General features: G+C 46.1%; 4 protein-coding genes and 1 long non-coding RNA gene across 9 annotated transcripts in view; 1 reads left to right on the top strand and 4 right to left on the bottom strand.

Annotated features, from left to right (window-relative positions):
• Nucleotides 1–10,401: 10,401 nt before the first annotated feature.
• LOC103277484 (zinc finger protein 93) lies at nucleotides 10,402–15,024 on the bottom strand. 2 transcript variants are annotated; one of them, XM_062967033.1, is made up of 3 exons: nucleotides 14,293–15,024; nucleotides 12,437–14,022; nucleotides 10,402–11,597 (listed from the first exon to the last, which is right to left on the bottom strand). In XM_062967033.1, exons 2-3 carry the CDS (start codon nucleotides 12,480–12,482, stop codon nucleotides 10,408–10,410), a joined length of 1,236 nt encoding a protein of 411 aa, XP_062823103.1. In that variant the 5' UTR covers nucleotides 12,483–14,022; nucleotides 14,293–15,024; the 3' UTR covers nucleotides 10,402–10,407. The 2 variants fall into 2 exon arrangements, with proteins under 2 accessions (XP_062823103.1, XP_062823102.1); XM_062967032.1 differs by having other exon boundaries at nucleotides 12,437–15,023.
• A 9,337-nt stretch (nucleotides 15,025–24,361) lies between these two features.
• Nucleotides 24,362–48,470, top strand: LOC103282117 (zinc finger protein ZFP2-like). 2 transcript variants are annotated; one of them, XM_062967034.1, is made up of 2 exons: nucleotides 24,362–24,719; nucleotides 28,586–31,939. In XM_062967034.1, exon 2 carries the CDS (start codon nucleotides 28,877–28,879, stop codon nucleotides 30,020–30,022), a length of 1,146 nt encoding a protein of 381 aa, XP_062823104.1. In that variant the 5' UTR covers nucleotides 24,362–24,719; nucleotides 28,586–28,876; the 3' UTR covers nucleotides 30,023–31,939. The 2 variants fall into 2 exon arrangements, with proteins under 2 accessions (XP_062823104.1, XP_062823105.1); XM_062967035.1 differs by lacking the exons at nucleotides 24,362–24,719; nucleotides 28,586–31,939 and adding exons at nucleotides 38,025–39,405; nucleotides 44,451–48,470.
• On the bottom strand, nucleotides 32,893–37,390 carry LOC134295148 (uncharacterized). The gene is made up of 2 exons (XR_010001700.1): nucleotides 37,167–37,390; nucleotides 32,893–33,483 (listed from the first exon to the last, which is right to left on the bottom strand). It is a non-coding gene; the product is annotated as an uncharacterized LOC134295148 (long non-coding RNA).
• An 11,720-nt stretch (nucleotides 48,471–60,190) lies between the features above and the next one.
• LOC134295145 (zinc finger protein 501-like) lies at nucleotides 60,191–66,561 on the bottom strand. The gene is made up of 2 exons (XM_062967031.1): nucleotides 62,787–66,561; nucleotides 60,191–62,340 (listed from the first exon to the last, which is right to left on the bottom strand). The coding sequence occupies exons 1-2, from the start codon at nucleotides 62,842–62,844 to the stop codon at nucleotides 60,899–60,901; spliced, it is 1,500 nt and encodes a 499-aa protein (XP_062823101.1). The 5' UTR covers nucleotides 62,845–66,561; the 3' UTR covers nucleotides 60,191–60,898.
• Nucleotides 66,562–69,566: 3,005 nt separating this feature from the next.
• The window catches only part of LOC134295147 (zinc finger protein 24-like), a 4,278-nt gene continuing 3,629 nt past the window's right edge, over nucleotides 69,567–70,215 (bottom strand). For all 3 annotated transcript variants that reach the window (XM_062967036.1, XM_062967038.1, XM_062967037.1), the window contains exon 3: nucleotides 69,567–70,013. In XM_062967036.1, coding sequence (XP_062823106.1) covers nucleotides 69,813–70,013 — 201 coding nt within the window. In that variant the 3' untranslated portion in view covers nucleotides 69,567–69,812. The remainder of the gene's footprint in view (nucleotides 70,014–70,215) is intronic.

The following is a 70,215-nucleotide window of genomic DNA, read 5'->3' as shown; positions in this document are numbered from 1 at the left end:
TCTCCAGGACAGGAAGATCCCCAAGAGACCTCAGAAGTCCATCCGGATCCATCAGTCTCCTGGGGCGGACCATCTTAATGGGTCCACCACCCCTGCGGAGGTTAGAAGGCACGGCGATACTTAAACAGATCAGATGATGGTCAGACCATGACAATGGAAGAATGTTTTGCTCTTCCACTCTGACTGTTCCACCGTCCACAACAAAAACAAGGTCCAAGGTGTGTCCTGCCTGATGTGTGGGCCCTGATATAACTTGAGACAGCCCCATGGTTGTCATGACAACCATGAAATCCTGAGCTGCACCTGTCAATGTGGACTCGGCATGAATGTTAAAGTCTCCCAAAACTATCAGTTGTTGGGAGACAAGGGCCGCATTGGAGACCACTTCTGCTAGCTCGGACAGAGAGACTGCTGGGTCGCGGGGTGGACGGTACACCAACAGAATCCCCAAGCTGTCTCGGGCTCCCACCTTCAGGAAGACACACTCGAACCTCGGGGATTGTGGAACGGCGCACCTGATCAGGGCGATGGACTGCCGAAAGATCACCGCAACTCCTCCTCCCCGCCCCCCAACTCTGGCCTGTTGATGCACCCCGAAACCAGGAGGACACAGCTGGGTAAGATTCACACCTCCCAGCTCATCCAGCCATGTCTCGGTGATGCATGCCAGATCTGCCCTCTCATCCAGGATCAAATCCTGGATGACAGCTGTTTTACCATTGACAGATCTGGCGTTCAAAAGCAGGACCTTAAGGTTGGGGGGTCTGTCCTGAAGACTACCACACCTAATCCTCTCCAGGGTCGCAAAAACTCTGTTGCGCTTCTTCCTGGGTTGGTGGTGACCGTGCTTTCTCCTCCCCCATATCACCTCAATGGAGCCACCTCCAGTCAAGCCCTCCTCCCCCTGATGGAAAAACTGGGCGGAATTGCCAGTTGCCGGGACTAGTCAACTGTCCTGGAAAGGAAAGCCTCCAAAAGTGCTTGTTTGTTTACAAAAGGAGCTTCTCTCCATTATTGGGAGAGAGGCATCGATTGATTTGGCCTCATCATGAATAGTAAGCCGACTAGACAAGAGTGGAGACTTGTTGTGGGACTGGGGGGTAGAACAAGCATGACTTCGCAATGGGGAATCTTGAACATCCATACTCGGCCCGATGTCCAAGGGGCGAATTAGTGGGTCTACTAGCACCCTCCTAAGAGTGATGCCCCACTGTTGCAGTTTAGGCCCACACAAATACAATTTATCCCTTAATATTTTATCTTCCAAGCCGATGATAAGACACAGGGAGCGGTTCCAGGATTGGTACTCCCTACAAAGCCAGTCGATAGTCTTAATCTTCACTTCCGACCGGCTTATGGATAAAATTTGAGAGAGAGATATCTGGACCGCTCGCTTAGAAGTCCACCTGCCTCTATTCAATAATGAGTCTGAAACTTCCACTGCAACCTTATTTGTTCGTAAAAGATGTTGAGAATTGCAGGAAGTATCCAAAGGTTGTTCAACCAATTTAGAGGACAGCTCATTATTCGGCTTCTGCAGGGCATTGTTGGTATCCTTCCTATCCATCCTCCCCATGCTCATTCCCCCAGATAAGGCCCCACCCCCCTTTCTAGTTACTCCAAGGCCTGATCCGACGACTACCTTCTCCTCCTTAGGCTTAATTCCCCCACGGCCTTCCAGAGAACTTAATTCCTTATTCATGTTAATGGGCCTGGTTGATATAGTTGTTATAATGTCCGTAGGAGAAGGATTTTTTACAATCAGGGAAATTCCTTTGAAGAGATGGTCAAGTTTCAAGTTCAGTATTTCCAGCTGTTGCAAGACGGTATTGAATGATTTTCCCAGCAGATCACATAGGTTTGCGAGTTCATTCTTCCCTGAAGTTTCCTTCCAACTCATTTCCTGTTACCTTCTCAGAGAACCTTCCTATAGTATACCACTCTACCACTCAATAGCCAATGCTGGGGAAAGCGAGGAGGGCAGTAGGCCAGCGCTGGGAAAAAGGGAGGGGGGCAGTAGGCAAGGAGTCCAGAGGCAGCAACAGGCAGACTGGCTGGAGATGTTTCTGGCCTCTTCTGCAGCACAACAGCAGGCCTCTCAGCCCTGCCAGGACCTTGTGGACTCAGGCTTTATAGATGGTCCTTCCTAGGAAGTGCTGAGTCACACCCAGATGGAAAGGGCCTGGGGCTGCAGTCTACTCACAAGGAGTCCCAGAGGCAGCAACAGGCAGACTGGCTGGAGATGTTTCTGGCCTCTTCTGCAGCCAGGGCCGGCCCCACTCATGCGGCAGCTGACGCCGCCGCCTCGGGCGCAGGCCCGGGGGGGCGCCGTCAGGCTGGGCGGGAGGCGGGGCACCGCCCTGACGGTGCCCCGCCTCCCGCCCAGTGCGCCCTGGCCCGTCTGGCCTGCTAGAAAAGGCCAGACGGGCGAGCGGGAGTAGCGTGGGAGGCGGGGCCAGCTCTGACGCCGCTCCCCCCCCCCCCCCGCCCAGCGTGCCTTGGCCCTGCCTCCCACGCAGCGTGGGAGGCGGGGCCAAGGCACGCTGGGCGGGGGGGGGGGGAGCGGCGTCAGAGCTGGCCCCGCCTCCCACGCTACTCCCGCTCGCCCGTCTGGCCTTTTGTAGCAGGCCAGACTCAGCGGAGGTTTCTCCAGGCCGCGATTGCGGCCTGGAGGAACCTCCGCTAAGTCTGGCCTGCTACACAAGGCCAGACGGGCGAGCGGGGGTAACGTGGGAGGCGGGGCCAGCTCTGACGCCGCCCCCCCGCCCAGCGTGCCCTGGCCCCGCCTCCCACGCTGCGTGGGAGGCAGGGCCAAGGCACGCTGGGCGGGGGGGGGGGGAGCGGCGTCAGAGCTGGCCCCGCCTCCCACGTTACCCCCGCTCGCCCGTCTGGCCTTGTGTAGCAGGCCAGACTTAGCGGAGGTTCCTCCAGGCCGCAATCGCGGCCTGGAGAAACCTCCGCTAAGTCTGGCCTGCTACACAAGGCCAGACGGGCGAGCGGGGGTAACGTGGGAGGCGGGGCCAGCTCTGACGCCGCCCCCCCGCCCAGCGTGCCCTGGCCCCGCCTCCCACGTTGCGTGGGAGGCAGGGCCAAGGCACGCTGGGCGGGGGGGGGGGAGCGGCGTCAGAGCTGGCCCCGCCTCCCACGTTACCCCCGCTCGCCCGTCTGGCCTTGTGTAGCAGGCCAGACTGAGTCTGGCCTGCTACAAAAGGCCAGACGGGCGAGCGGGGGTAGCGTGGGAGGCGGGGCCAACTCTGGCCCCGCCCCCCCGCCCAGCGTGCCCTGGCCCCGCCTCCCACGCTGCGTGGGAGGCGGGGCCAGGGCACGGGGGGCGGGGCCAACTCTGGCCCCGCCCCCTCACTAATCGCCCTGGCCCCGCCTCCCACGCAGCGTGGGAGGCGGGGCCAGGGCACGCTGGGCGGGGCCAGGGCGCCGGTGGCGGGGGCGCTTTTCAGCACCCCCGCTTTACATAAAAAAATATCTCCGGCCGGCCCTGTCTGCAGCACAACAGCAGGCCTCTCAGCCCTGCCAGGACCTTGTGGACTCAGGCTTTATAGATGGTCCTTCCTAGGAAGTGCTGAGTCACACCCAGATGGAAAGGGCCTGGGGCTGCAGTCTACTCACAAGGAGTCCCAGAGGCAGCAACAGGCAGACTGGCTGGAGATGTTTCTGGCCTCTTCTGCAGCACAACAGCAGGCCTCTCAGGTAGGTGACTCCCTCCTTAGAGGAACGGAAGCCATCATTTCCAGACCGGATGGGATGGCTCGAGAAACATGCTGCCTCCCGGGGGCAAAAATACACCATATCACTCAGAGGCTCAGCAGGCTCCTAAAGCCCCATCACCCTCCCCACCTTATGTTGATTCATGTAGGTACCAATGACACCGCTAGGCATACTTTTCAAAAGATCACAAATGATTTTCGAGCTCTGGGAACAAAGCTAAAACTGTATAATGTACATGTGATCTTTTCATCCCTCCTCCCCGTTGTAGGACACGGCTCTACAAGGGCCGGAAAAATAGTACAGGTCAATAACTGGCTCAGAAAATGGTGCCAAGAGGAGCATTTTGGCTTCCTTGACCATGGTCTACTCTTCCAGGAGGATGGCCTATTGGCAAGTGATGGGGTGCATCTCACACAAGCAGGAAAACATCTTTTTGCACACAGACTCACAAACTATATCAGGCGAACTTTAAACTAGATCTACTGGGGGAGGGGAACAACAGCCTGGCGAACACTATATTACCCACGACCACAGGGAACCGCCAAAAGGCTAAACGGAGGGCTGCACAAACACAGCAAGGACCAAGTACGAAGAGCACAATAATCCCAAATAAAAAGCTCAAGGGGAGGTCACAGGGGCTTACATGTCTTTACACCAACGCTCAGAGCATGGGAAATAAGCAAGAGGAACTCCAACTCTTAGCACAGCACCACACATACGATGTCATAGGCATCACTGAAACCTGGTGGGATGACTCCCATCACTGGAATGTAGCCATTGAGGGCTATAACCTCTTTCACAGAAATAGAACAAATGGGAGAGGAGGGGGAGTAGCTTTATATGTCAAAAACAGTTACGTTGCAGAAGAAATGCAAGACTGTAATCCGGGAAACCAGCTAGAAAGCATCTGGATAAGAATCAAGGGAACCGGGACTCAAAAAGATCTTGTCGTGGGTGTCTACTACAGACCTCCAAGTCAGGATGAAGGACTTGATGAAGCCTTCTGTCAACAGCTGACCAAACAGGCACAAAGAAGAGATATAGTAGTCATGGGCGATTTCAATTATCCCGATATCTGCTGGAAAACAAACTCAGCCAAGAGTACAAAGTCCAACAAATTCCTCACTTGCCTTGCAGACAATTTTATGGTCCAGAAGGTAGAAGAGGCAACAAGAGGATCAGCAACTCTTGATCTAATCTTAACAAATGTGGAAGACCTGATCAATACAGTTGAAGTGGTTGGATCCTTAGGGGCAAGTGACCATGTGCTCCTGGAGTTTGCAATACAAAGGAATGCTGAAACTAAGACAAGTCAAACACGCATTCTTGACTTTAAGAGAGCTGACTTCCAAAAAATGAAGGAATTACTGAGCGGCATTCCATGGACACCAATATTAAAAAACAAGGGAGTTAAGGATGGATGGGAGTTTTTCAAAAGTGAAATACTCAAGGCGCAAATGCAAACAGTGCCAACAAAGAAGAAAAATAAGACAAGTGCAAAGAAGCCAGAATGGATGTCCAAAGAACTTCTAACTGAGCTAAAGCTCAAAAGTGACATGCACAAGAAGTGGAAAAGAGGAGAAATCACCTAAGAAGAATTCAAACGTATAGCCAACACCTGTAGGGAAAAGGTTCGCAAGGCTAAAGCACAAAATGAGCTCAGGCTTGCAAGGGACATAAAAAACAACAAAAAAGGCTTTTTTGCTTACGTTGGTAGAAAAAGGAAGAAAAAGGAGGCGATAGGGCCTCTGCAAGGAGAAAATGGGGTGATGGCGACAGGGGACAGGGAAAAGGCAGAACTGCTCAATGCCTTCTTTGCCTCGGTCTTCTCACAAAAATAAAGCCATCTTCTACCTCAGCAACATGGAATGGACGAAGGATTGAGGGAAATCCAACCCCAAATAGGGAAACAAGTTGTCCAGGAACACCTGGCCTCTCTAAACGAATTCAAGTCCCCAGGGCCAGATCAGCTACATCCAAGAGTATTGAAGGAATTAGCGGAAGTTATTTCAGAACCACTAGCAATTATCTTCGAGAGTTCTTGGAGAACGGGAGAAGTCCCAGCAGATTGGAGGAGGGCGAATGTGGTCCCTATCTTCAAGAAGGGAAAAAAGAACGACCCAAACAATTACCGCCCGGTCAGCCTCACATCGATACCAGGCAAGATTCTGGAAAAGATCATCAAGGAAGTGGTCTGCGAACACTTAGAAACAAATGCGGTCATTGCTAATAGTCAACACGGATTTACCAAAAACAAGTCATGCCAGACTAATCTGATCTCTTTTTTCGATAGAGTTACGAGTTGGGTCGATACAGGGAATGCTGTGGATGTAGCCTACCTGGATTTCAGTAAGGCCTTCGACAAAGTCCCCCACGACCTTCTGGCAAACAAACTAGTAAAATGTGGGCTAGACAAAACTACGGTTAGGTGGATCTGCAATTGGCTAAGCGAACGAACCCAAAGGGTGCTCACTAATGCGTCATCTTCATCATGGAAAGAAGTGACAAGTGGAGTGCCGCAGGGCTCCGTCCTGGGCCCGGTTCTGTTCAACATCTTTATTAACGACTTAGACGAAGGGTTAGAAGGCACGATCATCAAGTTTGCAGATGACACAAAACTGGGAGGGATAGCTAACACTCCAGAAGACAGGAGCAGAATTCAAAACGATCTTGACAGACTAGAGAGATGGGCCGAAACTAACAAAATGAAGTTCAACAGGGACAAATGCAAGATACTTCATTTCGGCAGAAAAAATGGAAATCAAAGATACAGAATGGGGGACGCCTGGCTTGACAGCAGTGTGTGCGAAAAAGACCTTGGAGTCCTCGTGGACAACAAGTTAAACATGAGCCAACAATCTGATGCAGCAGCTTAAAAAGCCAACGGGATTCTGTCCTGCATCAATAGGGGAATATCGTCTAGATCCAGGGAAGTCCTGCTCCCCCTTATTCTATTCTGCCTTGGTCAGACCACACCTGGAATACTGTGTCCAGTTCTGGGCACCACAGTTGAAGGGAGATGTTGACAAGCTGGAAAGCGTCCAGAGGAGGGCGACTAAAATGATTAAGGGTCTGGAGAACAAGCCCTATGAGGAGCGGCTTAAAGAGCTGGGCATGTTTAGCCTGCAGAAGAGAAGGCTGAGAGGAGACATGATAGCTATGTACAAATACGTGAAGGGAAGTCATAGGGAGGAGGGAGCAAGCTTGTTTTCTGCTGCCCTGCAGACTAGGACACGGAACAATGGCTTCAAACTACAGGAAAGGAGATTCCACCTGAACATCAGGAAGAACTTCCTCACTGTGAGGGCTGTTCGACAGTGGAACTCTCTCCCCCGGGCTGTGGTGGAGGCTCCTTCCTTGGAGGCTTTTAAGCAGAGGCTGGATGGCCATCTGTCGGGGGTGCTTTGAATGTGATTTCCTGCTTCTTGGCAGGGGGTTGGACTGGATGGCCCATGAGGTCTCTTCCAACTCTACTATTCTATGATTCTATGATTCTATGAAGGAAGGGGAAGAGAAAAGAAGGCAAAGGAAGGGAAGGGAAGGAAGGAAGGGGAAGAGAAAAGAAGGCAAAGAGAAATATGGGAAGAGAAGAGAAAAAGGAAGGAAGGGCAAGAGAAAAGAAGGCAAAGGAAGAGAAGGGAAGGAAGGAAGGGGAAGAGAAAATAAGGCAAAGGAAAAGATGGGAAGAGAAGAGAAAAAGGAAGGAAGGGCAAGAGAAAAGAAGACAAAGGAAGGGAAGGGAAGGAAGGAAGGGGAAGAGAAAAGAAGACAAAGGAAGGGAAGGAAGGAAGGGGAAGAGAAAATAAGGCAAAGGAAAAGATGGGAAGAGAAGAGAAAAAGGAAGGAAGGACAAGAGAAAAGAAGACAAGGGAAGAGAAGGGAAGGAAGGAAGGGGAAGAGAAAATAAGGCAAAGGAAAATATGGGAAGAGAAGAGAAAAAGGAAGGAAGGGCAAGAGAAAAGAAGGCAAAGGAAGAGAAGGGAAGGAAGGAAGGGGAAGAGAAAATAAGGCAAAGGAAAATATGGGAAGAGAAGAGAAAAAGGAAGGAAGGGCAAGAGAAAAGAAGACAAAGGAAGGGAAGGGAAGGAAGGAAGGGGAAGAGAAAATAAGGCAAAGGAAAATATGGGAAGAGAAGAGAAAAAGGAAGGAAGGGCAAGAGAAAAGAAGACAAAGGAAGGGAAGGAAGGAAGGGGAAGAGAAAATAAGGCAAAGGAAAAGATGGGAAGAGAAGAGAAAAAGGAAGGAAGGACAAGAGAAAAGAAGACAAAGGAAGGGAAGGGAAGGAAGGAAGGGGAAGAGAAAAGAAGACAAAGGAAGGGAAGGAAGGAAGGGGAAGAGAAAATAAGGCAAAGGAAAAGATGGGAAGAGAAGAGAAAAAGGAAGGAAGGACAAGAGAAAAGAAGACAAAGGAAGGGAAGGAAGGAAGGGGAAGAGAAAATAAGGCAAAGGAAAATATGGGAAGAGAAGAGAAAAAGGAAGGAAGGACAAGACAAAAGAAGACAAAGGAAGAGAAGGGAAGGAAGGAAGGGGAAGAGAAAATGAGGCAAAGGAAAATATGGGAAGAGAAGAGAAAAAGGAAGGAAGGACAAGACAAAAGAAGACAAAGGAAGAGAAGGGAAGGAAGGAAGGGGAAGAGAAAATGAGGCAAATGAAAATATGGGAAGAGAAGAGAAAAAGGAAGGAAGGACAAGACAAAAGAAGACAAAGGAAGAGAAGGGAAAGAAGGAAGGGGAAGAGAAAAGACAAAAGGAAGGGAAGGGAAGGAAGGAAGGGCAAGAGAAAATAAGGCAAAGGAAAATATGGGAAGAGAAGAGAAAAAGGAAGGGAGGACAAGAGAAAAGAAGGCAGAGGAAGGGAAGGGAAGGAAGGAAGGGGAAGAGAAAATAAGGCAAAGGAAAATATGGGAAGAGAAGAGAAAAAGGAAGGAAGGGCAAGAGAAAAGAAGGGAAGGGAAGGGAAGGGAAGGAAGGAAGGAAGGAAGGGCAAGGGAAAGAGGGCAAAGGGATGGAAGGGAAGAGAAAAGGGGAAGTAAAGAATGGCAAGAGAAAATAATAATGATGATGACGATGATGATGAATCTTTATTTATATCCTGCTTTTCTCCCTCACTGGACCCAAAGCGGCTTACAACATATTAAACTCACATAAACAACAATCAGAGTACATCAATAATATAACCATAATAGGATAAACAGATTAATAAAAACAATTACAGTATGCATTCAAGTTCTTGAGGCATCAAATGAGACATATATTGTACTCTACTCCAGTCCATAACATATGATGGGCAAAGGAAAGGAAGGGAAGAGAAAGAAAAAGCAAGGAAAGAAGGCAAGAGAAAAGAAGGCAAAGGAAGGGAAGGGAAGAGAAAGAAAAAGGAAGGAAGACAAGAGAAAAGGCAAAGGGAAGGAAGGGAAGAGAAAAGGAAGGAAGGGCAAGAGAAAAGTAGACAAAGGAAGGGAAGGAAGGGAAGAGAAAAGGAAGGGCAAGAGAAAAGAAGGAAAAGGAAATGAAGTGAAGGGAAGAAAAAAGGAAAGAAGGGCAAGAGAAAAGGCAAAGGGAAGGAAGGGAAGAGAAAAGGAAGGAAGGGCAAGAGAAAAGTAGACAAAGGAAGGGAAGGAAGGGAAGAGAAAAGGAAGGGCAAGAGAAAAGAAGGAAAAGGAAATGAAGTGAAGGGAAGAAAAAAGGAAAGAAGGGCAAGGGAAAAGGCAAAGGGGAGAAAAGGGAGGGAAGAGAAAAAGGATGGAAGAGGAAGAGAAAAGGCAGCAAAGGGCAGGATGGGAAGGGAAGAGAAAAAGGAAGGAATGAAGGGCAAGAGAAAAGAAGGCAAAGGAAGGGACAAGAAGACAAGGATAGAAGGAAAGAAGGAAGAAAGGGGAAGGAAGGGCAAGAGAAAAGAAATCAAAGGAAGGGAAGCTTAGAAGGCAGACCGTATTTTAGTTCTTGCGAACCACTGGTAGTCCGTGGACTGCTGGTTGAGAGCCACTGTCTTAAAGGGAAGGGGCTAACTCTGGATCCCTCCCATAACGGCCATTTACAATATTCAAGCTGACCAGTCCTGACTAAAGAGGAAAACAGAGGATGTTTCTGTAGGGAAACAACGTTCAAAACTGGACATTTAAACCAAGGTGGAAATGGAGCTGGAAACTAAGACCAGAAGAACAAGTGATGGAATCACTTATGGTTTATTTCTTTTCAGACGAGGTGACAAGACTTAACTTAATATTTAACTCTCTGAATGTCAGGATGCAAAAAGATCAGCATTCTCCAAGCTGTTCTTTTCACACCTGACTACAACAAATCGGATAAATTTGGCTGGGAAGGCTGGTTTATGACTGGGTCTGGTCTTCAAACGTGGGAAAGGACAAAAGGAAAGGGAGGTGTGAATGGAGAAGAAGAGACGTGAAGGGTCCCCGGGTGTTTTGGCCTACAACTCCCAGAAATCCCAGCCAGTTTACCAGCTGTTAGGCTTTATGGAAGTTGAAGGCCAAAACATCTGTGGACCCACAGGTTGAGAACCACTGCTCTGAAGGATTGTCACACAGAGCTTTCTTTCTGCTGCTCCAGAGAACAGACCTCCAACTTACAGGTTCAAATGACAAGAACGGGGACTTCACCAAATCTGATGCAGAACTTCTCAAAGGGTCCTGTTTGAAATCAGACATGTACCCACAATGGCTGTTTTTTAGCCAGTATGTATTCTCTGGTGCCGGTCAAGGGATGAACTCTGAGTAAAACATTTTCCACATTCATGGCATTTATATGGCTTCTCTCCTGTGTGGCTTCTTTTGTGTTTCACCAAGTCTGAACTGGCAGTAAAACATTTCCCACACTCCTGGCATTGGTATGGCTTCTCTCCTGTGTGGAGTCTTTTGTGTTTCACCAAGTCTGAACTGGCAGTAAAACATTTCCCACACTCCTGGCATTTGTATGGCTTCTCTCCTGTGTGGAGTCTTTTGTGGCTCGCCAAGTTTGAGCTGAAAGCAAAACATTTCCCACACTCTTGGCACTGGTATGGCTTCTCTCCTGTGTGGAGTCTTTTGTGCCTCACCAAGGCTGAACTGAAAGCAAAACATTTCCCACACTCCTGGCATTTGTATGGCTTCTCCCTGGTGTGGACTCTTTTGTGCCTCACCAAGGCTGAACTGAAAGCAAAACATTTCCCACACTCCTGGCATTTGTATGGCTTCTCTCCTGTGTGGAGTCTTTTGTGGCTCGCCAAGTTTGAGCTGAAAGCAAAACATTTCCCACACTCTTGGCACTGGTATGGCTTCTCTCCTGTGTGGAGTCTTTTGTGCCTCACCAAGGCTGAACTGAAAGCAAAACATTTCCCACACTCCTGGCATTTGTATGGCTTCTCCCTGGTGTGGACTCTTTTGTGCCTCACCAAGGCTGAACTGAAAGCAAAACATTTCCCACACTCCTGGCATTTGTATGGCTTCTCCCTGGTGTGGACTCTTTTGTGGCTCAACAAGGCTGAACCTTCAGCAAAACATTTCCCACACTCCTGACATTGGTGTGGCTTCTCTCCTGTGTGGAGTCTTTTGAGCCTCACCAAGGCTGAACTGGAAGCAAAACACTTCCCACACTCTTGGCATCTGTATTGTTCCTGACCTGTGTGAAATTTCTTGTGTTTCACCACACATTTTGCAGATACTTTCCCTTTAAGATGGCTTTTCCCAACATCGAGTGTCTTGTGAAGCACAAGTGCCATATTTTGGGTAAAACACTGCCCACATACATTGCATTTGTCGGGCCTTTCTCTGGCAGAACTTCCATCTTCTCTGTGGGCTTGCTGGTCTCGACGAAAGGCCCAGTTGTGTCCCAAATGCTTCCTGTACTTGGTGCATACATGGCTCTTCTCCCCGTTATCTACTGTGAAGAAGAACATAAACAATCGTTCCTCAGTGTGAGTGATAAGGAAGTGGGATAAGAAGTGGATTGAAATGATCCTCAAAACAACACAGACATGGAGGAAAAGAAGATATACACGTTGTCCTTTCCCCTCCCCTTGTTCAGTGAAGATGGACCCTGGTTGTCTGCCTGGAGCCTCTAAGAGAGAGATGAGTAGCATACGCTCCTGAGGCTCCCTGTTGCTCAGCCCAGCCCGGTTTTTTATTCCGTCTCCTTCTCTCTGGGGAATGGATGCCTTTCCCCTTCACATCCAAATGCTTGCCTTTTTCTCTAGCTTTAGACTTTACCAACTACCACCCATTTCACCATCCTTCCCTCCTTTTTCTTTCTCTCCCCCAATCCCAGTTCTCTCTTCCCATGCTCCCTTAAGGTTGGATTTTTCCGCTCCAACGTAGAAGATCCCATACCTAATTTCAGAGTAGAGCAGAGTATCGATGATCCAACATAAACTGGCTGGCAGAACATTGGATAAGTGAAAATGTTGGATAACAAGGAGGGATTAAGGAAAAGCCTATCAAAGGTCAAATTGCATTATGATTTTACAAATTAAGCACCAAAGATCATGTTCTACAACAAATTGACAGGAAAAGCAGTTCAATACATGGTAACATTATGGAGAAATCACTGTATTTACAAATTTAGCACCAAAACATAGCAATGTATTGAAAGCAGTGACTACAAAAATATTTACTACTAAAAAATTGACTATAAATATAGAATTGCATAAAACAACACTGTTGGAAGTTAAATCCATAAAAGGTTCAGTCTTGTCAAGATTTTTTAAAATCTGTGACCCTTGCCTGCTTTTCCAGCGATTGCCATTTCTCCGCTGCCAAGTCTCGCCATCTTTGCGAGATCAACTTATTCCATTTCTTCTATCCTTGCCGAGAATAGCTTCCTGCAATAGTTCCTTTTGAGCTCTTCCAAAACGCCCTGATCCATCGGTTGGCATATGACGGTTACATTCGGTGGCAGAAACATCGCCTTCATGTCCCCCTCTTGAAGCTCCTCTGCATCAGGGTGTGTTGAGGCATTGTCTAGCAACAAAACCGCTTTCCTGGGCAGGTAAATTTCCTTCAAAAATTCCTCCGTGGAAGGAACAAATTCCTTAGGGCTGGGCTGTAGCACAACTGGTAAATCAACAGCAGTAATAAGATCCACCAACCGAAAGGTGGCCAGTTTGAAGCCCGGTCGGGGGTGAGCGCTCGACCTCCAACCCAGCTCACTGTTTACCTAAGCAGTTCGAAAACAGTTTACAAGCTGTAAATAGAGAAATGAGGTAACGCAAATTGTGGGGGAGGTATTTTAAAACACCATAAAGAACAAGACCAGAAATGCGGTGACCAAGAGGAAGGTGGAAGGAGGAAGTTCTGATGGCTCTTTGTCACAGAGAATGAAGCAACAGCACCCGTGTCCGAATCTGAGCAGAACATCAGCCTCCAAGGCACCAAAAACCTGGACTTCAAGACTACGTACCTCCTTCTGTTTGTCTTATTCTGTTCTGTCCTGTCTCCAAACAGCATTGAATGGTTGCCGTGTATGTGTATTGTGATCCGCCCTGAGTCCCCTTGGGGAGATAGGATGGAATATAGTTATTATAATAATAATAGTCTTTTGAACATTTCACTGGTCATCAACAAACCTTTTTGATTGTAGTATTTAACAGGAAGAGCATTTTTTGAAACTGTTTTAAAGGCTCTTGGATTTTTGGGCTTCCCAATCATTGCGAGGTCCATTTTGTGGTTTGCTGTAGCACTGCTGCATGCTAACATTGTCAGCCTTTCTTTGCTGTGCTTTTAGCCAGGGGCTGCTGCTTCAGTTCTGGCTGCAAGACTCCTGCTCGGTAAAATTTTGCAATTGAGGCTGGTCTCGTCACAATCAAACATCTGATCACCCGTTAGGCTTTCAGTTTCAATAAAGTCTTGAATTTTTTTCCCCTTGAATTTCTTTCTTGAATGCCTCTATTTCTTGAAAATTTGATGACAGCTTCTCACCACAAACACTTAACTGATGGATTCCATAACGTTTCTTCCACCTGTCGAGCCAATGCTTGCTGTAAAATCTGATTCCCCTTCATTAAATTCTTTTTGAAAACGCAATACCTTTTGCTGTAAAATAGGCCCTGAAATACACACACCTTTGTCTCTCAGCTGCGTAAACCAAACATACAAAGCTTCAATAACTTTTTCATAGTCACATTTTTCATTGTTTTCCTCTCTTTCAGCACACCATCGGTAACTTTGGAGAACACCATTTTTCTATCTGCAATCGATTCCATTTCCATTCTCCTACTGCTACCCGTTCGACACCATAGTTGTTGGCTACCTTCTGCCTTGTCTCTCCTTTGTCCAGGTTTCTGCTCCATGGATCCAACGACCTTCTTTCTCTTTGTCGCCATACTCACGCAGAAGAAAGCACATGCACAGATCAGTGGCCCTCCTGGCAGGTGTCTGGTGCACAGAGAGACCCACTGTATGTTGCTGCCGAGAGAAACAGCCGTGGATCCCGGTGGGAGACAGACTGCGCCGGATGATACATGTCACGCTTACTTCAAACGACCAGCATGAACACAGACCAAAGGTAGCTGTTATCAAAACCAATCTTTATTGAAGAACACACGACTTTGGAAAAGTCGAGAATGACATAATGTTTACACACAATCATTTTTATCACCTTTGCTACAACGTCACACCACACGTAAATATCATCACCAAACCCCACCCCACATATCACATTACTACCACTACAACACCAACTATTCATTAAAGCTGTTTTGATTCTCACTCCAAAAGTTCCCATGCTCCGGTGCCAGGTGTCTGCATGAGCTATCGAGGAGTGCTTGTTGTTATGGCTCCAATTCCAGAGCTTGCAGACTCAGCTCTGGGAATTGGCCCCATGACAATACAGATACACTTCTCCCATCAACTGCCAAATGGGACTCTTACACTTTATGGAAGTTGGCTGTAAATATGAGTTCCAAAGGGATAGATTTGCCTGACAAAGCTGTGAACGTGCAAAACCGTGACAGTAAAGAAAAGGTGGAGAACAATGATGAAGGCAGAAAAGGGAACAAAAAAGGGATGTCTGTAGGACTTGGCCAGATAGAGTGGCATCCACGTAACATCCCACGTGAGAGAGAAGAGACGGCCTCCACACCATCCCAGTTTGGGAGGAAGGACAAGACTGGACCAGAGGAAAGAGCTGCTGATCCATCTGTTGTGATTCAACCCCACGCTGCTCAAGTCTGCAGTCCCCAATGAGAAACAGGGAGCTAGTTTCAGAACAGGCTGGGGGAATCCCTCCCCCTTGTCTCCTGATTGACAGTTGGGATGTATCTATTTGTTCTTTCTCTGTTTCTTTCTCTCATTTCTTTCTCTCTTTCTCTCATCATTCTGATTAGTTTTGTAGAATGGTGCAAGATTTCTGACTTTTATATCCCAGTGTGTGCTGTGTGCATTGAGACCTCTCTCTGCTTGTGTCTCAGGAGAGATGTAGGGCTTGGAGCTTTTCCCTCCCTTTTAAACCCGAGAAGAGATGGAAACAGAGAGTAGCTCAGACCCAGTCATTGACTATTAAGAAATGTAGTTAGTGTTTTTTGTAAACACTGGGCTGTATGGCCATGTTTTCTGGGCTGTATGGCTATGTTTCAGAAGTATTCTCTCCTGATGTTTGCCTGCATCTATGGCAGGCATCCTCAGAGGTTGTCAGGTATATGGGAAAAACAGATCTATAAACCTCACTAGCCTAGTTTCCAATATACCTCCCACCTCTCAGGATACCTGCCATAAATACGGGCGAAACGTTAGGAGAGAGGGGGAACCAGGAAGACAGTTCCATCTTGTCTACTGTGCCATCAGTTGGAGGCCCAACTGATGCTCTGGGGCCCTCCCCCTAGTAACATGCTATGCTAATAATATAATATTTATTACATATATATAGTGTATATAATGTACAATATAAAATACAGTAATATATAATATATTTGAGAGAGGGAGAATATGCTTTGACTCCAGTTATGGTAATCTTCCCACTTGAGTCTGAATTGGCACTAATGTTATATTATTATTGTTGTTGTTGTTGTTGCTCTTATGTCACATATTTCTGACATAAGCCCTGCCTTACAGACCCTCAGTGACTGTGATGATTTAGGATAATACTGCCTTTTGAAACAGGAATCCCCATCAGTGAGGGAGCCTTACCAAGAGAGTCCACAATCCCATTCATCTCCTCCATGACCTGCTTGTGCAAGGCTTTCTGGTCCGGATTCAGGAGAACCCACTCCTCCAGGGAGAAATCCACAGCCACGTCCTCAAAGGCGATTGGGCCCTGGCGGAAGAAGAAAAGATTCCCTTCTCACATGGGAGCGATCAAGAAAAAGAATAACAAGAAATTCTTTAAAGTAGATTTACATTCCTGTTGGTTGTTTGAAAGGGAAAGGGCCAAGGCCTACATGCCACAGTTGTAAGCTTTCTAGAGATGACGGGTTGGTCAGTCAGAACCATTTCTCAATTGATACGTAGAATCAGAAATGGAATCTGAGCATGTTCCAGCCTTTATTGTGGTGCCCAGAACTGGACACAGTGTTGTTCCAGGTGAGGTCTCCCCAAAGCAGAAAGAAGGACACAATATTCCTTAGGATGGAGCCCAAAATCCCATAGTCCTTTCAGCTGCTGCATCACATTGTTGGCTCATGTTCCACTTGTAGTCCTCTAACACTCCAAGATCCCATCATATGAATGCCTGTCAAGCCAGGTGTCGCCCACCCTGTACCTGTGCATGGCATTTCTCTCCTGCCTAAGTGTACTACTCTACATATATTCTTGTTGACATTAAGTGGGTTAGTTTTGGCCCAGCTCTCCACCATGTTAAGGCCAGAATTTTGAATTCTGATCCTATCTTCTAGACTGTCAGCTATACCTGCTAATTTGGTGTCATCTGAAAACCTGATACGCATGTTGAGCAGTACTGGGCCCAGGACAGAACCCTGCGACACTCCACCCTTTGTCGCTCAAACCATTACAAATCCTCCGAACAGGAGTATTATCCAGCCCACTTTTTACTAGTTGTTTGTGAAACCATGGGAGGCCTTTCCAGAGGTCTCACTGAAAGCAAGATGTGCTACATCCACTGCATTTCCTTCCTCTACCAAGCTTGTAGCTCTACTGAAAAGTACATTAGTCTGGCATGACTTGTTTTGGAGAAACTCATCTTGTCCTTCAGTGATTACAGCACTTTTCCCAAGTGATTCCAGATGGCCTTCTTCATGATCTGCTCCAACATTTTTCCTGTTATTTAGGTCAAGATAACGGGTGACTTCAATGCAAGGGTAGGATCTAGTTGAATAAATGTGTTGAGAGAAGAGGGCCTGGAGGAAGATCCCTTCAACTCTCTCCTGACACCAGAAGCTCGACACTCTAAGGACCAAGCGTGAAATGAAGCCGGAAAGTGCCTGACCAAAATGGCCACGCAGCTCAACCTGTCTCGGCTAAATGGACTTACTCAGTTTCCTGACTCTGGAGAATATACATTGGTCTCACCAAGGGGCTCTAGTGTCATAGACTATCTTCTGACTTCATCCTCCATAGCTAGTGACATTGATTCATTTGCTATAGACAATTCCTTGCTTAGTGATCATCTATCTCCCACTTCTCCTGGTTTTGGAGAGAAGCAGCACTTCCCCACCTGGACAAGCCTACCCACAATACACCAGGCTGAAGCGGAACGTTAAGACAAAAGGGGTGTGCCTGGATATCTTGAACTCTTAGGAAGTGTTGTCCATAGAAACTATGATCATTGAAATCCCAGATTTCGAGGAGGCATCACCGGGTTTGAATCCCTTATAAAACCTATCTTTTAAAAACTATACGATTGGCAAAGAATGCCAAGGCAACCCAGGGTCAGATCCAAAAATTGGTTCGATAAAGAGTGCATAATAGCAAACAAACAGATCCGCTCCCTCTATAACTATTATCGATCCACATCAAACGATCTCCTCCTTATAAACATTCGGGAGTCTAAACAGCTGCTCCAACTGCTTATGGGACAAGTCAAGATAACTGGATGGTCATTGTTAGGGGACCTCTTTTTGGTCCATTCTTGGAGACAGAGACAACTTTTGCCTCCTCCAGCCTGCTGGGACTTCTCCTGTTCCCAAAAATGAACAAAGAGGATTGACAGTGGTTCTGGGATTACTGCTGTTAGTTCAATACCCTTGGCTGTAGTTCACCTGGCCCTGGAGACTGGGATTCCTGGACCACTTCTTTACCCATTTTGGGTTGCATTTCCCCAGTTGCTCCATCTTGCTCAGGTAGAATACCCATTTCCTTTTGGGAGATCATGTTCTAACTCTTGCCTATCCCCGGTTAGCATTCCACCACCTTCTCCAGGCACAGACCCTACTCTTGGCACATTTTTTCATCTGACCTCATTTTCTGAGTTAGACTTTTTCCCTACTTATGCTGATTAGTTGTTTACATTCCTTGGTGATCCCCCCCCCTTTCCATTTCCATGCCCTTTTCAATCATAGCTCCGTTGAAATTTCTTTGAACATCGATTCTGGTTTCTTTAGTTCTCTCTTCATTTTTTCCCTCCTTGTTGGCACGGTTTGCAATTGTACCTTCTGTATTTCACTTCTAAGGAAACGCATTCCATCTTGTCTGTTTCAACAGATATTTGGCCATTAATCCTGGAACCAAAGGCACCCCAGCAGGCCCAGTCCTCCTCTCCCAGGAATCCTTCTGCTTACCTGACTCAGTCCCACTCCATCGCAAAGGGGGAGAAACGGCTGAGGATTTGGCAACAGCATCATTCCAGACCCTGGAGAGAAAGCAAGGGGTGGAAAGCTGGTCACAGAAACAGGCCTCAGAGGTGACAATTGCAGTCCTATAAAGAAACCGATGAGTTAGGGTTTAGGACTTTATCTCGCAAGCAGTGCTGTGAGGATGTTCGAATGAAACTAGTATTGGGCTTGGTGGTTCAACTGACTAAAGTGATTCTTTGTCGTCTGTTTGTCTTCCAGCTCAGTTTCAGGGCTCGGCTCAGCTTAGGGTCCCACCTGGGAAGACACTGAAGGCTGCGTTTTCAGTCCTATTGCAAGAAAGAAAACTGCAAATCAAACTGAAGTTACACCTCTAGCAACTGAATGTGTACATATAACAATAACAATAATAATGATAATAATAATAATAATTTTATTTCTTACTCGCCTCTCCTTGCAGTTCGAGGGAGGTTACAACATAATTTTAAAAACACAAACATTGTCAAAATTCAACAAAGATATATATATAACTATAAAAGATCTACATTAAAACTGCCTTTCTATAAAATACATATTAAGTCCATAAAACATCACACAAAGGACATGAGTTTAAGATATATACCCATCTCAAGGCCAAATGATACTTCACCTTCTGAAGCTCAAACCGTGGGTGTACAATCATCCCCCCAAAGCGGGATTTCCACTGGCACAAACCCCCAAAACTCCCAGAAGAGTTCCTTCTCACCCTGCAAGGCGGCAGCCCCGTCTCCTTCCCGCTTCAGCTCCTTCTGCCTGAGACTCTGGGTGGTGTCTGGTGGAGATTCCTCTGGTGCAGGGACTTCCATGGAGTTATTATTATGGGCCTGGAAGAGCACAGAGTGTTCCAGAAGGAGTTTGGGAAAAGTTCAGAAATATCACAGACCTATAGACCTTTTTGGAAAGAATAACTCTGAGATGGCAACCTAGTTTGGAACCAATGCCCCCCTCCCCCTCCCATCATTGTCTATGTTCTATCTTGAGCAGAGCATCAACCAAGCTGAGGGTAGAGATGGAGGGGCAGAGCAGGTGGGGAGAGAGGTCGAGGGAGCAGGGCCTTGCTTATCCCCCACATCGGTCCCATCTTGGAAGAAAGGCAGGGTGTACGTTTAACCTGTCCATCAGTCCCCAGGTTAGTGAAACCCAGAGGGAATGCTCACACCTGTCCTTCCTGCTCCTTGTCCTCGGCCCGACTCAGGAGGAAGCCTTCCGCCAGGGCCACCGCCTGGGAACAGGTCTCTGCCCCACACTCTCGGACCCAGCTCCCCATCTCTGGGGGCAGGATGCTCAGGAACTGCTCCAGGGTCACCAGGTCCAGCACCTCGGCCTTGGTGTGCTGCTCTGGCTTCAGCCACTGGCGGCACAGATCGTGGAGACGACTGCAAACCCCTCTGGGTCCTTCACCCTCTTGGTAGGAGGACTGCCTGAAGCGCTGGCGCTGTGTGTCCGATCTGTCAAGGTCCACACTCAGGGACTCATGTCTGGTTCTTTCCCAGGATTCCCCACTGCCCCCAGGTCCTGCTTCAGGCCCACGTGAGTTGGGTCTCTCCATGTTGGAACCACTCTGGTGAAGAACCCAACCGTATCCAAGATGCTTTTCCTCCTATTCTTTCTTTCAAGGGAAAGAAATCCCTCCACAGGCTCTACTCCGAAATTCTCAGCCAAAAATCACATTTCCTCTGTGAAAGAAAGGCAGAAAGGTTGTGGGACCAGGCTTTTGAGCAATAGTAGCAGCAGAAATGACAACTATATGATCCAAGGTATAATGACAGACCGCGTTTGGACTTGAAATGTATATTTATAAAGGTTTGAATGTAATTTAATTTAAATGGAATTTTGAAATGTGATTGTAGTTGTTTGATATATGTGTTTCATATTGTAAGCAGAACCAACTGCTACAGACAAAAAACAAGCCAGCTGGGAAGCTGCATCAATTTCCTCTGAAAGATTTTACAATTGATGAAGAAATTAAAAAACCTATGATTCAGTGGGTGAAAAGTCTAGGCTGAGCAATAAGTCCACGAGAATGGGAAGAGCTCTGGTAAAAATGACTAAAATTTACAAGGAGTCACACAATTAAATAAAATTTCAACAAAATGATACATAGATGGTACATAACTCCAGAAAAACTCTCAAATACACACACACACACACACACATATGATATGTTGGGACTAATGAATTCTGAATAAAAATCCACATAGACATGGAAACTATTCTAGAGTACAAAATCCCATTAAAACCATAACTTTTTCTACTGGGAAACATCAAGAAAGACTCTTTCTTTATATGACAACAGAAGCAAGAACTGAATACGCAAAACTATGGAAACAACAAGACATGCCAACACCAGAAAACTGGATGACAAAAGGTTTTGAAATGGCCAAATAGGACAAACTAACTTTAGCTGTACAACAAACAAATACACAGAAACTTCCAAGAAGAATGGAAGCCATTCATTGAATTCACAAAGCAAAGGAAGATGGCCACAGCAGGATCTGTTGACTAAAATATTATTAATAGTATACAGTTACATTTTGTACTATTTCTGAACTCTTTATTCAAGAGACTTTGAATAATTGACTTATCAGCACTCTTTGATTAGAACACAAAAGGTTGCGAGCCTTGTTAATTAGGTATTTTAGAGCAACAACATATATATGAATACATATTTGTGTAGTGTTTAAATAAAAGAAGATAACAATGTAACATAGTGAATTCTTACCCACACAATCCTAATTTACTAACTAATGGAATTGATAGTTTAGATCTATATGGCAGTCGTTATGATATGAAATACATGCAAAGAACTGGAAAAGAAGGCGGGAAGGAGAGTGGATAGCGTGGGAAGGCAAAGTCCTGAGGACAAGAGTGCATTCGTTTCTGTCACAGAGGACATTTGGATCTTCCAAAACTTTAGACACTGTCTATAATACTAGGGCTTGGGTTAAAGAGATCGATGTAAAAGCTATAACAAAGACAAGGCTTCTCTTCCCCCCTCCACCCCCTTCCTTTTCCTCATGATACAGAAGACATTGATATAGTTCTTTTAAAAAATATAGACACCCCTTGTTATACAGCAGACGCATAATATTCAATATTCAAAACAATTCTACAATACATTTTTGCATCCACTGTTATTTTCACCCATATATATATATATATATATATATATTATCCCATACCACCGTGTGTGTCCCCCGTCCCCCCCCCCCCAAGCAATTTCTTTGATACCTCATCTGTCCCAAATTTCGTTTCCTCTTGTGGAGGTCATTCTCCATCCCTCCATCTCAGGCCAGGAAGGAAGGAGTGAGAGATGGAGGCGGGACACACAAATAAAGTTGTTGCTGAGGTGTTCCTGCGAGTATCTTTGTAGATCTTAGGAAACTATTTCTTGATTTAAGGCATTGACATGCTGGCTGATATCCAAACAGGGGATGGGCCAGAGATGTCACTGCCTTGGTCCTTTCATTACAGGCTGCTACTTCCCCACAGATGTCAGATGGTGCAATAATAATAATCATAATCATAATAATAAATACCATTTCATTTCTAGACTGCCCTCTCTCCCCAGAGGGACTCAACAGTATCATTTCTCCAGTGGTGTGGGGCGCAGACATCCTGTGAGGGTGCGGCATGTCTCATGAAGAGCCACGTCCACTGTTTGAACGTGGTGAGATGTCTTCCCCACTGGGCCTGTGAATTCAGCAGCAGAGGAGCCAAGCGCCTGTCTTTCCAGGGCCTGGTTGGGATCCCCAGGTTGTGCCAGTCAGCTTTTGTACCATGTGATTTCTACCACCCACTTTTGGCTTCAGAGTCAAGCAGGGCTTCTTGTTGATTGCTGTCTTGTATATTGTTCCTGTTTTGTATGGGATCTTTCTGTGAGCCACGCCGAGTCCCCTCTGGGGGAGATGGTGGCAGGATACAAATGTTGTTGTTGTTGTTGTTGTTGTCCCTTTGTCTGCATGTCCCTCTGTTGTGAATGTCCATGCCAGCTGATCCCTGGGGGCCCCTCCCTTTCCGAGCGCCCTTCCTTCCTTCCTTCCTTCTCTTGGTCTGTTGACCTCCCTTCCCCAGTCCCTTGCTCTCTCTCTCTCTCTCTCTCTCTCTCTCTCTCTCTCTCTCCCCGCAGTCTTGAGGTGGAGGTGAAGGGGAGGCCTGCGGGGCCTGAGGGGAGGCCTTCTGGGAGTTGGAGTCCAAAACCCCGCCCCGGAGGGAGGCCCGGAGCTTGCCCAGGCCTGGCTGAGAGAGAGAGAGAGAGAGAGAGAGAGAGAGCGGTGGTGGCCTGTGTTCCCAGGGAGAGAACGAGAGAGGAAGGCCCGCCTGGGAGTGGGCCAGGCCCGGGCCCTCCTCGGCCTCCCCTCCCTCCCTCCCTCCCTCCCTTGGGCCTTGGCTCCTCTTGGGCCCTCGGGAGGAGGCCTGGCAACGAGACTCACCAGGACTGACGAGGCGGAGGACGAGGCCGCAGGCTCGGGCTCGGAGAGAAGGAAGGAAGGAAGGAAGGAAGGAAGGAAGGAAGGAAGGAAGGAAGGAGGCAGGCCCCGCCCCTCCCCGCCCCTCCCCCCTCGCTCCCGGCTCAGGCCTCGGCCTTCCCAACGGTCACTCAGCCCGTCACATGACCCGCGGGCGGGAAGGCCAGGGCGAGGCTGCCCGGAGACTGGTGACGCGGAGAGACCAGGCCGATCCCCATTGGCCCATTTCTGGAAGGACCCTTCACGGCCCAAGGGCGAGGGGAGGGTCGGGGGCGTTCCTGCCCGGAGACCGATGACGCGCGAGAGGAAGGCGGGTTCCCATTGGCGGACCGTGAAGCGAAGGGGGGAAGGCGGGGGGGGGGGGAGAAGCGCCTAGTTCCCTCAGGCGAAGCCCCGCCTTCCACCCTTTCCTGTGAGCGCCCTTCGAGGAAGAGGGAGGAGGAGGAGGAGGAGGAGGAGGAGGAGGCCTTTCGGGAGAGAGAGAGAGAGAGAGAGGAGCAGGTCAGGGGCAGCTGGGTGAGGGTTCGGGGTCCCTGCTGACGGGCCTCCCTTCCCCGTCCGGCCTTGGCCTGTCTGTCTGTCCCGGGGAGGCTGCGGCCTGCTCGGCCCTCCAGGCCCTCTGCGCATGCGCCTTCCAAAACGGGGCAGCCAGGTTGCTGACACCCCCCCCCCTCCACTGACTGACAGCCTGTCACTGGGCACAAGTCAAAGGGCTGGTGATGGCCTTTCAAGCCCTGGATGGTTCAGGTCCAGACTGTTTGGCTGATCCCATCTCATGGGCTACGCTTTTGGGATGTTGTGTTTTAGAGGCACTGATGTATTAATTCCTTGGGATTGGAATGCATTTGATTGTATATTGTTGGGATTGGTCCCCATAGAAACCACCCCAAGTCCCCTCGCAGAGATGGCGCGGGATACAAAAATAAAGTTGTTGTTGTTATTATTATTATTTGAAACATAACAAGATGAGTCCACAGCAGACACTCTGCTGGCTGTCTTGGATCACACCTCGGACACTTCCCCAATGTCTAGGACTGTGTGATGTATCGGCGAGTAATGCGTGCCTCTCCCAATAAGGTGGCCTTCTGCAGCTGGCAGAGGGTAATTTTGTCAGCGCCGATTGTGTTTAAGTGCAGGCCAAGGTTTTTAGCCACTGCACCCACTGGGACCACCTTGACTGGCTTGTGCCAGAGTCCTTGTAATTCGATCTTTAAATCCTCATATCATGTCAGCTTTTCTAGTTGTTTCTCCTCAATCCTGCTGTCACCTGGGATTACAATATTGACAGTCCATACTTTTTTTTAACACGATCGTGAGGTCAGGGGTCTTGTGCTCCAAAACCCTGTCTGTCTGAATTCGGAAGTCCCAGACTAGCTTGACATGTTCATTCTCTGTAACGTTTTCGGGCTTGTGATTCCACCAGTTCTTTGTTGCAGGCAGATGGTATTTGTGGCACAAGTACCAATTAATCATCTGAGCAACGGTGTTCTGCCTCTGCTTGTAGTCTGTCTGTGCAATCTTTCTGCAGCAGCTGAGGGTGTGATCTATTGTTTCATCTGTTTATTATTATTATTATTATTATTATTATTATTATTATTATTATGGAGCTCCTGATCTGCTGAACTGCTGTTGTTGCTGCTTTTCCCTTTTTGACGGCTTTGTCCTTTTTTGGAAATGGCAACAGACGCATAACCCGGACCCTTCCCTCGGCAGAGAGGGCCGTCCTGCGAAAGGAGGGCGTCTGCAGGGAGGGATTGGCGGAGGCCGTGCAGAAGAAGCTCCAGGCCGAAGTGGAGAAGGAACAGCAGGTGCCAAAAGGTGAGGCGGACGTGGGAGTAGTTTGGGTATCTTTAGCTGAGAGGGAAAGAAAGGCCGAGGGGACAGGAGAGCCAATATGGGGAAGGATGTCCCACTGAGGAGAAAAGGGCAAGTTTTTCCTGCTACTCTGGAGACTAAAATGGAAAGCAGTTGATTCACATTGTGGGAAAGAAGCTTCCAACTAAACATTGGGAAGCATTTCTGGATGGCAAGAGCAGTTCAGCCGTGGAAGCCTGGTCCCTTCTCAGGAGCCTCCCTTCCCAAGCCCTGGCCTTCCACTTCCGGGGACTCCATGTCCCAGAATCCCTGATCTTGGGCCAAGGCAGCTGAGGCTTCTGGGTGCTAAAGTCCAAGAAATCCCAGAGGAATAGAGTTTGGGAATCCCTGCTCAAGAGAGTGGAGGGAATAATGATAATAATAGTAATAGTAATAACTTTATTTCTAACCCTCCCTCTCTCCCCAAAGGGAATGGCTCTCTTGGACTACAACGCCCAGAAACCCTCCTGGCATGAGGGTTGGAGGAACCTGGGAGTTCTATCCCAAGACAAATATCTCCCAAGTCCTTGAGGAGGAGGTGGGGGAGGGGGAGGCGGCAGCCTTGGCCTAGGACTGAGACACGAGGAATCCCCGAAGCCAGAGGGTTGGGAGAGACCCCAAGGGCCACCCAGCCCCACCCCCTTCTGCCAGGCAGGGAAACACAATCCAAATCCTCCCGACAGATCTCCATCCAGCCTCTGACTAAATCCTCCAAAGAAGGAGCTCCCACCAGACTCTGAGGCAGAGAGTTCCCCTGCTGAACAGCTCTTCTTCTTGCCCTCAGGAAGTCCTTCCTCGTGTTTGGGAGGAATCCCTTTTCTTGCCGTTTGACCTCCTGGCTCCGTTGTCCCTTAGTCTCCAGAGCAGCAGAAAGGAAGCCTTTCCCCCTCCTCTTCCTCACCAATGGGACATCTTTTTGGATTTTGAAACATGCCTGCAGTCAAATCTGGATGACTGACAGAACTTGGAGGACTCTCCTCAAAAATAAAACTTGACAAGCCTAGCAAACATAGTCACATAGTGTAAATGTACACAGAATAAACACTTCAAACAGCTCAGACCTTATTAAGTGGTCAGATGGTGTCCAATTGAGATCAATTCCAGTATCTAGACAGGATTGATACATATCGAGTCGTATTAGTCTTCCTCCTCTCAGTAGGCCAGAGTGCATAGATGTGTTTTTAGTTTGAAGGCAAGGAGGGAGGGGGCAGTTTTTCGTTCTTTTGGGAGGGATTTCCAGAGGAGGGGAGGAGCACGGAGAAGGCCCCCTTTCTCGTTCCCACCAGCCGTGCTTGAGACGGGGGTGGGACTGAGAGCAGGGCCTCCTCCGCAGATCGCAGTGCTCGAGCCGGTTTGTAAACAGGGACGCGATTCTGCAAATAGTCTGCATCTCCGTTTACAAACCGGTTCGAGCACTGCGATCCTAAACTCAACAAGCTCTATGAGGTATGACGAGCCAGATGAGAGCCCGAGTCTCTTCTGGTGTGGGAGAATCAGCCATCTACAAAGATGTTGCCAAGGGGAAGCCGAGCACTTGATGAACCAACATAGTATATTATTTGAGAACACAGAAATGTTGGATTACTCTGACAACTACCATGTCAGACTACACAGAAAAGCCATTGAAATCCACAAGCATGTGGACAATTTCAACAGAAAGGAGAAAACCATGAAATTGAACACAATCTGGCTACCAGTATCAAAAAAGACTCTAAAATCAGTAAATAAAAATCAACACTCAAAAAATGAGAATTGCAGGCATGAAACAATGGGTCAGCTAACACCTCCCAACAAAGGATTCCCCCAGGCAGAAAGCAGGCAGGCTTTAAAAATGAAATTCAGTGTCAATCAAGGTGGCCAGCTGCAACATTCACACTTGCCTCGGGCAGACAAGAGTTCTTTCTCCCACCCTTGTCATTACACAGATATATAAACCCCACGTGCCTAGTTTCCAACAGACCTCCATTATGAAAACGGGTGCCTTTTGGGAGATTGGAATGGAGTGATTTCACCAAAGAAAGACAAACTCTCGGGAGGGGGATGCAAAGAATATACTGTATATACGCAAGTATAAGCCTCTCCTCCTTTCCCGTGCAGCACACGCCTTCCTCTCCTCGGCACTCGTCTTTCCCACTTTTCTTTATTCGTATACACACTGCATTTCCCCCAAAATGTATAGTTAAAATAAACTATGGTGATTATTGGAAGAATATATAAGCACATTTACATTGAAGAAGCTTAGAATAATAATTTAATCACAGTTGGAAAGTCTTAAATTGCAGTTGTATGTAAATATTCAAAAACATTTAACCTTCTGATGCCTCCATTAATCTAATTTTATTGCTATCTATTTTTATTTTGAAATGTACCAGTACCTGCTGCATTTCCCACCCCGTCTTATACTTGAGTCAATAGTTTTTCCCAGTTTTTTGTGTTAAATTAGGTGCCTCGGCTTTTACTCGAGTATATACAGTACACAATTTTCAGAAAGACAAAATACTTTCTCTAGAATGGAAAAGATATGGATATCTGCCAAACTCAAAACCTGTTCAAAATACAGAACTCCTACCCAAAACTATTTCAGATCATAATCCAGTGACTCTAGTAATTAAAAAGAAAGTAAAAAATGGCCCTTCCCCATTTCGGCCCATTTCGGCACATGTTGCGCTTTGCCTGGGTTCTATGAATTAGACTCCAGTGTTAATATTGTATGTTTTATGTTGATTTAACGATTGTTTTTACTGTAATTGATGTTTTTATTGGATAACTGTTTTATTGCTGTGTTTTGATATTTGATTGTTTTATCGGGCAAGGCCCCATGTAAGCTGCCCCGAGTCCCTTCGGGGAGATGGGGCGGGGTATAAAAATAAAGTTATTATTATTATTATTAAAAACACTTAGATGGCAGCTAAATGAATCACTACTGCAAAAGGAGGACGTAATTGAGAATTTGAAAGAAAAACTGAAAGAATATTTGGAACTTAATTTAAATCAAGTTACAGATATTCAAACAGTATGGGATGCCAGTACAGCTTATATTAGAGAATACTTTATAAAATGCAACACTGAAATGAGAAAGAATAGACAGAAATATTTTCAGATAATTTCAGATGATATTAAAAAAGAAGAGGAGTTAAAGAAAAATCCTTTGAATTCAAACATTCTAACTCAGATAAAACTCCTACAAAAGCAATTATTGTGTTACTAGTTAATGAATTGGAAACTAAAATAAAGAATGCAAAAAAAATATTTTGAATCAGCTAACAAACCAAGGAAATAGTTAGCATATACGTTGAGGAAAGAAAGCCCAAAAATGTAATTGTCAATTCTTTATTTATGTATTTATTTATTTATGACATTTCTACCCTGCCTTTCTCTACCCTGAAGGGGACTTACTGTTAAGATACAACATGAGGATAAAATATTAATAGATGATATCAATATTCAACAGGCTTTAAAACATTATTACATTAATTTATATAAGGCTGACCACATATCTCTACAAGACATTGAGAATAATTTAATTCAGCGAAAGACGCCAAAAATAAAGGTTCACAGTTCACAGCCTGTTATGCCTTCAGCTTTGCTGCATTGTTGGATTTTAATCAGTAGGGTTGTATTTTATTTTGTGCAGAGAATCTTTGCGCACCGTCCCCTTTGGACCTGAGGAGGGATAGTTTGTTGTTAGGCAAGTGTTAAAGCATTTCTCACCAGGCAATGGGCTCACCCTCTTCCCCTGGGTTTGTTACAGCACGAGACTTGTTTTTCATGTTCCATGAGATCTTTCTCTGTTCAACTCCTGAAGAGATTTTCCCCTCATTTGTCTGCAGGTAACTTCTGAAAAAGCTCTGCAAAGAATACGTTGTGAGAGCTTTGCCCAAGGAGTGCTCTAAGTCTAAAGGGACTTCAAAATACACAGCAATGACAACAAGAAAAAATAAGTAGTAAAAATATATTTCAAGCTACAAACCTATGCAGTTAAGAGGAGGAAATAAGATTGTGCTGAAAAAAGAGAGGCTTGGGAAAGCGAGCAGAAGGCTACAGCAATACAAAGACTGTGCTGCTCAGGAGGTTATATCTGTGAACCCCTGGCATAATATTTGAATTATAAATATAAAAGAATGGCAAGTCCTCTACCTCCCTATCCTAGATCACACACAGGGGAGAAGTTACATCAGTGTATGGAATGTGGGAAACAATTTGATTGGAAAAATTCTCTTACTGTACATGAAAGGACCCACACAGGGGAGAAGCCATATGAATGTGTGGAATGTGGAAAGAGCTTCAGTCAGAGTGAGAATCTACGTTCCCATCAAAGGACCCACACAGGGGAGAAACCCTATAAATGCATAGAATGTGGAGAAAGCTTCAGTCGGAGTGACAGTCTACGTTCCCATCAAAGGACCCACACAGGGGAGAATCCCTATAAATGCATGGAATGTGGAGAAAACTTCAGTCACAGTGGCAGTCTACGTTCCCATCAAAGGACCCACACAGGGGAGAAGCCCTATAAATGCATGGTATGTGGAGAAAACTTCAGTCACAGTGGCAGTCTACATTCCCATCAAAGGACCCACACAGGGGAGAAGCCCTATAAATGCATGGAATGTGGAGAAAACTTCAGTCACAGTGGCAGTCTACGTTCCCATCAAAGGAAGCACACAGGGGAGAAGCCATATAAATGCATAGAATGTGGAGAAAGCTTCAGTCGGAGTGACAGTATACGTTCCCATCAAAGGAAGCACACAGGGGAGAAGCCCTATAAATGCATGGAATGTGGAGAAAACTTCAGTCACAGTGGCAGTCTATGTTCCCATCAAAGGACCCACACAAAGGAGGAGCCATATAAATGCATAGAATGTGGAGAAAGCTTCAGTCGGAGTGACAGTCTACGTTCCCATCAAAGGAAGCACACAGGAGAGAAGCCATATAAATGCATAGAATGTGGAGAAAGCTTCAGTCGGAGTGACAGTCTACGTTCCCATCAAAGGACGCACACAGGGGAGAAGCCATATAAATGCATAGAATGTGGAGAAAGCTTCAGTCGGAGTGACAGTCTACGTTCCCATCAAAGGACCCACACAGGTGAGAAGCCATATAAATGCATAGAATGTGGAAAGAGTTTCAGTCAGAGTGGACATCTACGTTCCCATCAAAGGACCCACACAGGGGAGAAGCCACATAAATGCATAGAATGTGGAAAGAGCTTCAGTCAGAGTGGACATCTACGTTCTCATCAAAGGACCCACACGGGAGAAGCCACATAAATGCATGAAATGTGGAGAAAGCTTCAGTCAGAGTGACAGTCTACGTTCCCATCAAAGGACCCACACAGGGGAGAAGCCACATAAATGCATAGAATGCGGAAAGAGCTTCAGTCAGAGTGACAGTCTACGTTCCCATCAAAGGACCCACACAGAGGAGAAGTCACCTTAATGCACGGAATAGGAACAGAGCTTTAGAAAAAGTTCAGCATACAGTAGACATCACAGAACTCATGTACCTCTAGAGGAGACGGGCCTTTGAGTTTCCGAATCTATAAAAACACATTGGAAGGAAAGAGGAAGGCCAGCACCTTGCTCTCTCTCCACCATGAATCGGAGTTTGTGTGGCCTTGGTTGACGGCTACTGGGAGCAGGTGTCACTCAGAATGGCAGCAAGCTTGGAAGGGGTTCACCTAACCTCCTCCGCAAAGAGACCCATCGCAGGCTTCTAGGATGATGTGTGAAGGTTTGCTGAAATGAGCAGCAGCAGAGATCTCTGGATTAAAGGGTTCTGAAAAAGAATAGCTCTTTGGTTGCAGATAACGTCGTATCTTCATACTCCTGCCTTATTTCTTGGCTCTTCTGCATTCAATGGCATCAATTGTTTCCCATGCATGTGTACTGTATGTACTGTGATCTGTCCTGAGTCCCTTGGTTGAAATTTTGGGTGCTAGCCCTGTACTTTTAACCCTTTTCTGGACTTTGTTGTATCCTGAATCATTGACTCTAAATTCTGGACTGACGTCTAGGTTTCGTATATGGACTTGGACTTTGTTTGTATCCCTGACTTTCTGGCTTGACTTTGGGACTCTAAATTCGGTTTGTACTCTTGATTTCTTGGTTGTTGTTTTATCAACTCAGCTGAATGAACTCCTGGCATGTGACTGTTGGGACTGTGACCTTGGTTCTTGTTAATTTTCACTCCTGACCTGTATCTGCAGTACTCAACTTGTCAGCAATAATTGGACTCTTGACCTGCACTTGTATTCATTGTTCCTTCAACTGTGTTGCTCCAATTATTTTAGCTCAGTGGCTCCCAACCTTTTTTTAACTAGGGATCATTTGACAAGGGACCACTCTCCAAAATTAGTACCAGAAGGGTTATAAATCAGTTTTTGGTCAACTTTAGATTTGGTTTGGTTATTTGGAGTGATGATTCAGAAAATTGCATTGGATAGACCACGTCAGCTCTCATTCCTGATATGCCATCCAGTTAGTCGTCATCTGCTCGCCCACAGAAAACCATATTTAATAATCCTCGGGACTATAAGAGGGTTTCGCGAGACCAGTCACTCTCATTGTAATGGTGTAGTAACTGTGAGGCTGTGAACCCTATTTTAGTTCTTGCGGACCACTGGTGGTCCATGGACCCCAGGTTGGGAACCACTGTTTTAGCTGGACTGAAGACTTTAGTTTTCCTATAAAATAATATGGTCTTGTCTTGTGTTTGCTTAATAAACCTCAGACTTTATACCGAGAGAGCCCTGGAACATGAGACCATCAGCCTTGCTTTGTGTGTACTTATCCCTGTGTAGAGTGAAACCCTTTCTGGATATGAGACTGTTCAATCCCCACCTTTGGCAAAGGGTCCATTAGGACACACAGTATCCCTCCCCAACTGCAGAGAATGGAAGACAAAAAATGACTACAACAACTGATGAAGATTCATGAATCCGTTGAGATGGACATATTAACTACACTGATGAAGTATAGAACCGCATTGAAAGGAAATAAGAGTAAATAGAGATACAAATCATATAGTGAGTGAGTTTTGTAAATTAGCATTTGATGTCAGTTAGTTTTGTTCTTATTGTGCAAGGTGTGTGTCCTTGTTCCCTTTATATTTGTTAAATAGTCCTTTTTTAAAAAAAATGTACCAAAATTATTATTTGTATAAAATATTGTTTTTAAATACCAAAATTGTAATTTGTGTAAACCTAGTGGTGCCCAGGTGAGTTGAAAAAAGCATTTGTTGGCTGGGTTATTTGTCGACTGGGTTCAAGGCTCTCTGGCTAAGGGTGAACTACAGCTCCCATATGCAAATGGCAGTCACCCCAAACCCTGCCAGTATTCAGTCGGCCATGTTGGGTTTGTGGGCCATGTTTGGTCAAGATCTGTAGTCGGGTGGGTTTGGTGCTCTCTGGATGGGCATGAACCACGACTCCCATATTGCAAAGTCAATCGCCCCAAACCCTGCCAGTATTGGGTCTGTGTGTCAATTTTGGTTCAGGTCCAGTGTCGGCTGAGTTCAGTGCTCTCTGGATAAGGGTAAATTGTAACTCCCCAAATCAAGGTCTATTCCCACAAACCCCTGCAGTATGGTCATGGGGGTTCTGTGTGCCACGTTGGTTCCAGGTCCATCATTGGTGGAGCTCAGAGTGCTCTTAGATTGCAGGTGGACTATACATCCCAGTCCCTACAAGTCCTATAAATGATGCTGAATTCTCCCAAAACCTCTCTCTCTAATATGTTCAGTTGCTGATCAATTCCTGTTTGCTGTGTGAGAAAAGAGTAGGAAAAGAGTTTGCTGTGGAAAAGAGTAGGAAAGGGTTATGGGAGAGGCAGTGGGCGGGGTCATGCAAATTCCACATCAATGGAGAGAGTCAGAAACACTGGTGTGTCTGGTGGAAGAAAAACAGAAGATCTAGGAGGAAATTGTCCCCTTATGAAAGCCTTCTCTTGGGTGGTGGGCAGGATGGTGTTTGTGGAGGACATTGGCAGGGCGCTTGGGCATTTTCACGGCGCTCGCTATAACCTACAGTGTCATTGGAGGGAGGGCCACTGGTTTTTCCTGCATAGTGGGAGCTATAGCTATTTGTGGAAGTGGGAGCCTGTCTGTGTAAATTGACACCCCTGCCACATACACACACATACAGATTTTCACTTTTATCATGTGTATAGATAATAATAAGTTTGTTCTTATATCCCGCCACCATCTCCCCGAAGGGACTCGGGATGACTTACGTGGGGACTATGCCCAGCAAAAACAGAATAAAATATAGCACAATTAATATACAATTGCATTTCAATCATTAAAACAATAAAACCAAAAAACAAGTATTGTAACAACATAAGAACAACAACCACCATCAACCAGTAGCCGAGAACAGTGGGCATGTTCAGATCGAAGAGGGCGGGCAAGGGCTAGCGCAGGAACAGTTGCAAGGGCAGGGCGGGTAATACAGCGCTGCAAGTCCGGGCGATGAGTGAGGGTGAGGCATCTATTTAGTTTTCTCTTCATTTTTTTCCTCCTTGTAATTGTGCCTTCAGTACTTCACTTCTAAGGAAACACATTCTATCTTGTCTGTTTCAACAGATATTTGACAATTAAGCCTGGAACCAAAGGCACCCCGGCAGGCCCCGTCCTCCTCTCCCAGGAATCCTTCTGCTCACCTGACTCAGTCCCACTCCATCGCAAAGGGGGAGAAACGGCTGAGGATTCGGCAACAGCATCATTCCAGACCCTGGAGAGAGAGCAAGGGGTGGAAAGCTGGTCACATAAACAGGCCTCAGAGGTGACCATTGCAGTCCTATAAAGAGACCGATGAGGAAACGGCCCTAAGAACACAAGCGCATTCAACAGCCCAAGAAGACGTACAATGTGAGGGTTTAGGACTTTATCTCGCAAGCAGTGCTATGAGGATGTTCAATTGAAACTAGTATTGGGCTTGGTGTTTCAATTGACTAAAGTGATTCTTTGCCGTCTGTTTGTCTTCCAGCTCAGTTTCAGGGCTCAGCTCAGCTTAGGGTCCCACCTGGGAAGACACTGAAGGGCTGAATATTCAGTCCTATTGCAAGAAGGAAAACTGCAAATCAAACTGAAATGACACCTTTAGCAACTCAATGCGTACATATAACAATAACAATGATAATGATAATAATAATAATTTTATTTCTTACTTGCCTCTCCTTGCAATTCGAGGGAGGTTACAACACAATTTTAAAAACACAAACATTGTCAAAATTCAACAAAGATATATATATATATATATATATATATATATATATATATATATATATAACTAACTATAAAAGATCTACATTAAAATTGCCTTTCTATAAAATACATATTAAAGTCCATAAAACATCATACAAAGGACACAAGTTTAAAATATATACCCCTCTCAAGGCCTTAAATGCTGAACCTCGGATGCTGAACCAGTGCCTGGCCGCTGTGGCAGACTGGATGAGGAGGAACAAGCTGAGGATCAATCCTGACAAGACAGAGGCCCTCCTGGTCAGTCGCTCATCTGATCGGGGTATTGGGTGGCAGCCTGTGCTGGACGGGGTTGCACTCCCCCTGAAATCACAGGTCCGCAGTTTGGGGGTCCTCCTGGACTCAGTGTTGACGCTTGAGGCTCAGGTGTCGGCGGTGGCCGGGAGGGCCTTTGCACAACTCAAACTTGTGCGCCAACTGCGACCATACCTCGTGAAGTCTGACTTGACCACGGTGGTCCATGCCTTAGTTACCTCTAGACTGGACTACTGTAATGCGCTCTACGTGGGGCTTCCCTTGAAGACGGCCCAGAAATTACAACTGGTCCAACGCTCGGGTGCCAGATTAATAACGGGGGCAAGTTACAGGGAGAGATCCACTCCCTTGTTTAAGGAGCTCCACTGGCTGCCGTTCATCTTCCGGTCCCAATTCAAGGTGCAGACCATCATCTATAAAGCCCTAAACGGTTTGGGACCCACCTACCTCCGTGACCGTATCTCCCTCCATAAACCTGCCCGATCTTTACGATCATCCGGGGAGGCCCTTTTATCACCACTGTCTATATCCCAGGCCCGCCTTGTGAGTACAAGGGAGAGGGCCTTTTCTGCTGTGGCCCCCCGACTATGGAACTCACTGCCTACTGAAATCAGGCAAGCTCCCACTTTGTTAGCTTTTAGGAAAGACCTGAAAACATGGCTCTTCCGCTGTGCTTTTGGTGAGTAACTTCTGTTATATATTTCTGTGTTACTCCCCCCCCGAACATCTATCCTCTAAACTGCCCCACTCTTATAGGTCCCTGTCCACATTGGAGTACCCCTCTGTCCCTCTCACTCCGGGTTTTATCTTTGTGTTCATGCGGCCTGCTCTTGTTTTACTGTTTCTTGATTTCTTGATGTGATGTCTATTATTATCTATTGTATTATTTTAATTATGTTATGATATGCTGTTTTATATTTTATTATATTGTATTGCTTTGGGCATGGCCCCATGTTAGCCGCCCCGAGTCCCCGCTGGGGAGATGGTGGCGGGGTATAAATAAAGTTTTATTATTATTATTATTAAACAGAGGCGTTGAACGCGCCCTGTAATTCGCTCCAGTTAGAAGCCTGGCTGCCGAATGTTGTACTAATTGCAATTTCCGGGCCGTCTTCAAAGGCAGCCCCACGTAGAGCGCATTGCAGTAATCCAGTCTAGAGGTAACTAAGGCATGGACCACCCTGGTCAGATCAGACTTCTCGAGGTACGGTCGCAGCTGGCGCACAAGTTTTAATTGTGCAAAGGCCCTCCCGGCCACGGCCGACACCTGGGCCTCAAGCGTCAGCCCCGAATCCAGGAGGACCCCCAAGCTGCAATGGACCTGCGCCTTCAGGGGGAGTGCGACCCCGTCCAGCACAGGTGGCCACCCAATACCCCGATCAGACTTACAACTGACCTGGAGGACCTCTGTCTTGTCGGGATTAAGTCTCAGTTTGTTCACCCTCATCCAGGCCAACACAGCGGCCAGGCACTGATCCAATATCCGAGGGGCTTCCTTGGAGTTTGGTGGAAAGGAGTAGTAGAGTTGGGTGTCATCCGCGTAGAGATGGCACCTCACACCACACTCCCCCTGTCCAGCTCCCTGCGGAGGTCATCCACCAAGGCGACCAGAGCCGTCTCCAGGCCTGAAGCCAGACTGTGATTGGTCCAGAAAATCCGTTGGATAAGCGAGTGTTGGATAAGTGAGACTCTACTGCAGGGGTCCCCAAACTAAGGCCCGGGGGCCACATGCGGCCCTTCGAAGCCATTTATGCGGCCCCCATGGTGGCGGCTCCCTCCTCCTCCTCCACCGAGGAAGACACTTGCGTCTGGTGCGCGCCTTCCAAAGCTTTGCTTGTTTATAATGGTATTTTAATTATTATTTAATTAATTATTAAGGGGTGCTTTTCTAGTGCTTTTGGTGCACAAAGGCAGAAGGGGATTGGACTAAATGGCCCAAGGGGCCTCTTCCAACCCTCTTTATTATTATTATTATTATTATTATTATTATTATTATTATTATTATTATTATTGACAGAAGGACACAGCAAATGAGATATATATGCTGGATTTTGTATCACAAAATCACAAGTTGAACACTTCCCAAACAGTTAGGACTGTGCAATTTATTATTATTATGTGATGTATTTTATTATGACACAGCAAACAAGATAGATATGCTGGATTTCTTCTTCTTCTTCTTCTTCTTCTTCTTCTTCTTCTTATTAACAACATTGAGGCTGGGTGGCCATCTGTCAGGGGTGCTTTGCTTGTGCTTTTGGTGCACAAAGGCAGAAGGCGGTTGGACTAAATGGCCCAAGGGGTCTTTTCCAACCCTTTTTCCTTATTATTATTATTACTATTGACAGAAGAACACAGTATAACACAGCAAATGAGATATATATGCTGGATTTCGTATCACAAAATCACAAGTTGAACACTTCCCAAGCAGTTAGGACTATGTGATTTATTATTATTAGTATTATTATTAGTATTATTAACAACATTGAGGCTGGGTGGCCATCTGTCACTGGTGCTTTGCTTGTGCTTTTGGTGCACAAAGGCAGAAGGGGGTTGGACTAAATGGCCCAAGGGCTCTCTTCCAACCCTCTTTATTATTATTATTATTATTATTATTATTATTATTATTATTATTATTATCATTGAGGCTTTATTTGTTCCCGTTTTTTTTTTACTTCAAAATAAGATATGAGCAGTGTGCATGGGAATTTGTTCATAGTTTTTTTTAAAAAACTATAGTCTGGCCCTCCAACGGTCTGAGGGACCGTGAACTGGCCCTCTGTTTAAAAAGTTTGGGGACTTTTTATCCAGCGAGTGTTGGATAAGTGAGACTCTACTGTATATGGCAGTCGTTATAATGAGGGAAGAGGAAACTGCCAGTCCCGTCAGACCTACACTTCAGGTTCTCAAGCGACACTTTAGGAAGCCGGGAAACCTCGCCGAGCGGAGGCGGAGAGAGGAGGCTGCTTCCCCGACACGACCCGTCCACGCAGAGGCGCCTCCCGCTCCTTGGCCTGGCCCCCCCTTCCCCGCTTCAGCAGCCTGCCTGCCATGAGGAGCGGGCCAGGAGAGTCCGGCCCAGAGGCGGGAAGGCGCGGGCGAGTCTGCCTGGAGACGGATGACGCGGCGAGACGAGGCCCATTCCCATTGGCCGATTCCTGGAGTGACCGTTAACAGCAGAAGGGCGGAGGGGGGGTCGGGGCGGGGGCGTTCCTACCCGGAGACCGATGACGCCGCTCTGAGAGGAAGGCGGATTCTCATTGGGCGTTGGGAGGAAAGGAAAGAAGGGGCGTGTCTCTCCGCCTGCCTCTCAGCTTCTCTCGGGCCCCGCCCCTCTGTGGGTCTCCTGCCCGCGGCCGCCATCTTTCTTGAGGGCGGAAGTGCAGCGAGAGGCGGGAAGACTCGGGGTGGGAGGGGCCGGGCGGCGCTCTTTCCTGTCAGCGCCTTCGAGGGAAGGAAGGAAGGAAAGAAGGAAAGAGGAGGCCTTTCGGAGAGAGAGAGAGAGAGAGAGAGGGAGAGGGAGAGGAGGAGGTGAGTGGGGGAGGGATGGGGGGCGCCCCCTCTGCCCTCAGGCCTCCCTCCCTCCCTTCCTTCCTTCCTTCCTTCTTCTCGGCCTTTGGGAGGGAGCGGCCTGTCTGTCTGTCTGTCTGTCTGTCTGTCTGTCTGTCCAGGGACTCTGCGGCCTGCTCTCTCCTCTGCGCATGCGTCCTCTCTCTCTCCCCCCCCCCCTCCAGAAGACTGTGACTCGCTCTTGGTGGGGCTGCCCCTGAAGAAGGCTGTTTTCATGTTTGTCTTGTTACGCATTTTCAATGGTATCCTGAGGCTTTCATGCCAAGCTGCTTTGAGTCCCTTTTGGGGAGATCAAGCGGGGTATAAATATCCCAACAAACAACCACGAGCAGTTTTGGTTCTTGGCCAATGGACAGAGCAGTTCAAGCCCAACCTTCACCCTCAGTCTTCAATTCAATGTGGCTTTGTTTTTATAGGCATTCAAGGCGTCAGATGGTGCCCTTGTTGTCAGCCGCCCTCAATGATGTAAATACATCTCTCCCTCAAACGGATATACAGCAGAGTCTCACTTATCCAACAGAAACGGGCCGGCAGAATGTTGGATAAGCGAATATGTTGGATAATAAGGAGGCACTAAGGAAAAGCCTATTAAACATCAAATGAGGTTATGATTTTACAAATGAAGCACCAAAACATCATGTTAGACAACAAATTTGACAGAAAAAGTAGTTCAATACACAGTAATGCTACGTAGTAATTACTGTATTTACAAATTTAGCACCAAAATATCACGATGTATTGAAAACATTGACGACAAAAATGCGTTGGATAATCCAGAATGTTGGATAATGATGTAAATTTAGAGCAACGGGAAGAGCCAGGGAGGCAGTTCCATCTTGTCTCCTGTGCCAAAGTGACAGTGAAGGAGCAGACCTGATCGTTGGTCTAAAAAATGGAAAAGTACTTGGATCGGAGTTAATTATCCCGGAGATTCTGACATCGGATCCTGAGTGGTGGACCCTCTTCTTGGTGGCAGTCTTCACCATCATTAACAACACGGGCATCCTACCAAACCACTGGCAATTTGCCATTATAGTTCCAATCTACAGAAAAGGTGACCCTCCCGATCCTTCCAATTACTGGCCAATTAGCCTTCTATCGGTAATTGGAAAGCTTTGTGCAAAATTCCTATTAATAAAGTTGTAGACCAGGCTGGACCAGAACAAAACCATCAGCCCTGAGCAAACTGGATTCCGTAAGGATAAATCCGCCTTGGATCACTGCTTCGTACTTTCTCAAATACTCCACGTGTTACTGCATTACTCCCAGTTTTTAATCTCTCTTATCTTGACATCCATTGCTTAAACTACTAAAAAGAATCCCCCCAAAAGGTGATCTGTCTTCTATATTATTGTCCATTATTTTGAAATCCAATAGTCCTGTCTTTCTTCTTCGGTCATGTTCTTGTATTTGATCTTGGTTCAATTGCTTGTCTTTTCTTTTCAGTATTTATACCCCACCCTTCTCGCCCCGAAGGGGACTCAGAGCGGCTTACAGAACACGCATACGGCAAACATTCAGTGCCTGATTCTACAATTAACAAGGACAGACAACGCAGACACAGGTAAAAACAACTTTTCCCATCTTATTTTCGGCATCTTGGAGGCTGTGCTCAACACTGGACATGGGGGGAGGGGGGGGGGGCTGTCACTTCATCTTCCATGTTGAGGAGCTTCTTCCCGATCAGTGTCCTTAAGGGCATCTTTATTACCTCCCCACTGAAAGCAGTACCTATTTATCTACTCACATTTCTGCTTTCGACCTGCTTGGTGGGCAGGTGAGCTGTGGCTATTTAAAATTGAAATAGACTGAACACATTCCAATTCCAATTAACAAGTTAAAAGATGACACGATGTAACAAGTGACACAAGGTAAATGACAATATAACAAAATTTGAAAAATGTTCTGCTCCTGGTTTGAAAGTATTGTTTCCTGTTTTATTGTGCATTCCTTACTTGGAAAGGAGTTGCTCTACTCCGAAAACTTGGTTTTGTGGCTGCCACAAAGGAGTGAGAATTGAATTGGTTGAGACCTGGTGATGAGGAATTTATTGAAAAACCAGAGCAAAATGTGCTACAGCAGGATGTCCCTCCCGCAGAAACCAAGTTTTTGGGTTTGAGAAACTTTTCCCATGTTTTTGTGATGGAATCCATTAGGAAATGGCATTTCTTAAGTTCTTCTTGATTGTTCCTGGCAACTTGCTCCTTTTTAAAGAAAACGGTGGTTTCGTTGTATTTATTACCAAATGAATTTTAGAAGATTATTAGTCAAATCTGTTTGTTAGTAAGTTAGTGTTATACGTACACGAATTAATAGATACCGTTATCCTTCACCCCCCTTTCCCGCTACACAGCCTTTCTATGAACTAATGTCTCTTACATGAGGGGTTTGTCCATACTATTTAAAACAGATATAAAACAATCATCTGGTAAAGCACCACATTTTAAAATCTCATTCTTCTTGATCTCTTGTTCAGCCCATTTTGTCTTTTTTTATCTTCCGATCAGCGTTTTTAGTTCCAACTACTCATCGTTTTTTGGACTTCTCCTTTCTTTAATATCTGCTTTCACTACGTCCTGTTTTCACCATTCAAGAATATAATCTCGCTCATTCTTGTTTAAAGGCATTGTGGCCTCTTTCTTGGCCTTTGTTTCCTGTGCAGCATTCAGCATTTGCTTCAGAGGTCTGAACAACCTGTGCTCCTTGTATACTCCAACTCTTTTTGAAGAGATTTGGTTTGGCCTCTTCTTCTGGCCCCAGATCTCTTCTGTGGTATCTCCCAACTTAATTGGAGGCTTCTCTTGTTCCAGCTATAATAATAATAATAAACAACTTTATTTTTATATCCCGCCCCATCTCCCCGAAGGGACTCGGGGTGGCTCACAACAGGAACAAGCCCGAAACAACAACACAACATATTTGACAGAAACTTAAAACATTCCAACGATACACAAAATAAAATATGGACAATACATTAAAATCCAAGCAGATAAAATCAGAGTAATTAAAAGCAAACCAGTGGGGACAGGTTTCATAAAATGGTGTATCATGGAAATAAGTAACTGCGATAAAGTGCCATACGCTTTTAAAACATAAAGAAGTATTCTAATAACAGCTCTATTGGGCGTATTTATTCAAATGCGCTCCGGAACAACCATGTTTTCAATTCCCGGCGGAAAATGGGCAGGGAAGGAGCTAACCTGATTTCCTTAGGGAGAGAGTTCCAGAGCCACTGCCAAGAAGGCCCTCTCTCTCCCTCGTCCCCACCAGCCGCATTTGAGACAAAGGCAGGAGCGAGAGGAGCGCCTCCCCGGATGACCTTAGTTGACCGTTTTCTGTAACTAGCTCCTGTGATTAATCTGGCTGCTTATCTCTGAATCAACTGAAGTTTCCGAACCGTCTTCAAGGGCAGCCCCACGTAGAGTGCATTGCAGTAATCCAACCTGGAGGTGACTAAGGCGTGGACCACCATGGCCAAGTCAGACTTCACGAGGTACGGTCGCAGCTGGCGCACAAGCTTTAACTGTGCGAAGGCCCTCCGGCCACCGCTGACACCTGAGCATCAAGTGTCAGCGCTGAGTCCAGGAGGACCGCCAAGCTGCAGACCTGCGTCTTAAGGGGGAGTGCGACCCCGTCGAGCGCAGGTCGCACCCTATGCCACGATGGCCGCACGATTGACTTGGAGGACCTCTGTCTTGTCAGGATTAAGTTTCAGCTTATTCACCCTCATCCAGTCCATCACAGCCGCCAGGCATCAGTCAAGGATCTGAGGGGCTTCCTTGGATTTTGGTGGAAAGGAATAGTAGAGTTGAGTGTCATCTGTATAGGGATGGCACCCAACTCCAAAACTCTGGATGACCTCTCCCAGCGGTTTCATGTAGATGTTAAAAAAGTATGGGAGACAGAATAGAACCTTGCGGGACCCCACAGGTCAAAGGCCAGGGGTCCGAGCAGGAGTCTCCCAGCTTCACCAACTGGGAACGGCCCTCCAGGAAGGAGCGGAGCCATTGCAAAGCAACGCCCCCAATACCCATTCCGGAGAGCCGTCCCAGAAGGATACCATGGTCGATGGTATCGAAAGCCGCTGAGATGTCCAAGAGAACCAGCAGGGTCACACTCCACCTGTCAAGTTCTCTGCGGAGGTCATCCACCAAGGCGACCAAAGCCGTCTCCGTACCATGACTGGGTCTGAACCCAGACTGTAATGGATCCAGATAATTGGTCTCTGTCAGGAACCCCTGGAGCTGCGAGGCGACCACCTGCTCCAGAACCTTGCCCAAAAAGGGAAGGTTCGAAATTGGCCGGTAGTTGTTAAGAAATTTGGTCTTCGGACCGAAGTAATCTCTGGGGTTGGTAGGGGGATAAGCGGGCCCTCAGGTACGCCGGCCCCAAACCATGTAAGGCCTTAAAGGTTAGTACCAGTATCTTGAAAGTAATCCGGTACTCAATCGGTAGCCAGTGCAGCTGTTGTAGAATTGGGGTGATATGCCACCTCGCCGGCACCCCGGCAAGAAGACGAGCCGCCGCGTTTTGCACCAGCTTCAGTTTCCGGATCACTGACAGAGGAAGGCCAATGTAGAGGGCTTTACAGTAGCCGAGCCTCAAGATGACCGTCGCCTGGATCACCGTCGCCAGGTCGTTCCTAGAAAGGTAGGGAGCCAGTCGCCTAGCCTGACGTAGATGGAAAAACGCAGATCTGCTCACAGCAGAGACCTGGGCCTCCATTGTGAGCAGAGGGTCCAATAAGACACAAAGACTTTTTACAGAAGATGACGGACGTAGTGTCTCGCCATCCAGGGTAGGCAGCTGCATCTCCCCCCCACCCGGACGGCCCAGCCAAAGGATCTCTGTCTTCGCTGGATTCACCCTCAACCTGCTGGCACGCAACCATCCAGAAACGGCCTCAAGGCACTGATGGAAACTATCGGGTACGGAATCCGGCCGGCCCTCCATCCTCAGAATGTGTGTCATCAGCGTACTGGTGGCACTCGAGCCCAAAGCTCCGCACCAGTCGGGCAAGCGGTCGCATATAGATGTTAAATAATAGAGGAGAGAGAATAGCCCCCTGTGGGACCCCACAAGTTAGCGGAGACCTCTCGGAAACCAGGTGGTGGGTCAATAGATTGTGATCGACTGTATCAAATGCTGCTGTGAGATCCAATAACACAAGCAGCGCTGATCCGCCTTGATCCCTTTGGCAGCGAAGCTGATCTGTGATGGCAACTAGCACAGTCTCCGTCCCGTGCCCCCTACGGAAGCCGGACTGGAAGGGATCAAGTCCGGCTGTGCGATTGAGGAACTGCTGCAACTGTTCCGCTGCTGCCCTCTCAACCACCTTGCCCAGAAACGGAAGATTCGAGACTGGGCGGTAGCTAGGGGGAACCGAACGATCCAAGTCTGGTTTCTTCAGCAGCGGAGATACCATCGCCTCTTTTGAACCCTCTGGAAAAACTCCTTGCTCAAGGGAGCTATTTATTATATTCAACAGAGGTTCACGTAATCCCTCCAGGCAAGATCTTACTAGCCAGGAGGGACACGGATCGAGGGAGCAGGTGGTCGGCCTAGTTGCAGTCATCTGGTGGCACAAGCTATACCTGGTACTACCCAGATGACAGTCAGAAGCATCATCTTTAGCACATAATTTTAGTTCGAGCCACAACATTGTCTCCTGTGCAAAAGCAAACTTTTGCCTTTATTTTTCCTTCATTTACAATGTAATGTCTTCCTGTCCTTGTTGCCTTTCTATGAATCCGCTGCAGTTTGCCAATGTCCTTTCTAAAATGGACTGAACTGAGCAGAACTGGGCAGGAATCATGTCTCCCACCCAAGGGTGCTGTTGGAGTGCAGAAGGATCTGGAGGGCAGCAGGATTCCCACTCACCCTGGGGGTCTGTCCATCTGTCTCCTCTATACCGCCTTCTCTCATGTACTGCTGCTAGGCTGAGTGCCTTCCACCCTGTGCTTCTGCATCGCTATCTCTGTTTTTGTGGCATCAGTGTAGAAGTTTGCATTTTCCTTGGTTTTTCTCTTTGCCTTGGTTCTGCCTGAAGTTACATACCTTTGTGGTATAGGTTTTGTAAGAATGCAGTATGTCAAGGAACTTTGTGGCCTAATGTGCTCTCAGTGTCTCCAGGCGCCTTGCTTTAGAAACGTGGGGCAGGGATCACGCTGCAGGGAAAGAGAGGATCAGGAAAATATCTCTCCCCCAAGTTGGAGGAAGTATTTTTCTCCCAAGACTGATCACTTGGGATAGTCTGTCCATACAGATGGCCACTCAGGTTTTGAGTGGAGATGTGAAGAAGCGGGATCTAGGTAGGAAATGCTTTGCATCGTTAGCCCCTTTCCGTGTTGACCATATTATTAGAGGCCTTCCTTTACCAAGGTTGGATTAGACACAGGATCTTAGGCCGCTATCCCCTTTGCAGGGATTGTTCTTTGTTGGGCAAGTGTTAAAGTGCTTCTCAGCAGGCAACGGGCTCTTACCAGTTGGGCCAGTCTTTCTCCCCTCTTCCCCTGTGATTGCTACAGCACTAGGCTATTGTTCTTCATGTTCAATGAGATCTTTCTGTACTCTGCTCCTAATAAGATTTTCCTCTCATTCGTCTCTCAGGTAACCTCTAAACGAACCTTATGAAGAAAACATTGCCCTTTGTCTTACGTCTGAAATGAAAGTACGCAGGATTAACAAGAACAAGAAATGAATTGGAGAAATTATATTTCAAGCTACATACCTTTGAATGTAAGGAAAGGAAGGATTCTGCTGTAAAAAGAGGGGTTGGTAAAGAGAAAATAAGGCTACAGCAATACAGAGACTGGGAAGAGGAAATGTCCTATTCAGGAGTCCATATCTGTGAACTTCAGGCATAATATTAGAATAATAAATGTTAAAAAATGGAAAATTCATTGTCAAAATCACACACAGGGGAGAAACGACATAATTGTAAGGACTGTGGGAAATGTTTCATTGAGAGAAGTTCTCTTGCTAAACATCAACGAACTCACACAGGAGAGAAGCCATATAAATGTGTGGAATGTGGAAAGAGCTTCAGTCAGAGTGGACATCTACACACCCATCAGAGGACCCACACAAGGGAGAAGCCACATACATGCATGGAATGTGGAAAGAGCTTCAGTAAGAGTGGAAATCTACGCACCCATCAAAGGACTCACACAGGGGAGAAGCCATATAAATGCATGGAATGTGGAAAGAGCTTCAGTCGGAGTGACTATCTACGTTCCCATCAAAGGACGCACACAGGAGAGAAGCCACATACATGCAGGGAATGTGGAAAGAGATTCAGTGAGAGTGGACATCTGCGTATCCATCAAAGGATGCACACAGGAGAGAGGCCACATACATGCATGGAATGTGGAAAGAGCTTCAGTGAGAGTGGAAATCTACGCACCCATCAAAGGACTCACACAGGGGAGAAGCCACATACATGCATGGAATGTGGAAAGAGATTCAGTAAGAGTGGACATCTGCGTATCCATCAAAGGATACACACAGGAGAGAAGCCACATAAATGCATGGAATGTGGAAAGAGCTTCAGTCAGAGTGGAGATCTATGCACCCATCAAAGGATCCACACAGGGGAGAAGCCACATAAATGCGTGGAATGTGGAAAGAGCTTCATTCAGAGTGGAGATCTACGCACCCATCAAAGGATCCACACAGGGGAGAAGCCACATAAATGCGTGGAATGTGGAAAGAGCTTCAGTCAGAGTGGAGATCTACGCACCCATCAAAAGAGTCACACAGGGGAGAAGCCACATAAATGCATGGAATGTGGAAAGAACTTCAGTAACAGTTCGAATCTTCGTACCCATCAAAAGATTCACACAGGAGAGAAGCCACATAAATAGGACAAGTGCAAAGAAGCCAGAATGGTTGTCCAAAGAACTTCTAACGACTATGACTCAAAAGAGACATGAACAGGAAGTGGAAGGGGAAGAAATCACAAAATCATATAACCATAGAGTTGGAAGAGACCTCATGGGACATCTAGTCCAACCCCCTGCCAAGAAGCAGGAAATTCCATTCAAAGCACCCCGGACAGATGGCCATCCAGCCTCTGCTTAAAAGCCTCCAAAGAAGGTTCCACAGCTGAACTGCTCTCACAATGAGGAACTTCTTCCTTATGTTCAGGTGGAATCCCCTTTCCTGTAGTTTGAAGCCATTATTCTGCATCCTAGTTTGCAGAGCAGCAGACAACAAGCTTGCTCCCTCCTCCTTATGGGATTTTGGCCTGCATAAATAGGGGCAGAGTGTCTAGATCCAGGGAAGTCATGGCACCCCTCTATTCTGCCTTGGTCAGACCACTTTACCTGGAATCACACTGTGTCTAATTCTGGGCACTGCAATTGAAAGGAGACGTTGAAAAGCTGGAAGGTGTCCAGAGGAGGGTGACTAAAATGATCAAGGGTCTGGAGAACAAGCCCTATGGGGAGCGGCTTAAAGAGCTGGGCATGTTTAGCCTGCAGAAGAGTAGGCTGAGAGAAGAATGAATAAATGCATGTACAAGTATATATGAAAATATCAATCTGGGTTTGTAAAAGGAAGACAAATGTCACGTTTGATAGGAAGAGTATTAAACAAAATATGTGTGTCTCAAGAGAGGAAGTTAAAAGTGGGGATACTAGCATTAGATATATTTAATGCTTTGATTGTGTAGCATGGCAGATAATAAGTGAGATTATGAATTAATTTGGAATGGGAAGTAGAATAAAAGGATGATTAGAACCATTTTATTTGCTATGGTGATAGAATTATGTGCAAACGCCATCCAAAAAGGTAAGAATGTAGAAGGTGTAGGAATAAAGGAAAAGCAGAAGGTGAGCTTATTTGCTGATGACACATTGTTATTGATTAAATATCTGGGTAGGTCAAATGGATAGGAGAGGGGATCATTGAAAGATATTTGGGAAAACAGTGGGTTTATATTATACAAAGAAAGAAGAAAAAGACTTTATAGAACAGAGCTATACGGGAATTAGAATCAAGAACAAATTAAAATACCTGGGTGTAAGTATAACAAAGGACTTAAAAGAAATAGAAGAGGCAAATGTAGTAGCATTGAGGAAAATAGTTCGAAAAAATTAATACACATCTATCTTGGTTTGGAAAGACAGCAATACTAAAAATGAAAATGCTTCTGAGGATAAACTTTATACTTACATATACCTTATATTTATAATGCCATTTCAGATTACAGAAGAAGAGTTGAATACATTATTTCTTTGCAACATTTCTACCCCACCTTTCTCCACCCCAAAGGAGACTCATTTGGACAAATGATAAATACTGTAATGGCAGTCAAAGAAATTGACTAAACAAATTACAGAACAGATCTCAAAAAGAAGAAGGATTGGCGCTTCCTCATATCAAAAAATATTATAAAGCAAACAGACTGAGATTGGTTATACAAGGAATGATGAAAAGGAGGATGTAGAATAGTTAATAATGGATTCAGGAAAAGCGGAAGAAGAAATTCGGAATATGTTTTAAAATAGTTTATGAGAAAAAAAATAAGGTAAACTGGGAACCCAATGTTGAGTAATGCATTAGAAATATGGAACAAATACAGGAGAAAGTTAATAACAGATGGCTCAATAATAACCCCAATTATAATGGAAAAGACATTTCCAAAAAATAAAAAATATATATGATGGATAAAAAAATTAAGGGGAAAAACTTAGATTAAATAGGGGATTGGCCAAAGGTTGGAATGAAGAAAGAAAAGATTAGGAACATAAAAATTTGAAAGGAATATCCAGTAAAATTTCTAAAATATTAATTGAAAAAAACAAAGCAAAAGTAAAGAATAACACCTTCAAGAAGATTTGGAAAGAAGATATAGGAATGAAAATCAATGAAACAGAGGGGTTACAATTATGGGGACAAAGACACTTGAAAAATATATCCATATGTGTTAAAGAAAATTATTATTTAGTTGATATGGAAATGGTACCTCACACCCATAAGAATAGGAAATATAAATAAAAACTACTCAAACAATTGCTGGAGAGGATGCCAAGAATCGGGAACATACATACATATGTGGTGGCAGTGTCAATATGTCAATAATTTCTGGGGAAAAGTATTAAGAGAGATAGACACAATGAACATTCAAATAGAAAGAAGTCTTAGCATGGCTTTATTCTCATTATATAATAATAAACAGTTGGAAAAAGAGGACAAAGATGCGATAACAAACGCATTAACAATTGCAAGACAGCTTATAGCAAGGAACTGGAAAAGGGAAATAAATATAGAGATAGAAGAATGGTATAAGGAAGTATGGAAACTGGGAAGAAATGATAGGTTGACGTGGAGAGGGATTTAGAAACAAAGTGGTTGTGATGATGTCTGGAGAAAATGTATTGGAAGAGGATTCGAAAAGAAAGACGGAATTACCTCCTCAAGAGAGAATGAAAAGGAATTTTGGACAGATGATAAATAAAAAAAGTGACTTGGGGGAGGGTAAGAAATCTGTATAAGCGTGACAATAACAGTAGATGCCAAATGTTAATGTATTGTAGATTGTACTGAATATTATGTGGCTGCTGTAAAAGGATGTACGATTTTTTTAAAAAAAATAATAATAAATGTATTTGTAATTTGTATAAATATGCATTTGTTTTTCTTTCTTGTCTTTGAATATAAATTATTTTTAAAAACAGATTATGATGTAGCAGCTATAAAAGCCAATGTGATTCCAGGCTGTCCCGATAGGAGGATTCTGTCTATATCCAAGGAAGTCACGGCCTCCTTTCTTCCGCTTTGGTCAGACTCACCTGGAATGACCCTGTCTCCAGGTCTCGGTCCCACAATTCAAGACGGATATTGACAGGTCAGAATATCTCCAGAGACGGGATGTAGAGAAGGGCGGAGAGAGACAGCTGGGTATGTTTCACTTGGAGGAAAGAAGGAAGGGCTTCTCCTCGGCAGGAAGGAAATGTTGGATCCCAAAAGGGTTGGCCGTGGTCAGGATGAGAGGTGGACGAGAGGAAAGGCGTGTCCATGAGACCCCGTGTTGCCTCCTCCTGGAATGGACTCCTAGGACCCTAGAGCCGGAAGAGACCCCCAAGGGCCACCCCGTCCTGCCCCTGCCATGCAGGAAGGCACAATCAAAGCACTCCCGATAGAGAGCCTCTGCAGAGAAGCCTCCAGAGAAGGACACTCCACCACACTCTGAGGCAGCCTAGGCCACTCTCCAACAGCCCTTACTCATTCTTATTGTGTATCTTTGTATATTAAGAGAAGACCTGTAAATAGTTATAAGTAGTGAATAAATCAAGAATAAAACCTCCAAGGACTTTGGATGAAAGTCAGAACTCAAGAGTGTTTATTCAAAGAGACGAACTAGTTTACAAGGCCAGAGCTGTGAAACTGTGACCAGGACTCTGCAGTGTTTTGGGGGTTGGAATCCACTCCTTGCCTATGAGACAGTCTGTCCCATTGTATAGCTGGAGGAGGCCGTGAGAGGACTGAATTCACCTGCCTGTCTAGCAGGGGTCTTGTGTGTGTGTTTTACTCTGCTTCTCCTTTCCTTCCATCACTCATTAACACTGACTAGTTGTGCAGGCCTCACCTACACAACAGAAAGCATTTCCTGAAGGTAAGAGCTGTTCAGTAGTGGAGTCTGCTCCTATCGGGAGTCCATAAGAGTCTCCTTTGGAGGTTTTTAAGCTGAGATGGTATGACCATCTGTTGGGGGTGCTTTGGTGGTTTATTCCTGCGTGGTCTGAAGATGATTAGCCCCTCAGCACACAACCCAAACTGACTGGGAGGAGGAGGAGATGTGTGTTCTTTCGCCATGAAACCACTGATCCCGTGGGTCGTGGAGTCCAGCCCCATTCTCTCCAAGCAGCGTCACCAGCCAGACCATCCTCCGCAGGTCGCTCTCCAGCCCCTTTTTGGGGTCATCCAGAGAGAGGACTCCCTCCCCCCCCCCCACTTCTCTAGGCCCTTGCCTTCTTACCCAAATCAGAGATTCACAGAATAGTATATTTGGAAGAGACCACGAGGGCCATCTAGTCCAACCCCCTTCTGCCAGGCAGGAAAAGCAGAATCCCTTGCCAGAATCCCCGCAGGGTTCAGTACTGTCTCCCACGCTGTGTAACATCAACATGAAGCCGTTGGGAGAGATCATCTGAAGTTTTGGAGTTCAATGTCATCTGTACGCAGAGGTCTTCCTTGTCAGTCGCAAGGCCAAACAGGGCACAGGGTCACAGCCTGTGTTGGATGGGTTACCTGTCCAAACGTCTCTCCCCTTATGAACCATCTCGGAGTCTAAGACCGTCTGGAGAGGCCCTGCTCTCAATCCCGCCCTCTTCGCTGGCATGATTGGCAGGGATGAGAGACAGGGCCTTCCTTCTCGGTAGTGGAAAGGATGGGAAGAGAAGAGAAAAAGGAAGGAAGGGCAAGAGAAAAGAAGACAAGGGAAGGGAAGGAAGGAAGGGGAAGAGAAAATAAGGCAAAGGAAAATATGGGAAGAGAAAAGAAGAAGGAAGGGCAAGAGAAAAGAAGACAAAGGAAGGGAAGGAAGGGGAAGAGAAAATAAGGCAAAGGAAAATATGGGAAGAGAAGAGAAAAAGGAAGGAAGGACAAGAGAAAAGAAGACAAAGGAAGGGAAGGAAGGAAGGGGAAGAGAAAATAAGGCAAAGGAAGGGAAGGAAAGAAGGGGAAGAGAAAATAAGGCAAAGGAAAAGATGGGAAGAGAAGAGAAAAAGGAAGGAAGGGCAAGAGAAAAGAAGACAAAGGAAGGGAAGGAAGGAAGGGGAAGAGAAAATAAGGCAAAGGAAAAGATGGGAAGAGAAGAGAAAAAGGAAGGAAGGGCAAGAGAAAAGAAGACAAAGGAAGGGAAGGGAAGGAAGGAAGGGGAAGAGAAAATAAGGCAAATGAAGGGAAGGAAGGAAGGGGAAGAGAAAATAAGGCAAAGGAAAATATGGGAAGAGAAGAGAAAAAGGAAGGAAGGACAAGAGAAAAGAAGACAAGGGAAGGGAAGGAAGGAAGGGGAAGAGAAAATAAGGCAAAGGAAAAGATGGGAAGAGAAGAGAAAAAGGAAGGAAGGACAAGAGAAAAGAAGACAAAGGAAGGGAAGGAAGGAAGGGGAAGAGAAAATAAGGCAAAGGAAAAGATGGGAAGAGAAGAGAAAAAGGAAGGAAGGACAAGAGAAAAGAAGACAAAGGAAGGGAAGGAAGGAAGGGGAAGAGAAAATAAGGCAAAGGAAAAGATGGGAAGAGAAGAGAAAAAGGAAGGGAGGACAAGAGAAAAGAAGGCAAAGGAAGGGAAGGGAAGGAAGGAAGGGGAAGAGAAAAGAAGGCAAAGGAAGGGAAGGGAAGGAAGGAAGGGGAAGAGAAAAGAAGGCAAAGAGAAATATGGGAAGAGAAGAGAAAAAGGAAGGAAGGGCAAGAGAAAAGAAGGCAAAGGAAGAGAAGGGAAGGAAGGAAGGGGAAGAGAAAATAAGGCAAAGGAAAAGATGGGAAGAGAAGAGAAAAAGGAAGGAAGGGCAAGAGCAAAGAAGACAAAGGAAGGGAAGGAAGGAAGGGGAAGAGAAAATAAGGCAAAGGAAAATATGGGAAGAGAAGAGAAAAAGGAAGGAAGGGCAAGAGAAAAGAAGACAAAGGAAGGGAAGGGAAGGAAGGAAGGGGAAGAGAAAATAAGGCAAAGGAAAATATGGGAAGAGAAGAGAAAAAGGAAGGAAGGGCAAGAGAAAAGAAGACAAAGGAAGGGAAGGGAAGGAAGGAAGGGGAAGAGAAAATAAGGCAAAGGAAAAGATGGGAAGAGAAGAGAAAAAGGAAGGAAGGACAAGAGAAAAGAAGACAAGGGAAGGGAAGGAAGGAAGGGGAAGAGAAAATAAGGCAAAGGAAAAGATGGGAAGAGAAGAGAAAAAGGAAGGAAGGACAAGAGAAAAGAAGACAAAGGAAGGGAAGGGAAGGAAGGAAGGGGAAGAGAAAAGAAGACAAAGGAAGGGAAGGAAGGAAGGGGAAGAGAAAATAAGGCAAAGGAAAAGATGGGAAGAGAAGAGAAAAAGGAAGGAAGGACAAGAGAAAAGAAGACAAAGGAAGGGAAGGAAGGAAGGGGAAGAGAAAATAAGGCAAAGGAAAAGATGGGAAGAGAAGAGAAAAAGGAAGGGAGGACAAGAGAAAAGAAGGCAAAGGAAGGGAAGGGAAGGAAGGAAGGGGAAGAGAAAAGAAGGCAAAGGAAGGGAAGGGAAGGAAGGAAGGGGAAGAGAAAAGAAGGCAAAGAGAAATATGGGAAGAGAAGAGAAAAAGGAAGGAAGGACAAGAGAAAAGAAGACAAAGGAAGGGAAGGAAGGAAGGGGAAGAGAAAATAAGGCAAAGGAAAGATGGGAAGAGAAGAGAAAAAGGAAGGAAGGACAAGAGAAAAGAAGACAAGGGAAGGGAAGGAAGGAAGGGGAAGAGAAAATAAGGCAAAGGGAAATATGGGAAGAGAAGAGAAAAAGGAAGGAAGGACAAGAAAAAAGAAGAGAAAGGAAGGGAAGGAAGGAAGGAAGGGGAAGAGAAAATAAGGCAAAGGAAAATATGGGAAGAGAAGAGAAAAAGGAAGGAAGGACAAGACAAAAGAAGACAAAGGAAGAGAAGGGAAGGAAGGAAGGGGAAGAGAAAATGAGGCAAATGAAAATATGGGAAGAGAAGAGAAAAAGGAAGGAAGGACAAGACAAAAGAAGACAAAGGAAGAGAAGGGAAGGAAGGAAGGGGAAGAGAAAATGAGGCAAATGAAAATATGGGAAGAGAAGAGAAAAAGGAAGGAAGGACAAGACAAAAGAAGACAAAGGAAGAGAAGGGAAAGAAGGAAGGGGAAGAGAAAAGACAAAAGGAAGGGAAGGGAAGGAAGGAAGGGCAAGAGAAAATAAGGCAAAGGAAAATATGGGAAGAGAAGAGAAAAAGGAAGGAAGGGCAAGAGAAAAGAAGGGAAGGGAAGGGAAGGAAGGAAGGAAGGGCAAGGGAAAGAGGGCAAAGGGATGGAAGGGAAGAGAAAAGGGGAAGTAAAGAATGGCAAGAGAAAATAATAATGATGATGACGATGATGATGAATCTTTATTTATATCCTGCTTTTCTCCCTCACTGGACCCAAAGCGGCTTACAACATATTAAACTCACATAAACAACAATCAGAGTACATCAATAATATAACCATAATAGGATAAACAGATTAAGGAAAAACTGTCAAGGACAGAACGCCACAAGATTCAAAGTAACAGAGTTTATTAGATTACAGAACTCAAAAATGCCCGTAAAACACAAGGGCCAGGCAATTTTTGCCTTTAGGAGCAAAAAGGGACAAAAGTAAATGTTCAAAAGATAAACCGGATTAAACCGGAGTTTAATCCGGGTAAAAACAAACTGCTTTCTTCAGCCTGGGTATAAACAAAACGAAAGCCAAGGAACAAAAGATAAAGAATGCAACTAATTGGCAGCAGATTCCTCTCTGCTGCCAACACTGTGTTTAGAGTAACTTGCGTCGCTCCCACACACACACACAGCAGACAGGATTCCAACACGAACAAATCAGCCAGGGATTTTAGCAGTAGAGTAGACCAGTTCCGTTCCGTAGATCAAAGCCAGAAGCAGACGTTTGTAGTTTTTCCAAGTCCAAGAAGGGGGGAAGACAAGCCGTGGTCAGTTCAGTCCGAGTTCTCAAAGCAGGAGATGGCGTCCGTCAAGAAGACGACGGAAGGTCAAGCTAATAAGAGTAAGCACAGGTTTGCACAAACAAATGCCCACACAATCCCTCCCGCCGTCTGACCCTGGATTCCAATCAACTTACGTCTCAGCACAGGAAAGTACACAAGTCTTCAGGGAAGCGTCCCACACACACACGGATCCCAAGCGTTTGCCCAGATTACCTTGCCCGACGCAATTTGCAATTGCTCCCAAGCCCCATTTTATGCCAGTTACAAATCTTCATCACTGTCAGCTGTCCTCCTTAACCCGGGCGTTTCCTCATCACTTTCCTCGTCAGAGCTGGAACACCTCTGACTACGCCCAACAGCATCTCCAGCTGTGGATCCCGTCCCATCCCTCCAGCTAAGCCATGGGTCTAATCCTGAAGGTCCCCATTCATCTTCTGCCCCATCATGGCCAGTGGCCCCCAATTCCTCCCTTACCCGAGTCCAATCCATCTCATCCTCCTCTGAGCTAACCAGCCCTTCCTCCATTCTCTCCGTGAACCCCTCGAAAGATTCTTCGTCAGATGGTGCTGCAAATATGTCTCGCAGTCTTTTTCTCTCTCGCTCCTCGAGAGTATCCGACTCTCGAGGAGTCTTACGCCCACGCCTGTCAGAAACAGAGCCACGAGGCTCAATCATAACACTATCCCCTCTCACAAAGGCCTCCTCCCCCGATGGCGGAGAAGTGGCAGTGATACCCTCCGCTATAGCACCACGACGACTAGAGGTATCAAGTTTCAACAGCGAACGATGAAAGACTGGATGGACCTTTAAACTAGACGGTAAACGCAAACGAAACGCAACAGAAGAAATCTTTTTAACGATAGGAAAGGGACCCAAATACCGAGGCGCAAACTTTCCCCCAGCCTGTTTAATATGTTTGGAAGATAACCACACCAAATCCCCTTCTTCCAACTCCTCCCCTGCCTGCCTGTGGCGGTCAGCCTGAGTCTTCTGCGTTGCCTTAGCTTCCAACAGTAAGCGACGGGCAACATCATGCAATGCAGCCATTTCCGTAGAGCGGTACACAGGGTCCGAAGAGACCACATTGGTCGACGGCGCCACACCTCCCCGTGGGTGAAAGCCATAAGTAAGCTCAAACGGCGTATGCTGACTAGACGTGTGCACCGCATTGTTGTAAGCAAATTCCGCCACCGGTAACCACTTCACCCAAGCCGTGGGTTGATCTAAACAAAAACAACGCAAATACTGCTCTAAGAGCCCATTAACCCGTTCCGACTGTCCATCCGTTTGCGGATGGAAGGCGGACGACACGTTTAACTTAGTCCCCAAGCACTCATGGAAATGTTTCCAAAAGCGTGACACAAATTGCGGAGCCCTATCGGAAATAATCACCTCGGGTGCTCCGTGCAAGCGATAGATGTGCTTTGTAAATAGTAAGGCCAACGTAGGGGCCGCCGGAATGGTTGAACAAGGAATAAAATGAGCCAGTTTACTAAATAAATCCACCACCACCCAAATACAAGTATAACCCCCAGACTTAGGCAAATCTGAAATGAAATCCATGGAAATGATTTGCCATGGCCTCTCCGGAACAGGTAAAGACGACAACAACCCTCTAGGGCGCCCAACAGGCGTCTTACTCTGCTGGCAAACGGCGCAACTGTCACAAAAGCGCAGAATGTCTTGCCGCATCTTTGGCCACCAGTAGCTCCTGGTGATAAGCTGTACGGTCTTGAACCTGCCAAAGTGCCCAGCCATGGGTTCGTCATGGTGGGCTCTAATCACCTCCAACCTGAGGGCCCCCACTGGTACGTAAATCTGCCCTCTACGCACCAATACCCCGTCTTGATCTTGGAGATGCGGCAGTATGGTACGGTTACCTGCTGAGAGCAGCATCAGTTGCTCCTGTGTCCACACATCATCTTTCTGAGCCTCAAGGATCTGATCATGTAACCCGAGCTCATTATCTACAACACACAGCGAGGCAGTAGGCAAGATGGTCTGACATACTACCTGCTCATTGGTCTTAAATTCTGGCTTGCGGGATAAAGCATCGGCCCGCAAGTTTGCCTTCCCCTCCACGAACTGCACCTTGAAGTTAAACCTGGAGAAAAACAAAGCCCAGCGGATTTGACGTTGGTTTAACTTCTTTGCTGTTTGCAAGTGCTCTAAGTTCTTATGATCAGACCTGACCACGATCTGGTGCCGTGCCCCTTCAAGCCAGTGCCGCCACACCTCAAACGCCACCTTAATCGCCAACAACTCTTTCTCCCATATGGTATAGTTCTGCTCGAAGGGTGTTAGTTGCCGCGAGTAAAATCCACAGGGACGCAAGGTCCCTGAGGAATCCTTCTGAGACAATACAGCCCCCAACGCGTAGCTAGAAGCGTCCGCTTCTACCACGAACGGTTTGTCAACATCAGGATGGGTTAGTATGTTGTCCGATTGAAAACTAGACTTAAGTTGTAGAAACGCCTCGTGAGCTTCCCGCCCCCACACAAATGGCTGTTTCTTGCGCAGAAGCTGCGTCAAAGGTACCGTGAGCTTTGCAAAATTCGGAATAAACTCCCGGTAGTAATTAGCGAAACCTAAGAACCTTTGTACATCCTTCTTAGTCTTCAGCTCCTGCCATGAGTTGACGGCGTCAACCTTATGTGGGTCCATTTTAAGTTCCCTACCTGACACTACATGACCTAGGAACTCCACTTCAGGCACATGAAAGACGCACTTGGAAGCCTTGGCGAAAAGCCCATTAGCCCGCAGTCGGTGCAGAACCTGCTTGACATGTTGACGATGTTCTTTCTCGTCCTTAGAAAAAATCAAGATATCATCCAAATAAATCACTAAAAATTGGTCAATTAGGTCCCTGAACACATCGTTCATGAACCTCTGGAAGACCGCAGGAGCATTACAAAGCCCAAAAGGCATGACTCGGAACTCGTGGCATCCGAAACACGTGTTAAATGCCGTCTTCCATTCATCCCCTTCCCGTATACGGATTAAGTTATAGGCCCCCCGCAGGTCAAGCTTGGTAAAGACCTTAGCCCCTTGCACCCTTGATAACAGTTCCGAGATTAAAGGGAGCGGGTACCTATCCCGAATGGTGTATTTGTTTAGGATCCGATAGTCGCAGACCAGCCTAAGTTCCCCAGTCTTTTTGGCTACAAAGAATACTGGTGCCGCAGTTGGAGAACTAGATGGGCGAATAAACCCCTTGGCTAAATTTTCATCTAGAAACTCCCGCAAAGCTTGCCTTTCCGGTACAGTCAAGGCATACAGCCTCCCTGCTGGCAGTTTCGCACCTTCTGCCAACTTGATGGCGCAATCATATGGCCTGTGCGGTGGTAATTTGTCCGCTTCTTTTTTACAAAATACATCAGAGAACTCCCCATACTCAGCAGGCACTCCCTCCATATCAGAATGAGTAACATTTAGAGTGCAACAATCCTGCCTCTTTAAAATCACTTTACGTGTTGCCCAATCTACTTGTGGGTTTACTACAGCTAGCCAATCCATCCCCAGGATCACATCATATCTAGGCAAACTCGTAATATCCCACACAAACGTTCCCGTTACTCCCTGCACCTCCCACGTTACTGCTGAGGTTTCCTGGTTAACCACCCCAGTCTCCAGCAGTCTCCCATCTGCTCCTTCCACCCACACGTCGCATGCTTTGCGCACCTTAGGAATGCCATGCTTCTTAGCAAACTCAATATCTACATAAGAGACCGTGGCCCCTGAGTCCAGCAGTGCCAGAGTAGAAACAAGTTCCCTTCCCCCAACAGATAATGTAATGGGTACGAAAACATGCTTCCTCCCCTCAGTTGACTGCTTGAGGAGCCCTAGTGCGTTGGACTCACGTCGCACTAGGGCTGGCCTTTTCCCGAAAGCTGGGAAGGTTTCACATTACAACTTTTGGCAAAATGCCCAGCATTCCCACAGTACAAACACAAGCCCAGCTGCCTCCTACGGCTCTTTTCCTCTGTAGACAGCTTTTTAAAGACCCCACGCTCCATGGGCTCTTCCCCCATCACCACAGGTGCCCTGGTTACATGCATGGGTGGCGCACACATTGCTTTTGAATGTTTACGAGCCTCGAACCTTGCGTCTAAACGCAGCACCTTAGCTACTAAGGCGTCCCAGCTTTCAGCCGGCTCCAAGCGTGCTAGTTCATCCTGGAGCATATCATTTAACCCGGCAGTAAATAAAAGCATGAATGCATTTTCCCCCCAATCCAGCTGATGGCGATACAGGTTAAACTTATTTAAGTAATCCAAAACAGTCCCCTTTCCCTGTTTCAACCGATACAGAGCCCACCCAGCGTTCTCCGTGCGGAGAGGATCCCCAAAAGTATCAGTTAACAACTTTTTGAAATTATTCAAATTGTCCTTGACTGGGTCATTTCCCAAAATTAAATTAGTAGCCCATTGTCCTGCGGGACCGGTCAACAAACTCAAAATAAAGGCCACCTTGCTAGTGTCTGTAGGAAAAGCATGAGCACTGAGCTGAGAAAAATAAAGCTCCACTTGTGCCAAAAAGGTTGGCAACTTGCACCTGGTTCCGTCAAAGCGTTCAGGAGTCAAAACATGTCCTTTCACGGCATGAGCTGTTTGGCTAGCGGTAACAGCCGTTTGCAATTGGTCTAATTTGGCTCTTAACTCATCCATCGTCTTCCTGACGGGTTTATTGCTGCAATAAACCTTTTATGGGCGTCGGGCAATCTGTCAAGGACAGAACGCCACAAGATTCAAAGTAACAGAGTTTATTAGATTACAGAACTCAAAAATGCCCGTAAAACACAAGGGCCAGGCAATTTTTGCCTTTAGGAGCAAAAAGGGACAAAAGTAAATGTTCAAAAGATAAACCGGATTAAACCGGAGTTTAATCCGGGTAAAAACAAACTGCTTTCTTCAGCCTGGGTATAAACAAAACGAAAGCCAAGGAACAAAAGATAAAGAATGCAACTAATTGGCAGCAGATTCCTCTCTGCTGCCAACACTGTGTTTAGAGTAACTTGCGTCGCTCCCACACACACACACAGCAGACAGGATTCCAACACGAACAAATCAGCCAGGGATTTTAGCAGTAGAGTAGACCAGTTCCGTTCCGTAGATCAAAGCCAGAAGCAGACGTTTGTAGTTTTTCCAAGTCCAAGAAGGGGGGAAGACAAGCCGTGGTCAGTTCAGTCCGAGTTCTCAAAGCAGGAGATGGCGTCCGTCAAGAAGACGACGGAAGGTCAAGCTAATAAGAGTAAGCACAGGTTTGCACAAACAAATGCCCACACAATCCCTCCCGCCGTCTGACCCTGGATTCCAATCAACTTACGTCTCAGCACAGGAAAGTACACAAGTCTTCAGGGAAGCGTCCCACACACACACGGATCCCAAGCGTTTGCCCAGATTACCTTGCCCGACGCAATTTGCAATTGCTCCCAAGCCCCATTTTATGCCAGTTACAAATCTTCATCACTGTCAGCTGTCCTCCTTAACCCGGGCGTTTCCTCATCACTTTCCTCGTCAGAGCTGGAACACCTCTGACTACGCCCAACAGCATCTCCAGCTGTGGATCCCGTCCCATCCCTCCAGCTAAGCCATGGGTCTAATCCTGAAGGTCCCCATTCATCTTCTGCCCCATCATGGCCAGTGGCCCCCAATTCCTCCCTTACCCGAGTCCAATCCATCTCATCCTCCTCTGAGCTAACCAGCCCTTCCTCCATTCTCTCCGTGAACCCCTCGAAAGATTCTTCGTCAGATGGTGCTGCAAATATGTCTCGCAGTCTTTTTCTCTCTCGCTCCTCGAGAGTATCCGACTCTCGAGGAGTCTTACGCCCACGCCTGTCAGAAACAGAGCCACGAGGCTCAATCATAACAAAAACAATTACAGTATGCATTCAAGTTCTTGAGGCATCAAATGAGACATATATTGTACTCTACTCAAGTCCATAACATATGATGGGCAAAGGAAAGGAAGGGAAGAGAAAGAAAAAGCAAGGAAAGAAGGCAAGAGAAAAGAAGGCAAAGGAAGGGAAGGGAAGAGAAAGAAAAAGGAAGGAAGGGCAAGAGAAAAGGCAAAGGGAAGGAAGGGAAGAGAAAAGGAAGGAAGGGCAAGAGAAAAGTAGACAAAGGAAGGGAAGGAAGGGAAGAGAAAAGGAAGGAAGGGCAAGAGAAAAGAAGGAAAAGGAAATGAAGTGAAGGGAAGAAAAAAGGAAAGAAGGGCAAGAGAAAAGGCAAAGGGGAGAAAAGGGAGGGAAGAGAAAAAGGATGGAAGAGGAAGAGAAAAGGCAGCAAAGGGCAGGATGGGAAGGGAAGAGAAAAAGGAAGGAATGAAGGGCAAGAGAAAAGAAGGCAAAGGAAGGGACAAGAAGACAAGGATTGAAGGAAAGAAGGAAGAAAGGGGAAGGAAGGGCAAGAGAAAAGAAAGCAAAGGAAGGGAAGCTTAGAAGGCAGACCGTATTTTAGTTCTTGCGAACCACTGGTAGTCCGTGGACCACTGGTTGAGAGCCACTGTCTGAAAGGGAAGGGGCTAACTCTGGATCCCTCCCATAACGGCCATTTACAATATTCAAGCTGACCAGTCCTGACTAAAGAGGAAAACAGAGGATGTGTCTGTAGGGGCACAACGTTCACAAACTGGACATTTAAACCAAGGTGGAAATGGAGCTGGAAACTAAGACCAGAAGAACAAGTGATGGAATCACTTATGGTTTATTTCTTTTCAGACGAGGTGACAAGACTTAACTTAATATTTAACTCTCTGAATGTCAGGATGCAAAAAGATCAGCATTCTCCAAGCTGTTCTTTTCACACCTGACTACAACAAATCGGATAAAGAAGACCATTTGGCTGGGAAGGCTGATTTATGACAGGGTCTGGTCTTCAAACGTGGGAAAGGACAAAAGGAAAGGGAGGTGTGAATGGAGAAGAAGAGACGTGAAGGGAGGAGGGAAGCAACCACCCAATATACTGAGGGGAAAGAGCGGAAGACGGGCAGTAGAAGCTTTGCGGCCATTTTGGCAAGGCGGATTCAATAAAGTTTTCCATGGCTACAAGCTGTGTGAGCCTATCTTTGTCTCCTACACCTTCCAGGAACTGACACTGAAGCAGTGGTCCTCAACCTGTGGGTCCCCGGGTGTTTTGGCCTACAACTCCCAGAAATCCCAGCCAGTTTACCAGCTGTTAGGCTTTACGGAAGTTGAAGGCCAAAACATCTGTGGACCCACAGGTTGAGAACCACTGCTCTGAAGGATTGTCACACAGAGCTTTCTTTCTGCTGCTCCAGAGAACAGACCTCCAACTTACAGGTTCAAATGACAAGAACGGGGACTTCACCAAATCTGACGCAGAACTTCTCAAAGGGTCCTGTTTGAAATCAGACATTTACCCACAATGGCTGTTTTTTAGCCAGTATGTATTCTCTGGTGCCGGTCAAGGGATGAACTCTGAGTAAAACATTTTCCACATTCATGGCATTTATATGGCTTCTCTCCTGTGTGGCTTCTTTTGTGTTTCACCAAGTCTGAACTGGCAGTAAAACATTTCCCACACTCCTGGCATTGGTATGGCTTCTCTCCTGTGTGGAGTCTTTTGTGTTTCACCAAGTCTGAACTGGCAGTAAAACATTTCCCACACTCCTGGCATTGGTATGGCTTCTCTCCTGTGTGGAGTCTTTTGTGGTTCATCAAGTTTGAACTGTCAGCAAAACATTTTCCACACTCCTGGCATTTGTATGGCTTCTCTCCTGTGTGGAGTCTTTTGTGGTTCATCAAGTTTGAACTGTCAGCAAAACATTTCCCACACTCCTGGCATTGGTATGGCTTCTCTCCTGTGTGGAGTCTTTTGTGTTTCACCAAGTCTGAACTGGCAGTAAAACATTTCCCACACTCCTGGCATTGGTATGGCTTCTCTCCTGTGTGGAGTCTTTTGTGGTTCATCAAGTTTGAACTGTCAGCAAAACATTTTCCACACTCCTGGCATTTGTATGGCTTCTCTCCTGTGTGGAGTCTTTTGTGGTTCATCAAGTTTGAACTGTCAGCAAAACATTTCCCACACTCCTGGCATTGGTATGGCTTCTCTCCTGTGTGGAGTCTTTTGTGTTTCACCAAGTCTGAACTGGCAGTAAAACATTTCCCACACTCCTGGCATTTGTATGGCTTCTCTCCTGTGTGGAGTCTTTTGTGGCTCGCCAAGTTTGAGCTGAAAGCAAAACATTTCCCACACTCTTGGCACTGGTATGGCTTCTCTCCTGTGTGGAGTCTTTTGTGCCTCACCAAGGCTGAACTGAAAGCAAAACATTTCCCACACTCCTGGCATTTGTATGGCTTCTCCCTGGTGTGGACTCTTTTGTGCCTCACCAAGGCTGAACTGAAAGCAAAACATTTCCCACACTCCTGGCATTTGTATGGCTTCTCCCTGGTGTGGACTCTTTTGTGGCTCAACAAGGCTGAACTTTCAGCAAAACATTTCCCACACTCCTGACATTGGTGTGGCTTCTCTCCTGTGTGGAGTCTTTTGAGCCTCACCAAGGCTGAACTGGAAGCAAAACACTTCCCACACTCTTGGCATCTGTATTGTTCCTGACCTGTGTGAAATTTCTTGTGTTTCACCACACATTTTGCAGATACTTTCCCTTTAAGATGGCTTTTCCCAACATCGAGTGTCTTGTGAAGCACAAGTGCCATATTTTGGGTAAAACACTGCCCACATACATTGCATTTGTCGGGCCTTTCTCTGGCAGAACCTCCATCTTCTCTGTGGGCTTGCTGGTCTCGACGAAAGGCCCAGTTGTGTCCCAAATGCTTCCTGTACTTGGTGCATACATGGCTCTTCTCCCCGTTATCTACTGTGAAGAAGAACATAAACAATCATTCCTCAGTGTGAGTGATAAGGAAGTGGGATAAGAAGTGGATTGAAATGATCCTTAAAACAATATAGACCTAGAAGAAACAAAGATATGCATGTTGTCCTTTCCCCTCCCCTTGTTCAGTGAAGATGGACCCTGGTTGTCTGCCTGGAGCCTCTAAGAGAGAGATGAGTAACATACGCTCCAGAGGCTCCCTGTTGCTCAGCCCAGCCCGGTTTTTTATTCCGTCTCCTTCTCTCTGGGGAATGGATGCCTTTTCCCTTCACATCCAAATGCTTGCCTTTTTCTCTAGCTTTAGACTTTACCAACTACCACCCATTTCACCATCCTTCCCTCCTTTTTCTTTCTCTCCCCCAATCCCAGTTCTCTCTTCCCATGCTCCCTTAAGGTTGGATTTTTCCGCTCCAACGTAGAAGATCCCATACCTAATTTCAGAGTAGAGCAGAGTCTCGATGATCCAACATAAACTGGCTGGCAGAACATTGGATAAGTGAAAATGTTGGAGAACAAGGAGGGATGAAGGAAAAGCCTATCAAAGGTCAAATTGCATTATGATTTTACAAATTAAGCACCAAAGATCATGTTCTACAACAAATTGACAGGAAAAGCAGTTCAATACATGGTAACATTATGGAGAAATCACTGTATTTACAAATTTAGCACCAAAACATAGCAATGTATTGAAAGCAGTGACTACAAAAATATTTACTACTAAAAACTTGACTATAAATATAGAATTGCATAAAACAACACTGTTGGAAGTTAAATCCATAAAAAGTTCAGTCTTGTCAAGATTTTTTAAAATCTGTGACCCTTGCCTGCTTTTCCAGCGATTGCCATTTCTCCGCTGCCAAGTCTCGCCATCTTTGCGAGATCAACTTATTCCATTTCTTCTATCCTTGCCGAGAATAGCTTCCTGCAATAGTTCCTTTTGAGCTCTTCCAAAACGCCCTGATCCATCGGTTGGCATATGACGGTTACATTCGGTGGCAGAAACATCGCCTTCATGTCCCCCTCTTGAAGCTCCTCTGCATCAGGGTGCGTCGGGGCATTGTCTAGCAACAAAACCGCTTTCCTGGGCAGGTAAATTTCCTTCAAAAATTCCTCCGTGGAAGGAACAAATTCCTTAGGGCTGGGCTGTAGCACAACTGGTAAATCAACAGCAGTAATAAGATCCACCAACCGAAAGGTGGCCAGTTCGAAGCCCGGTCGGGGGTGAGCGCTCGACCTCCAGCCCAGCTCACTGTTTACCTAAGCAGTTCGAAAACAGTTTACAAGCTGTAAATAGAGAAATGAGGTAACGCAAATTGTGGGGGAGGTATTTTAAAACACCATAAAGAACAAGACCAGAAATGCGGTGACCAAGAGGAAGGTGGAAGGAGGAAGTTCTGATGGCTCTTTGTCACAGAGAATGAAGCAACAGCACCCCTGTGACTGAATCTGAGCAGAACATCAGCCTCCAAGGCACCAAAAACCTGGACTTCAAGACTACGTACCTCCTTCTGTTTGTCTTATTCTGTTCTGTCCTGTCTCCAAACAGCATTGAATGGTTGCCGTGTATGTGTATTGTGATCCGCCCTGAGTCCCCTTGGGGAGATAGGATGGAATATAGTTATTATAATAATAATAGTCTTTTGAACATTTCACTGGTCATCAACAAACCTTTTTGATTGTAGTATTTAACAGGAAGAGCATTTTTTGAAACTGTTTTAAAGGCTCTTGGATTTTTGGGCTTCCCAATCATTGCGAGGTCCATTTTGTGGTTTGCTGTAGCACTGCTGCATGCTAACATTGTCAGCCTTTCTTTGCTGTGCTTTTAGCCAGGGGCTGCTGCTTCAGTTCTGGCTGCAAGACTCCTGCTCGGTAAAATTTTGCAATTGAGGCTGGTCTCGTCACAATCAAACATCTGATCACCCGTTAGGCTTTCAGTTTCAACAAAGTCTTGAATTTTTTTCCCCTTGAATTTCTTTCTTGAATGCCTCTATTTCTTGAAAATTTGATGACAGCTTCTCACCACAAACACTTAACTGATGGATTCCATAACGTTTCTTCCACCTGTCGAGCCAATGCTTGCTGTAAAATCTGATTCCCCTTCATTAAATTCTTTTTGAAAACGCAATACCTTTTGCTGTAAAATAGGCCCTGAAATACACACACCTTTGTCTCTCAGCTGCGTAAACCAAACATACAAAGCTTCAATAACTTTTTCATAGTCACATTTTTCATTGTTTTCCTCTCTTTCAGCACACCATCGGTAACTTTGGAGAACACCATTTTTCTATCTGCAATCGATTCCATTTCCATTCTCCTACTGCTACCCGTTCGACACCATAGTTGTTGGCTACCTTCTGCCTTGTCTCTCCTTTGTCCAGGTTTCTGCTCCATGGATCCAACGACCTTCTTTCTCTTTGTCGCCATACTCACGCAGAAGAAAGCACATGCACAGATCAGTGGCCCTCCTGGCAGGTGTCTGGTGCACAGAGAGACCCACTGTATGTTGCTGCCGAGAGAAACAGCCGTGGATCCCGGTGGGAGACAGACTGCGCCGGATGATACATGTCACGCTTACTTCAAACGACCAGCATGAACACAGACCAAAGGTAGCTGTTATCAAAACCAATCTTTATTGAAGAACACACGACTTTGGAAAAGTCGAGAATGACATAATGTTTACACACAATCATTTTTATCACCTTTGCTACAACGTCACACCACACGTAAATATCATCACCAAACCCCACCCCACATATCACATTACTACCACTACAACACCAACTATTCATTAAAGCTGTTTTGATTCTCACTCCAAAAGTTCCCATGCTCCGGTGCCAGGTGTCTGCATGAGCTATCGAGGAGTGCTTGTTGTTATGGCTCCAATTCCAGAGCTTGCAGACTCAGCTCTGGGAATTGGCCCCATGACAATACAGATACACTTCTCCCATCAACTGCCAAATGGGACTCTTACACTTTATGGAAGTTGGCTGTAAATATGAGTTCCAAAGGGATAGATTTGCCTGACAAAGCTGTGAACGTGCAAAACCGTGACAGTAAAGAAAAGGTGGAGAACAATGATGAAGGCAGAAAAGGGAACAAAAAAGGGATGTCTGTAGGACTCGGCCAGATAGAGTGGCATCCACGTAACATCCCACGTGAGAGAGAAGAGACGGCCTCCACACCATCCCAGTTTGGGAGGAAGGACAAGACTGGACCAGAGGAAAGAGCTGCTGATCCATCTGTTGTGATTCAACCCCACGCTGCTCAAGTCTGCAGTCCCCAATGAGAAACAGGGAGCTAGTTTCAGAACAGGCTGGGGGAATCCCTCCCCCTTGTCTCCTGATTGACAGTTGGGATGTATCTATTTGTTCTTTCTCTGTTTCTTTCTCTCTTTCTCTCATTCTGGTTAGTTTTGTAGAATAGTGCAAGATTTCTGACTTTTATATCTCCGTGTGTGCTGTGTGCATTGAGACCTCTCTCTGCTTGTGTCTCAGGAGAGATGTAGGGCTTGGAATTTTTCCCTCCCTTTTAAATCCGAGAAGAGATGGAAACAGAGAGTAGCTCAGACCCAGTCATTGACTATTAAGAAATGTAGTTAGTGTTTTTTGTAAACACTGGGCTGTATGGCCATGTTTTCTGGGCTGTATGGCTATGTTTCAGAAGTATTCTCTCCTGATGTTTGCCTGCATCTATGGCAGGCATCCTCAGAGGTTGTCAGGTATATGGGAAAAACAGATCTATAAACCTCACTAGCCTAATTTCCAATATACCTCCCACCTCTCAGGATACCTGCCATAAATACGGGCGAAACGTTAGGAGAGAGGGGGAACCAGGAAGACAGTTCCATCTTGTCTACTGTGCCATCAGTTGGAGGCCCAACTGATGCTCTGGGGCCCTCCCCCTAGTAACATGCTATGCTAATAATATAATATTTATTACATATATATAGTGTATATAATGTACAATATAAAATACAGTAATATATAATATATTTGAGAGAGGGGGAATATGCTTTGACTCCAGTTATGGTAATCTTCCCACTTGAGTCTGAATTGGCACTAATGTTATATTATTATTATTATTATTGTTGTTGTTGTTGTTGTTACTCTTATGTCACATATTTCTGACATAAGCCCTGCCTTACAGACCCTTAGTGACTGTGATGATTTAGGATAATACTGCCTTTTGAAACAGAAATCCCCATCAGTGAGGGAGCCTTACCGAGAGAGTCCACAATCCCATTCATCTCCTTCATGACCTGCTTGTGCAAGGCTTTCTGGTCCGGATTCAGGAGAACCCACTCCTCCAGGGAGAAATCCACAGCCACGTCCTCAAAGGCGATTGGGCCCTGGCGGAAGAAGAAAAGATTCCCTTCTCACATGGGAGCGATCAAGAAAAAGAATAACAAGAAATTCTTTAAAGTAGATTTACATTCCTGTTGGTTGTTTGACAGGGAAAGGGCCAAGGTCTCCATGCCACAGTTGTAAGCTTTGTAGAGATGACGGGTTGGTCAGTCAGAACCATTTCTTAATTGATACGTAGAATCAGAAATGGAATCTGAGCATGTTCCAGCCTTTATTGTGGTGCCCAGAACTGGACACAGTGTTGTTCCAGGTGAGGTCTCCCCAAAGCAGAAAGAAGGACACAATATTCCTTAGGATGGAGCCCAAAATCCCATTGTCTTTTCATCTGCTGCATCACATTGTTGGCTCATGTTCCACTTGTAGTCCTCTAACACTCCAAGATCCCATCATATGAATGACTGTCAAGCCAGGTGTCGCCCACCCTGTACCTGTGCATGGCATTTCTCTCCTGCCTAAGTGTACTACTCTACATATATTCTTGTTGACATTAAGTGGGTTAGTTTTGGCCCAGCTCTCCACCATGTTAAGGCCAGAATTTTGAATTCTGATCCTATCTTCTAGACTGTCAGCTATACCTGCTAATTTGGTGTCATCTGAAAACCTGATACGCATGTTGAGCAGTACTGGGCCCAGGACAGAACCCTGCGACACTCCACCCTTTGTCGCTCAAACCATTACAAATCCACCGAACAGGAGTATTATCCAGCCCACTTTTTACTAGTTGTTTGTGAAACCATGGGAGGCCTTTCCAGAGGTCTTACTGAAAGCAAGATGTGCTACATCCACGGCATTTCCTTCCTCTACCAAGCTTGTAGCTCTACTGAAAAGTACATTAGTCTGGCATGACTTGTTTTGGAGAAACTCATCTTGTCCTTCAGTTATTACAGCACTTTTCCCAAGTGATTCCAGATGGCCTTCTTCATGATCTGCTCCAACATTTTTCCTGTTATTTAGGTCAAGATAACGGGTGACTTCAATGCAAGGGTAGGGTCTAGTTGAATAAATGTGTTGAGAGAAGAGGGCCTGGAGGAAGATCCCTTCAACTCTCTCCTGACACCAGAAGCCCGACACTCTAAGGACCAAGCGTGAAACCAAGCCGGAAAGTGCCTGACCAAAATGGCCACGCAGCTCAACCTGTCCCGGCTAAATGGACTTACTCAGTTTCCTGACTCTGGAGAATATACATTGGTCTCACCAAGGGGCTCTGGTGTCATAGACTATCTTCTGACTTCACTCTCCATAGCTAGCGACATTGATTCATTTGCTATAGACAATTCCTTGCTTAGTGATCATCTATCTCCCACTTCCCCTGGTTTTGGAGAGAAGCAGCACTTCCCCACCTGGACAAGCCTACCCACAATACACCAGGCTGAAGCGGAACGTTAAGACAAAAGGGGTGTGCCTGGATATCTTGAACTCTTAGGAAGTGTTGTCCATAGAAACTATGATCATTGAAATCCCAGATTTCGAGGAGGCATCACCGGGTTTGAATCCCTTATAAAACCTATCTTTCAAAAACTATACGATTGGCAAAGAATGCCGAGGCAACCCAGGGTCAGATCCAAAAATTGGTTCGATAAAGAGTGCATAATAGCAAACAAACAGATCCGCTCCCTCTATAACTATTATCGATCCACATCAAACGATCTCCTCCTTATAAACATTTGGGAGTCTAAACAGCTGCTCCAACTGCTTATGGGACAAGTCAAGATAACTGGATGGTCATTGTTAGGGGACCTCTTTTTGGTCCATTCTTGGAGACAGAGACAACTTTTGCCTCCTCCAGCCTGCTGGGACTTCTCCTGTTCCCAAAAATGAACAAAGAGGATTGACAGTGGTTCTGGGATTACTGCTGTTAGTTCAATACCCTTGGCTGTAGTTCACCTGGCCCTGGAGACTGGGATTCATCGAGAGTGGCCAGGTATTCCTGGACCACTTCTTTACCCATTTTGGGTTGCATTTCCCCAGTTGCTCCATCTTGCTCAGGTAGAATACCCATTTCCTTTTGGGAGATCATATTCTAACTCTTGCCTATCCCCGGTTAGCATTCCACCACCTTCTCCAGGCACAGACCCTACTCTTGGCACATTTTTTCATCTGACCTCATTTTCTGAGTTAGACTTTTTCCCTACTTATGCTGATTACTTGTTTACATTCCTTGGTGATCCCCCCCCCCCCCTTTCCATTTCCTGTACATGTCCCTTTTCAATCATAGCTCAGTTGAAATTTCTTTGAACATCGATTCTGGTTTCTTTAGTTTTCTCTTCATTTTTTCCCCTCCTTGTAATTGTGCCTTCAGTATTTCACTTCTAAGGAAACACCTTAAATCTTGTCTGTTTAAACAGATATTTGCTGATTAAGCCTGGAACCAAAGGCACCCCGGCAGGCCCAGTCCTCCTCTCCCAGGAATCCTCCTGCTTACCTGACTCAGTCCCACTCCATCGCAAAGGGGGAGAAACGGCTGAGGATTCGGCAACAGCATCATTCCAGACCCTGGAGAGAAAGCAAGGGGTGGAAAGCTGGTCACAGAAACAGGCCTCAGAGGTGACCATTGCAGTCCTATAAAGAAACCGATGAGTTAGGGTTTAGGACTTTATCTCGCAAGCAGTGCTGTGAGGATGTTCGAATGAAACTAGTATTGGGCTTGGTGGTTCAACTGACTAAAGTGATTCTTTGCCGTCTGTTTGTCTTCCAGCTCAGTTTCAGGGCTCGGCTCAGCTTAGGGTCCCACCTGGGAAGACACTGAAGGCTGCATTTTCAGTCCTATTGCAAGAAAGAAAACTGCAAATCAAACTGAAGTTACACCTCTAGCAACTGAATGTGTACATATAACAATAACAATAATAATGATAATAATAATAATAATTTTATTTCTTACTCGCCTCTCCTTGCAGTTCGAGGGAGGTTACAACATAATTTTAAAAACACAAACATTGTCAAAATTCAAGAAAGATATATATATAACTATAAAAGATCTACATTAAAACTGCCTTTCTATAAAATACATATTAAGTCCATAAAACATCACACAAAGGACATGAGTTTAAGATATATACCCATCTCAAGGCCAAATGATCCTTCACCTTCTGAAGCTCAAACCGTGGGTGTACAATCATCCCCCCAAAGCGGGATTTCCACTGGCACAAACCCCCAAAACTCCCAGAAGAGTTCCTTCTCACCCTGCAAGGCGGCAGCCCCGTCTCCTTCCCGCTTCAGCTCCTTCTGCCTGAGACTCTGGGTGGTGTCTGGTGGAGATTCCTCTGGTGGAAGGACTTCCATGGAGTTATTATGGGCCTGGAATAGCACAGAGTGTTCCAGAAGGAGTTTGGAAAAAGTTCAGAAATATCACAGACCTATAGACCTTTTTGGAAAGAATAACTCTGAGATGGCAACCTAGTTTGGAACCAATGCCCCCCTCCCCCTCCCATCATTGTCTATGTTCTATCTTGAGCAGAGCATCAACCAAGCTGACGGTAGAGATGGAGGGGCAGAGCAG

This window comes from Anolis carolinensis, unplaced genomic scaffold (assembly GCF_035594765.1).
Source record: "Anolis carolinensis isolate JA03-04 unplaced genomic scaffold, rAnoCar3.1.pri scaffold_83, whole genome shotgun sequence".
Taxonomy (NCBI): Eukaryota; Metazoa; Chordata; class Lepidosauria; order Squamata; family Dactyloidae; genus Anolis; species Anolis carolinensis.
This window is presented reverse-complemented; position numbering and strand designations above follow the sequence as displayed.

Bases quoted from the DNA above. Each gene is read 5' to 3' on its own strand.
- LOC134295145 (XM_062967031.1), bottom strand. From the start codon at position 62,844: ATGTTCTGCCAGCCAGTTTATGTTGGATCATCGAGACTCTGCTCTACT. The intron at 62,341-62,786 runs GTATGGGATCTT...TCTTCTTCACAG, and splicing joins CTGCTCTACTCTGAAATTAG to TAGATAACGGGGAGAAGAGC.
- LOC103282117 (XM_062967034.1), top strand. From the start codon at position 28,877: ATGGCAAGTCCTCTACCTCCCTATCCTAGATCACACACAGGGGAGAAG.
- LOC103277484 (XM_062967033.1), bottom strand. From the start codon at position 12,482: ATGGCGAGACTTGGCAGCGGAGAAATGGCAATCGCTGGAAAAGCAG. The intron at 11,598-12,436 runs GCAAGGGTCACA...TCTTCTTCACAG, and splicing joins GGCAATCGCTGGAAAAGCAG to TAGATAACGGGGAGAAGAGC.